The 72,089-nt window shown below is 40.8% G+C and overlaps 1 long non-coding RNA gene across 1 annotated transcript; it reads left to right on the top strand.

Moving 5' to 3' along the window:
- Positions 1–15,576: 15,576 nt before the first annotated feature.
- On the top strand, positions 15,577–65,706 carry LOC106149708. The gene is made up of 5 exons (XR_001236033.1): positions 15,577–15,786; positions 15,977–16,062; positions 45,328–45,404; positions 64,713–64,880; positions 65,170–65,706. It is a non-coding gene; the product is annotated as an uncharacterized LOC106149708 (long non-coding RNA).
- Positions 65,707–72,089: the final 6,383 nt, after the last annotated feature.

The following is a 72,089-nucleotide window of genomic DNA, read 5'->3' as shown; positions in this document are numbered from 1 at the left end:
ACGTGTTGATATCTTCAAAGTGGTTTCTCAGGAAAACAAATAGAGACATGCAAGATTGATCAAATAAGTAATCACTAACTGTTCCTTTCAGTAAAGTGACAGAAGTCGGTAGTACAACTATGTTAGCTATCCTGTATATACATACATACATAATTTCCCCTTCTTTCTTTTCTCTTTTCCCTCACCCCAATTGCTCTTTACTCTTGAGCATTTTCCTTTCATTTCACAATGTCTATCATACCTCCTAATTTTTATTCACTCTTTCAGGTTCTTATACTAGTGAGACAATACATTGCTTACAGACGGAGGTCTTGTTTATTTCACTTATGAGTATGGTCTGTAGTTGTGACCATTTACCTATAAAAGCCTCAAGCTTATCTTTCTTTATAGCTGAGAAACATTCCATTATATAAAAGTACCACAATTTTTTTTATTCATTCCTCAGTGGATGGGCATTTGTGTTGCTTCCCCAATTTAGCAATTATAAATTGTACTGCTATATGCGTGCACATATATCGCTGTGATATGATGTTTTCAGATCCTCTGGGAAAATACCCATGAGGGGAATAGCTGGGTTGAATGGGACCTCTAGACCTAGTTTGCTGAGGAATCTCCAAACTGATTTCCACAGTGGTTTCCCCAGCCTGCATTCCCACCAGCAGTGGAGAAGAGTTCCTATTTTTCCACAGCTTCGCCAGCATTTGTCATTGGTTGATTTCTTATTGGGGTGAGATGAAATCTCAATGTTGTTTTAATTTGCATTTCTCGAATGACTAATGATGTTGAATATTTTCTCGTGTATCTATTTGCCATTTGTATTTCTTTATTTGAGAAGTGTGTGTTCATCTCAGCTGCCCATTTTTGGATTGGGTCTTTGAATTTGGGTGGGCTGATGTTTTTTAATTCTTTATATGTTCTAGATAGAAGCCCTCTGTCTGAGGGAAAGTCAGCTAAAATTTTTTCCCAATTTGTGGGTTTTCTTTTTGCTCTGCTTGTGATTTCTTTAGATGTGCAGAAACTTTTCAGTAGGATGAGATGCCAGTTGTTGATTCTTTGAAGTATTTCACGGGCAGTTTGGTTTTTGTTCATGAACTCTCTGCCTACCCCTGTGTCTTCAAGATTTTTACCTACTTTCTCTTCCAATAGATTTAGTGTTTTTGTTTTAATATTGAGATCTGTGAACCATTTTGACCTGAGTTTGGTGCATGGTGATAGACTTGGGTCTATTTTCAGTCTTTGGCAGGTGCCAAGCCAATTTTTCCAGCACCATTTATTAAAGAGGCTATTGTTCTTCCAGTGAGTTTGTTTGACCCCTTTGTCAAAGATTAGGTGGCTGAGTGTGTTTGTGGTTGTGGCTGTTTCTTCCAGTCTGTTCCATTGATCCTCTGGTCTGTTTTTTAGCCAGTACCATGTTGATTTTATTATAGTAGCTTTGTAGTATAATTTCGGGTCAGAGATTGTGATTCCACCTGACTTATCTTTAGTGCCCAGGATTGCTTTTGCTATTCTGGGTCTCTTCTGGTTCCAGATGAATTTAAGGAATGTTTTCTCTAGATATGTGAGGTATGCTAATGGTAGTTTAATGGGAATTGCATTGAATCTGTACAATTTTGGTAGTATGGCCATTTTCACAATGCTGGTTCTTCCTATCCATGAGCAAGGACTATTTTTCCATTTACTGAAATCTTCTTTGATCACTTTTACCAGAGTACTGTAGTTTTCATTGAATAGATCTTTTACATCTTTTGTTGGGTTGATTCCTAAATGTTTCAATTTCTTGTATGCTATTGTGAAAGGTATGGTTTCCTTAATTTCTCTATCAGTCTGTTTGTTGTTTGTGTATAAGAATGCTATTGATTTTTGGGTGTTGACTTTGTATCCAGCTATGCTGCTGAATTTGTTGATTAATTCAAGGAGTCTTCTTGTGGAGTTTTTGGGTCTTCCATGTAAAGTATCGTGTCATCTGCAATAGTGATAATTTTACTTCTTCCTTTCCTTTTATTTCTCTGTCTTGTCTAATTGCTCTGGCTAATGCTTCCAGAACTATGTTGAACAGGAGTGGTGACAGAGGACATCCTTGTCTTGTTCCTGATTTTAAAGTAAAAGCTTTCAGTTTTTGTCCATTTAGAATGATGTTGGCTGTTGGATTGTCATAGATGGCTTTGGTCAGGTTAAGGTAAAGACCATCTATTCCTATTTTCTGTAGAGTTTTTATCATGAATGCATGTTGGACCTTGTCAAAAGCTTTTTCTGCATCTATTGAGATGATCATGTGGTTTTTGTCTTTGGCTCTATTGATACGGTGTATAACATTTATTGATTTGTGAATATTGAACCATCACTGCATTCCTGGAATGAATCCAACTTGGTCATGGTGTATGATTTTCTTGATGATTTGCTGCATTCTATTTGCTAGTATTTTATAGAGTATCTTTGCATCTATATTCACTAGGGAGATTGGTTTTTCTCTGGTTTTGGTATCAGTATAATACTTGCCTCCAGAAACTAGTTAGGGAGAATTGCTTCCTTTTCAATTTTGTTGAAGAGTTTGGGAGTGTTGGTATTAAATCTTCTCTGAATTTCTTGTAAAATTCTGCTGCGATCCATCAGGGCCTGGGCTTTTCTTTGTTGGTAAGTTTTTAATCATATTTTCAATCTCATTAATTGGTATTGGGTTGTTTAGAACTTTTATATCTTCCTGATTCAAAGTTGATAATTCATACATATCTAGGAATCTGTCTATTTCTTCTGAGTTTTCTATTCCATTGGAGTAAAGATTTTCAAAGTAGGTATTAATGAACTTTTGAATTTCTGTAGAATCTGTAGTGATTTTATCCTTTTCCTTATTGCATGAATATGAGTTTTTTCCTTTCTTTTTTTTTGATAAGGTTGGTTAGAGGTTTATCAATTTTATTTATTATTTCAAAGAACCAACCCTTTGATTCATTTATTTTTTGGAGAGTTTTCTTTGTCTCCATTGCATTAATTTCTGGCCTGATCTTTATAATCTCCTCCATTCTCTGGGCTTTGGGCTTTACTTGTTCTTCTTTTTCTAAAAGTTTGAGGTGCAGCATTAGGCAATTTATTTGTTCTCTTTCTGTTTTCTTATGTTTGAGTTCACTGCTATAAATTTCCCTCTGAGGACTGCTTTCATTGCATCCCACAGATTCTACATTTTCATTTGTTTGTGGGTATTTTTTAATTTCTTCTTTAATTTCTTTTGTGATCCATTGGTTGTTCAGGAGGTTGTTGTTTAATTTCCAAGTGTTTATGGAGTTTTTGGAGTTCCTTTGTCATTAATTTCTAATTTCATTGCACTGTGGTCAGATAATATGCATGGGATAATTTCTTTTGCATTTAGTTAAGTATGCTCTGTGGGCTAGAATGTGGTCTATTTTAGAGAAAATCTCATGTGCAGCTGAGAAAAATGTGTATTCTGATGTGGTGTGGAACACTGTATACATCTACTAAGTCCATTTGTTTGCAGATTTACTTCAACTCTGTTATTTCTTTGCTGATTTTTTTTATCCAGTTGACCTATCTCTTTGTGTCAAAGGGGTTTTGAGGTCCCCTACTGCAATAGTGTTATTGATTATTTGGGTTTTCATGTCTGTTAAGATTTGTCTTATATAGTTTGGTGTTCTGATATTTGGTGCATACATGTTTATGATTGTTATCTCTTCCTCTTGCAGTTTTCCCCTAACAAGTATATAGTGACCTTCTTTATCTCTTTTGATTGTTCTTGGTTTTAAGTTTGCATTGTCTGCAAACATAATAGCTACACCTGCTTTTTTCTGGGTTCCTATTGCATGGGGAATTGTTTTCCATCCTTTGACTTTCAGTCTATGGATTTCCTTTTGAGTAAAATATGTTTCCTGTATACAGCATATCATTGGATTTTGTTTCTTAACCCACTCTGCTAGTCTGTTTTCTTTGACTGGTGAATTGAGACCATTTACATTTATGGTTATAACTGATATGTGTTGGCTTATCATTTTCATGTTATTGCTGTTGGTTTCCTACTTTTTCTGCCCATTTAATTGCTTGCTCTGCTTGAGGGTTCCTTTCTATTGTTGTTCTTGAAATTGCAGTCATTTTTTTCTCTGTCTAGAATATCTTTTAGTACTTTTTGTAAGGATGGTTTGGCACTCATGAAGTTCTTCAGTTGTTCTTTGTCATGGAAATATTTTATTTCTCCATTGAATTTGAAGGATAGTTTGGCAGGGTACATCAGTTTTGGTTGGAAGCTGTTTTGTCTCAGGACCTGTAATACTTCACTCCAAGCTGTTCTTTATTGGATGGTTTGTGTTGAGAAGTCTGTCTTGATTCTGATGGTATTTCCTTTATAGGTGATCTGTTTCTTTTCTCTAGCAGGTTTTAATACTCTGTTCTTTTGCTGGAGATCTGGGATCCTGATTACTATATATATGGGTGTGGTTTTATTTTGGTTATGACTAGTTGGAGTTCTATATGCCTCACTTACTGTGTAGCAGATTCTGTTTCCATGCTTGGGAAATTTTCTGCTATTATTTTGGCAAATACTCTTTTTATGTTGTTTGTGCTGCCTCCTGCTATTTCATTGACTCCTATTAGTCTTACATTATTCCTCTTTGCCTCATCTTGCAGCTGTTGAATTTTCCTGGTTCTTTGTTGATTTTAAGAGATCCTTTCTTTCACGATCGCTAGCTGCCATGCTGTCTTCAAAATCTGAAATTCTATCTTGGGTTTCATTCAAGCAGTTTTGCCGACTTTCAGTGGAACTTTGATTTCTTGGATGTCTCTTTAAATCTGTTTCATGCATTGTAGTTCATTCTTATATTGTTCATTTAACGTTTCCATCCATTGCCTATGTTCATCTATTTTTTTATATATTTCTTCTTTAGATGTGCTGAGCAATTCTTTCATTATTATTGTCATTTCATTTTTTGCCTCAGAGGTTATTTCTGATGATCTCTTCTATGGCCTGATGGAGTTGTTTACTTCCATTGCAACTGTTTCTGGTACCGGGAATGGAACTCACGACCTTGTGCTTGCCAGGCAGGTGCTGTGCCACTGAGCTAAATCCCCAGCCCCACTGAAATCATCTCAGCAGTTTCATGTGTGTGTTTACCAAGTTCTCCTATGTCGATGTCTCCTGGACTTGTTCTGAGTGGGGTGGAGTTCTGAGATTGCATTTTAGTCCTTCGTCTTGTCATGTTTGATGCCAGAAGCAGAATGTTCAGTCTGCCTCTTCTCTGGCAGCTCAGCAAAGATCACTAGTGTCCCTAGTTTTCCTGGTGGTCAGGCTTGCCCCTCAGTGTCTGCTGAGATACGTTGCTTAGTCTGGGGTCTTCTGGCAGATAGTGAAGGGTACCTAGTTCTCCCAGGTCTCAGGCATGAACTGTGATGTCAGCCAATGGCGGACCATCTGATCCAGTGTCCCCTCACAGCTCAAGGTACATGTATGACCCAAAAGCAGGCTGCATTGGTGGCACAATCACAGACCAGTGGTCCTGTGTCCCCAGACATTTCAGGGCACAGGCAGAACCCAGACATGAATCACAGAGTGAACAGTTTGTGGAACACCTGATTCTGTGTCTCCAGGCAGCCCAGGACACACACAGAAGCCAGACATGGGCTGCACTGGTGGTGATCACTGATGGCCTGTGTCTGTGACCTCCAGGAGGTCAGGGCGCAAGTAAACCCCAGACACAAACTGCGGTGCCAGCAGATAGCAGAGTGCCTGCTCTAGTACCTCAGGCAGTGCAGAGCATGCACAGAGAGGGCCCTAACACGAACCCCAGTGTTCACAGTTCATGGGCCATCTGAGTGAGGATCTCCTGTCTGCACCAGGTGCACAGAGGGGCAGAGACTCAGACCTATTTCCCTTTCTTTTAATTCAGTTTGGTGCAAGTATCCACAGCAACCTGTGTGCCTGCATGCCTTGGGAGAAGCTGACTCCCCCACTGAATGGAAATGTCCCAGACCAAGACCTACCAATATAACTAACCCTGTGACCACAATAGGGACATACGCATGAACCACATTAGACTATGAGAAATGAGAAGTTTATCAAGGCTCCTGCAGAAAAAGTTTCTTATTGCACTTTGTGAATGACCCCCTCTCTCCCTGGATGTGGACAACAAGGCATGTGGTCCAAGAACTGTTGGCAACCATCTTGCAACCATGAGGAGTAGATCCTGAGATAAAACATCAGGGAAAGAAGAGCCAAGAGCCAAAGATGGAGTCCTCAGTGACATCATGAGTTGATACATCAGATAGATGTTGAAATCTTCCTTGCCATTGCACTTTTCAGCAACAAAAGCTAAAAAATTATCCTGAGAGTTTGCCACTTAGAGTTGAGCTTTCTGTATTTGTAGCTCAAAGGAGACTAGCAAATGTGTTATTTATGTAAATTAAATGAAAATATTCTACATTCTTCTAGGTTATATACATATGGAAGTAAAAGTACAAAGAGTGTTCTGGAAGCATCTGTACTCAATTCATGACACAGTGCCCTCTGTTGAGCAGTGGAAGAGGTGAGCAGGAGCTCTGAGAAGCAGGTCCAGGCATGAAAGAGAGACAATAGGTAGCATTTATTGACTGCAACCATGAGGAGTAGTTATTAATTTACATAAATAACACATTTGCTAGTCTCCTTTGAGCTAGGGGCTGGACAGGTGCTGCTCTAAGATTTTGCATCCACTAACTCATTCGACCTTCATAGCAACATTCTGTAATTTCTACAGAGTGCAAACAAAAGCACTGAAGGTTTAGTATCTTGCCTGTGAACTGGGAAGAACTGGGATTTGGGCCCAGAGAGTCTGGTTCCAGAGCCACTTAGCTTTGTGTTCTCTTAATTGCTCTGTTAAGGTGATGACCTTTATCTACAATGCTTTCTGGGGTTTTGGTGAGTGCTTTCTTAGAGCAAAGCAAAATTTTTGGTGTGTTTATTTGGTGACACAAATGCAATAAAAGCTGAACAAACATTTCTCTTGGTGTGGGACAAATGTGATGCAGGACATGTGATGGCTTTATTATTCTCTGTCCCTTGTGTGATTTTTCACATCCCTTAGTGAAAAAATGGAGCTGCAGACTTCTCCTGTCCTCAAAGTATTCTTCTGGACACAATGACCACAGCACAAAATGCCACAAGAGACATTGAGACTGCACTGTGGGAGTTAGGTGGAAGGAGAGGCCACATCTCACTGGAGTGGCCATGGACAGCTTGGTGGCAGCAACAGCATTGGAACCTGGACCTGGAAATGAGGTCCAAATACAGTTGGGATGCAGCATTGCAAGCAAGGGAGCAGACAGACAGTGGGACTGGGCAGGGAACTGGAAATGTGCAGGCACAGAGAAGCCTGATTCAGCTGGTGCTGAGGACATGTGGTGCAAGAGTAAGAGGCAATGGTGCTAGAAATCAGCTGAAGCCAGAGTGTGGCAGGGCTTACACTCCCCCACCCCAAGTTCTGGCCTTTCGTTTGATGGGCCTGGATGTTGCCCCTGACACTCACCTCCTCTCCATCCTTGTGGATCTCATGAGGTGCCCATCTGGCTATGTTTGCTGAATTCCCAGATGTTCTGAGTTCCTGCAGTGAATTATCTGCTAATCTAGCAGTAGCTCTTCCCTTAGCACCTCAGGGTGCTTTCTGCGTAAACATACAGCCACCTTTAAACTGGCAAGACTTTGTCTACCTGGGAAGCCAAACTTGGGCCAACCTGCATGGCCTCTGTTCTGGGTGCCCAGCCTTCTCAGGTTCACCTGCATTGAAGTGGATGAGATGTCTTGGGGCCAGCCACAATGGATCCTGACAGCCAAGGGAGGGACACAGATGCAGGCTAGTATGTAATTAGTGCTAGGGACACAGCTCTTTGATCACTTTCCCTCAAGATGTGCCTCTCTGGCTGAGAGGCAGATAATGGACAATCACAGAAGATCTTTGATTATGGCTTGATTGAGCTTATGGGAGCTCCAGACGGCTAATGCAATTGTGGCTTCCAAACCGTTCAGTGGAGGGCATTTCCATATGGACAGGGAATTAAATAAAGCTGTCCTGAACACTTTGCTGGATTTGTGCCTCTAGCATCTGCCTGTATACAATCTTCCGCTTCAAGTGACCTCAACAGAGACTATGGGGAGTGGTCATGACCCAGGTCAAGAAGGCCAGCTTCCTCCTTAATTACTGTCACATTTCCCCTCTAGGGCTCTTGACCTGCCTGGCATTAGCTTTTTGCTCCCTTTCCTGGAGCCAGACAACCACTCCCTGCCCCCCAGCCCCTGGTCAGCCCCACAGCTCCAGGCTGTGGGCTTTTCAGAAGCACTAACTTCAGTAAGCAGAGGGCTATGCTGAATGCACTTTCTGAAGAAAGATGGCTCCCTGATTTGTGGAGATGACCCAGGAAAGAGCAGAGTATGCAGCATGGGTCAGGCATGTGAGGCTCATCCCAGATCTGCTCTGACCCACACCTGGCCAAGTTCCTCCCCTTTCTGGATTTCAAGCTCACCTCTGCAACAAAAGGGAGATGGACTGGATTGTTTCTAAGTTCTAGAAATTAAATCAATACTTCATCTATGAAACTGATAATGTAAGTGAAATAAGGTTCTAAACTGCCTTTCCTGCTTTCTTAACATGTTTCCTAAAGCATCAAAGATGGAAGTAGTCACCGCCATGTGACTCACTGGGGCTTTCACAAAGGGGGCTGTGGCCATTAATCTTGATATATCAACTTCCCTGGGTTACAAAATACCTAACAGATGAGTAGAGTACACACATGGGTGTGTCTTGGTGGGTCATGGAGGCATGGCCTTGCTACTATGTATGGTCCCTTGCCCATTCCTCGCTAGTACTGTACTCCTCCTGTTTCTGGCCACCATAAACTAGGCAGATTTGTTCTGTCCTGTCTCTTCATCATGATGTTTCTGCCTCGGAGCCAGCCAGGTGTGGAATGGACCGGCTATGGACTGAACCCTCTGTGACCATGAGCCAGATTAAACCTCATATATTTTGGGCTGTGGGTATTGGGTACTGTGTCTCAACAGTGGGAAAGCTGGCTGATACAGGGCTGAACTGGCCCCCAAGTGTTTTCTCTGTCATTTGTCTTCACCCTATGTAGATATAAGAACTAGAGAACTTACTGAAGGAGGGAATTTGGAGTAGTTAGCTTTTAGCTTAATGAGGAGATCTATGCTTTTATCTTCACTTTCCCAGTCAAAGTGACAGTGTATCCAAGGGAATTACTCAGAGCTCAGGGTGCCAGCAAAAGTATAAATGAGTACTTCATTCTCCAGCTAGATAACTGCTGAACTGAAAAACTTCCAAGCCTACTGGTGATGTCCAAGAGTGAGGCCCAGTAGGAGAGCTCTTGGAGAGTTTGGCATGTAAGCTCTATAATGCACATGAAATAGAAACTGTTCCTGGAGAATTTTGAAGGCAGGTAATGGCTGGAATTGTTTGCAATTATGAATCCAAATGTAGGACCACAATTAGTCTACAAAACATGGTGGAATGTGGCAAGGATGCAAGAGTATCCCTGAGAGAAGCAGACGCTGTGAAGGATAGCTACGCTCAGGTGGCTTTAGGTGGTGACGGCATTGTCATCCAGTCAAAGGCACTCCACTGGTAGAGGTGCTAGTGTGGGAGGAGGACAGCAAGAGGTCAGCGACAAGGCATATTGCTCATGTTGGGAGACTGCAGGGTGAAAGTCTCAGAAGAAACTTTCCAACAAGAGAGCCAGCATTTGGAGACCTGTCACATAATGGGCATCAATGCCAACCAGTATTGGCCAAGAGAGAACTAAAGGACCAGCTAATTTAAAGATAAGACTTATTTCATTCTAATCCTCACTGCTTCTGCCCCCATTCTAGAGTAGGCAGAGGCAAGAGGAGCAGAGGCATGAGGACAAGAAGCGGTAGAACATGGAGTAAAAAACTAGACCAAACCCTCTCCCCTATGTCCTGTAGCCTATACTCCTTTCTTTATGGCCAGTGTTCCACACCTCTTCTCTTTGCCCTGTAGCCCACACACCCTGACCATGCCCAGTAGACCCACACTCCTTTCTCCATGTCCTGTAGACTGCATACCCTTCTAGGACCCAAGGGAGAGTCCTGAGCTGAGCAAAGGGGAGTGGTCTTGAATCATATGCAAGATTGTAGTTTCTACTTTTGCAGTTTTAATTAGGTTATCTTTGGACCTCTTTCAATACCTGAAAATAAGTCTGAACTGTGAAACAGAGTGTGCCCTCATGCTGGCAAGTGAGAGGAAAGCTCTGAGTAGTCCTACCTGAGAACGCATCAGAGGATAGGGAAAAGGAAGTTAGACAAAGGCAGCATGAAGGCAGTGGTTGGAGAAAGATAGAGCCATTTCCTGTTTTTATGCCATCCAATTTAGACTGTTCAATATGCAGGCTTCACAACTAATTATCTGGTTCAATCTGTTACCATATGCACTTTGGGTTCGTATTAAAAATAAAAAGGTAAAATACATTGGATTTACACCTTAAGCTGGGCAAATACTGTCTCACAGTTGTAGACTACATTTTCTTGGTCCTGATGAACCTTGCCTGGCTGCTCAGAGTTAAAGGCCTCTGCCTTTGCTCCCATGGCCCACCATGCACTGTCCACCTCCCTAGCACTCCTCTACTGGATCACAGACCTCTGCTGGTCTGCCCTGGTCTAGACATTGTGCCTCCTAAGAGCAGAGGCTGCAGCTCTAATGATTAGTCTAAAGGAGATCTTGGTGCATGCAGCTGATGATATCTCTGCCCTGACCTTGGGCTCAGGCCAGAGTTAACAACCTCAGTTTTCTTGTCTTTAAAATAGTGCATTGACAAGTGTCCCCCCCTCCCAAAAAGGCTCAGGTCCCCAGCAAAAGGTTAAATGTTTAGGCCATATCCTAACTCTGATGAAATGAACACTCATTTCTGAAAGAAAAGAAGCCTTCTTAAAATTAGAGCTTCCTTGTTGGGCAGAAAAAGACATCAGCAGGTCTAGAGACAGGAGGCAGCGGCTACATGAAAAGCCAAGAAGATGTGATGTTTTTCCCTTTGTTAACCATTAGCTATGGATAACCCATAAGTAGTTTCAAACTTTAGCCCAAGAGATTGTAACACCTCTGACCGTGTTCATAAGGTCCAAGGCCCAAGCAAAGTCCAGTCCCTCTTCTACCCAGGGAGTAAACAGGAACCTTTCTCCCTCTGAAATTGGTCAAAGCAGCCTGTTTCCCTTATAAATAATGACCTGAGGGGAAGGAGATGATATTCTTTGAAGACCCATTTAGTCATACAAATGTAGCCAGGTCTTAATTTTGCACAACTTCTATCTTGCTGCTTGCCCACCTTCACATTTGAAAGTGTTTCCTATCACTCTGACAGTCTATTACTTTGCAATTAACTCTATCTATACTCTGTAAAAAATTTTAAAAAATAAAATAGTACATTGAGCTGGATGACTGTAAGAATCCTTCTAGGTCCAGAAACCTTGGATTGGCAGCATGGACCTCCTGGAAAAATTCTGACAACCATCGTGGAGTGCTCAGTGCTGGATTCCTTTGAAGGAAATGCCTAAAAGAGCAGCAAGAGCAACTCACTTCCTTGCTGGCCACATAGTGTGAAGTCTGCTAGGTCTTGGATACAGCAAGGCTGAGCCAAGCCAGGTCACTGGGGCAGGGCTGGCAGATTGGGAAACGTTAGGAGGGAGAATCTGAGAACCCACCTCTCCCTTTCACCAGCTCGACTTACTTTGCATGTGGGAGGGAGGACTGTGAGTAACTGGCAATGTCCTTACCTTCTGATCTGAATTCCACTCAGACCACAATCCCTGGGAAAGAGTAATGGTAAAAACAAGCTGGCGCCCAGTCTCAGGGGTTTTGTGGCAGTGGACACTGAAAAATTGGAAACTGAAAGCACAAGGAGTAGGCTATCAGTCCAACTGAGGCCTGGGAAAGAAGGTCAAGGTCTGACCGACATCATAATGTTGGTGCTGAGTTCTAAACGCTGGCTTGAGTTTCTCAAGTTCCTACTGCCAAACTTCAAGGTTAGTTGTCATTCAGGGAGGCAGGGATGATGAGGACACAAGTGAGGGTCAGCGGAATCCAAAAAGTATAAGCATAGAACAAGATCTGGGTTCAAGAGAGTCCCCCTCACCCTTCCCACTTCCCCCTTGCCCTATTGTCTGTGCTTCATTTGTCAAGGGTCAGTACTGTCTGTGCTTCATTTGTCAAGGGTCAGCACTATGGTTTGTATGCACTTTTCCACAAAAACACAGAGCTCATGCAAGGGGAATGAGCGGAAGTTGCTGCAAGCTTTGGGTCTGAAACTTTTCCAACATTTTGGGGGTCTTCTGGGGTTCTTAGGCTTCAAGGGCCAGATACAGGGGCCATAGTAATCCACCCTGCCCTGACATGTATCAGTCTTGTTTCTGGATACATGCTGAATTTATATAATGCTATGTGGGACTTTTATGAAATATATATAATTATCAGGGAAGCTAATCATTTCGGAGTGCAGGGACCTACTGTCTCTTTTTGTGCACAGTCAGGGTATTTATCACCAACACCATCTCTGGGGGCCTCTGTTCCAGGAGGAGCTTTCAGTGTGAAAGGGGGTGAAGATCTGAGAGAGGGCTCAGCCTGGACCATGTTGGATGTCTGGGTAGAGCAGAGCTGCCATTCCAACCCCAGCGAGCAACTCGGGACTATTTGACTTGCATGAAATGTGACTTTGCAGAGAAATTCAAACCCCAGCCTTGGGGACAGCTGGCTCCCAGCCTTCCCACACAGTGATGACTCAGGCAGGCCAACCCCACTGCAGGCAGCTTCTCTGTGGCTTGCTAAAAGAATGCTGTGTTCCTAGTCTGATTTCTTTGGGGTCTAACTGAAGCCCCCTTCAGCATGCACCAGTGATTTTAATTCAGGTTTCCTTGGGGTGTCTTGGGCATACTCAGTTTATCCTGGTGACAAGAGGTGGCTGTTTCAGCATAAAAAAAATTACCGCAGTGACTAGGCTGGGCCGACACATGGGAGAACTGTTCTACTTTCCACAAAAGGAACCTCTGAGGCATCTTAATGCTTTTAGAGTTTTAATTATAAAATTAAGCAAATTTATGGGAGAAAGATAAACATTACGTTCAGTTTATGGCTGATTTGGGTTGCAAGGAATAACCCCTACCAAACCATCAGGAGCACAGGAGGAGTGTGGGAATGAGAATTACAGTGAGCCTTATGGATGCAAAATGGGGCTTTCCCAGGGACCCAAAACTGATGGCTCAGCCTCCAGAGACTGGAATTGGAGAGAGTTTTCAGTTGAAGAGAGATCTGTGTGGCTAAGAGGCAGCTGAGCTTGGGCCTCCTCTACCATGTTGTTGTTGTTATTATTTTGAGACCTGGTCTTGCTATGCAGTTAGGCTGCCCTTGAACTCACTAGTAGCCCAGGCTGCCCTTGAATTCATGGTGATCCTCTTATCTCAGCCTCCAGAGTGCTGGGATTATGTGCATGTGCCACCACGCCTGTCTCTTCCATGCTATTTTTTGTTACCAAGTTTGGGGATGCTGGAGTCTCCTTCTAAAGGGAGTTTCTAGGTTCTTTCTGTCCTGCACAAAGAATTGGTCAAGATAAGTGCAAAAGGTAATAAGGTTACATTTATTAAAGGTAGGAAAAGAAACAAGCTCTGTAGTTTAAGTTTGGGCCTAGGAAAATAAGTAGAAGTGTGGGCTTCTGTGAGAGAACACAGCAGTGGAGAATTCAATGTCAACTGTCCTTTTGGATCTCCCACTCCTGGGGCTGATACCAGGTCTAGACCATCATTTAGACTGGGGTTTTGTAATGAGCAGGTCACACATACTTCCCCAGCCACTCAGCCATGCCCTATTCTCCTGCCTCATAATGGCCCAGGGTTGTGGTTTGAACTGTATTCCCCTATAAGATATATTGCAATCCTAACTGAGGTACCTGTACCTAACTGAGGTACCTGAGAACTTATATGGAAATAGGGTCCTTGCAGATATGTTGAATTTAAAATGAGGTCATACTGGATGTGAGTGGGCTCTAAATTCAATCAGTGGTATCCTTACAAGAAAAGACACAGAAGCACATGGGACACTGTTAAGGTTTATAGCTAGATGTCCCCCCAAACCTCAGGAGCTCATAGGTGGGGCTTTTGGTAAGTGACTGGGTCAAGGATGTGTGTTTATAGATAACTGTGATGTTGGGAGGTACAGCCTGGTGGGAGGAGGTGGGCCACTAGGGTGTGGCTTGACAGTGTCTAATTCCCTCCCTCATCCTTGCTCACTCACTGCTTCCTGTTTGCCATACCATGAGCTCTCTCTCCTTTGTGATGCCCTTCTAACATGCCACCCTGCCTTGGAGCCAGTGGACTCTGAACTGAAACCAAAGGCTGTAAGCCAAAATTAACCCCTCTTTTAATTTTCACATGTTGAGTATTGTGTCTTGGTGATGAGGAAAGTAATTAAGAAAAACCCCCAGAGGAAAGATGGCTGTGTGAAAAAGAAGGGCAGAAATAGGAATGAGGCAGTCACAAGCCAAAGAATGCCAAGGGCTACCAGCAACCATCAGAAGCCAGGAAGCAAGGAAGGATTCTTCCTTAGAGCCTTTGGAAGCCGCATAACTCGTTGACACCTTGCTTTTAGGTTTCCATCTTCTAGAACTAGGAGGCAATAAGTTTGTGTTGTTTTAAGTCACTTAGAGAGTTGCTATTTGTTATGGAAGTACCAGAAAATGAACGTACCCAGATTCACACTGTGGCCCCAGTAGAAATTGGCATCCTCTTTCTGGTTTCCTGTTCAAGTTCTTTACACAGAAGGAACCTGTCTAGGTCATTTTCTGTAGCTGGATAGACCAGCTGCCCTTGATGGTTCAGGGGCTGTCTTGGGTCATCCAGCTATGATGGGATGTGTTGAGGTCACCTGGAATGGAGAGGGGCACCTAAAATGTAAGAGGCAGGAAGAGATCAAGTCTCCTAATCATGTACAACTTGTCCAGGTGCCTTGGCCAGGAACTACAGGGAGGTTCTATGGAGCTATAATCCCCCTATACAGTTCTTGTTTTATATTTTTCCCTTTCCCCTTCCATGCAGCAACCTAGCTCCTAGTTCCCACTTTTCCCTGTTAATGGCTGGAGAGGAAAATATATACATATATCAAACTTCTGTAGAAAGTATAGGGCCTTGAGTCCTGGAGTAAGATTCAAGTATCCTGAGTTAGATGCTAGATTTTGGTACTTACCAGTTATGATTTGAATGTTAAATATCCCCCCAAGGCCCATATGCTAAAGGCTTGACCACCAGCCTGTGCTGCTATTGGGAGGTAGGTGGTGGAAACTTGAGGAAGTGAAGTCTAGAAGTTAAGTCATTGAGGGTGCGCCTTGGAAAATGATACAGGGACCCCAGCCTCTTCCTTTGTGCTTCCCAGATGCTACGAAGAGAACAGTCTTCCTCCACCACTCACTCCAGCTACCATGATGTTCTGTGCTGTCATGGGCCTAAAGCTTGTGTCACAGGGCCAAGTGACCATGTACTGAAACAAAATAAACCCTGAAACCCTGAACTAAAATAAACCATTCTTCCTTTTAAGTTTATTTTCCCAGGTGTTTTGTCACAGAGATGGAAAGCTCACAGCACTTCAGCTTTGTGACTGTGACACCTGGCAGACCATGTTACTTCCCTGACCTTCGGTGTCCCTAGCTGTGAAATGGCATCACTGACCTGCTTAGGATGAAATCAAATGAGAAAATGGACATGAACATTCTTTGCTCTTGTTAAAGCTCTGAGTGATTCCACATGGAATGCTGCAGGTGAGAACAGCCTCCAGCTGGGGGTGGGGAGGGTGGTGGCACTCCATGCAGAAGCTGGAATGTGGAGTCTAAGCGACAGACGCAGGGGTGGGGTGTCTACTGGCTGCCTGCTTTTCCTTTGTCTTTTTCAATAATGCTAATTTGGTTACTCTTAGTAACAGCTATTCCCCATTACTATTACTCATTCCAGGCTCTGAATCATTTTGATGGATACAACTTGACATCGACCAATTTGCCTAATTCATCACCTTTGCATGCTTTAATACTAAAGACAAGGTAGGAAGGTTTTCCAACTGGCTTTGTGATTTCTTTTCTCCTCTCCTCTAGCATCAATGGGGGATGCAGAAAAGGCTCCTTTGAAGAGTTGCCAGGTGGGGAAATCAGCAGGCTAGGAATTCTGTAGTTAAAACGCATTGACTGTGTGGCCTCTACCAAGTTAGGATGAGCACGGCTTTGCCTCGTTCTTGTCTCTGCAGTCCCCAAGGATGGTCACCGGGCAGTCATCATTGACTGGGACTAAGCACAGCCCCGTTGGGATTGACAGTGCCCTCTAGCTTCCTCTCCTTGGGTCAGCTTATTCATGATCTAAAGTTTAGAGTTCTCATCTCCAGGCTCAGCCGTGATTCTCCTGCCTCTGATTTCTGAAGGTCCTGGGTCTACTCATCCTTTCACGGCCAGCCCAGCCTCTTTTCTCCATGGAGGAGAAATCGCCTGCTCTGAATTCCCTCATCACTTCTCCTGCTCCTTCATTCTGACCTTAATCCTTTCCCATTACAAGACTGAAATGCCCATTAGAGTAAGCCAAAACATACAGAAGTGCATAAGAGAAAAATGACTACTTTCCACACTTGCCCTCTTCAGTAGCTCCCTCTCCTCTGCATCCCCTTGAGCAACTAATGTTTTTTTGTTTACATCTTCCAATGCCTCTCTCGATGCTCACACCAGTACACCATTCGTGTACTCACACACATTAAGGAAGCCTCTTCCAACTGTAAATGAAATCATATGAATACAAATACAATTTTCTGTTTTTAAACTTAGTAATACAGATGGATATTCTTTCATGACAATTCACATAGATCTCATTCATTTTGATGAAATTTTATAATGTTCCACATTTATTCTACCTTTTCCTCATTGTTTCCCATTCTGCAATCTTTGTACCCATTTCTTGTATACTTGTGCTTTCATTTCTGTAGGAAAAAGCTACAAATATGTGAAGTCTAGGTCAAAGGATATTGTGTGCTTATAGTTGCTAGCAGATTACTTTCCGCTTGGTTGTAGTAATATAGTTCACTTGTGAAATTCGGCCTGATTTCTCACAATCACACCTGCTTCTAGATATTAATTCAAGTATTTTGCATTTTTTACAATCTGCTGGGCAACAGATGACATTTTATTGCTTTAGTTTCCATTTCTTTAAATATCAGAGAGTTTGAAAATCTTTTTGTATATATGTGTCCATTTGTATCTCTTTTTCTGTGAATTCCTTGTTCAAATCCTTTGCCCATTTTGATAAATTGTATTCACTAACATTTAGCATTGGATAGGACAGGTGTTTTGTCCTTGTCCAATAGTCTCTGTAATAACAGCTAACCTTTGCACAGTACGGAGAGCACTTTCCACATATATTCACTCACTAAGTCCACATTATGATTCTGTGAGGAACTTAGAATCCTTGGTTTGAGGAAACTGAAACTCTGTGACTTACCCAATCCATGTTGGCTGTTGTGGCAGAGCTGGGGCTCTAACTTCCTTCCAACTTTACTATTTATGTGGTGCCTCTGCACAGTTTATATCAGGGAATAGTTGCAGACTGGGTAGAAGAAGCTAGGATGAATGGATGAATCAGAGGATGAGAAGACTGATGGGCAGATAAAAAGTGGAGAGTTGGGTCAGCTTCCTAATATAACCCATCTGTATGTTTCCTGGATTTCTGATCAAAATACTCTTTTCATGTTTTGTTTTAATTTTTCTTCTTTCTCTTGATGTTATCATGGTGCTGAGGATCAAACCCACAGCCTTGCTCATTCTAGGCAAGCACTCTATCACTGACCTACACTCCAGCACATCTTCTTATTTTTCGTGGCCAAGCACCGTCTTACAAAAGCATCTGACCTTGCTACATTCTTTAACTTCTGACATAGTAAGGAATTCTGTCCACTGCGTGGATAATAACCTCTCACCTTAGACAGATAACATTTAAAGATTGGAAGGGCATAAAGCAGCACTCTCAGCCATAGATGATTTTGTAGCCCCTTCCCTACCAGGAAGGACATTCAGAAATAACTGGAGACGCTTTTGGTGTCACACAGAAGCCTATTGGCATCTAGAGCACGGAGGTTAGAAATGTTGCTAAGCATCCCACAATCCACCATCTGCCCTTCACAAAGAATTACCTGACCCACAATGTCAATAGTACACTGTAATGAAGCCCTGGCTTCACGCCACAGGAAACCCATTAGATGCAGCATCATGGAAAGCAAGGAGATAGGGTTTATAAACTCAAGGAACTGGGCTTTCAGTATCAAGGGGCCGGTATGCCAGCTGTCTGCTCTTAGTTCTTGCACAAGTGATCCGTCCTTTCTAAGCCTCGGTTTTCTGAAAGGTAAAATAAGGATAATCTTATCTTCCTCGAGAAGTTAGAGGGAAGATGAAGCCAAAGTATATATGAGATAAGGTGCCAGCTAAATGTGGGAGATGCTAATTGTCATAGGGAATCACTTGGGAAAGGTCTCTTATTTATCTGGGTATGAGTGTAAAGAGATTGTGCCTATACAGTTGAGTGTGTGTAGGATTTGGGGATGTGGAAATGCAGGTGTTGTAGTTTGGAGTCCAGAAGACTAGCTGAATGCTAATCTCGCCCTGTCCTTGTTTGCTCCTTTGGAAACTTTGTGGGTGGACAGCTAATCAATGGGGGGAAATGATGACTCTTGCATTGTGCACATACTAACTGGCAGCCCCAGAACAGACCGGGGCTGGAGAACACGCTTTTACTCTTGAAGCAAGGCTGGGTAAGGAACTGTGAAGAAATTTCCGGTCCTGGATCTAGTTGGCTGGGGAACAAGATCTGAGCTTTTGGGGGGTGTCAAATAGGCAGCAAAGGAGAAAAGAAGAAGTGAGGCATGGTGTCAAAATTAGAGAAAACTGGGGACAACTAGGAAAATCTAAAAGGGGAAAGGAAAGTGGGAGGAGGTCCTGAGGATTTTGGAACCTGAGAACAGATGCCCAGAGAGGCATTTTTTACTCTGAGATGGGCAAAGTAGTTTTCTAAAAAACCCAACCTCATCATCCCAACTCTATCCTCATTTTCCCCTCTGACTACATTTTCTGACTCAAACTGCCACCTCTACTGTGTTCTAACTCAGGCTCTGCCCATCCTTCCCACACTCACCTGGACCCCTCAGTCTTTCCTTCACCTCACTCGTCCGCTCAGAATCCCAGCCACCTTCCGTCCATCATGTTGCCTTTGGAAGAGAAAGAAAAAGAGGAAGGAAGAGGGATGGTTCTTTTGAACTGCAGGGGATCAGATTCCCCTGACTGCTTCTCGCATACTCTACTCCTAAGAACCAGAACGGTAACCCTTTCTCTAATATCTGGCCATGAAACCAGCCCATGCACAAAGACATGGGCCCTGTTTTGACCCATAAGTAGTGGTTCACAAGCATCTATTACAGTGTGGAAGTCACAGCTTGGAGGTGATGCACATTCTGTCCAGGGTTCAGGCCCAGAGTCCCAAGTTCAGCATCTCAGCATGAGCAGCCCAGAACTGCTGGCCATCTTGTCTTTCTGGAGTTCTCGGGCCAGGGTTGCCCTGTCTCAGTAAGAAGCTCTTGTGAGGGTGGAGGGGAGGGACAGATAAAGTCAAGGATGTCTAGAGAGTTTGTAAGGTGGTTCAGACCACAGTTCCTGGAAGGAAGAATCCAGAGAAATTCCTTTATCAGCGTTTCTAGCCTAGCAGTGGCAGCAAGTGGGGTGGAGGGGACACCACCACTTGTCTCCCCATGTGGGGACCAGACCTTCAGGGGAGCTCAGGCTGCCTCCGGCCTGGCGGGGTGGGGTGGGGACTGTGGGGGCTGGCATGGCATCTGTGGGCTGCACCGAGGCCTGTCAGGGAGGAATGATTAATGAACAGCCGCACCAGCTGAGGCTAACCTTTGGAGAGCCGAGCAGGGCATCTGCGGAACTGTCAGGCTCTGACAAGGACAGAGCTGAACAACCAATTATGCCGCCATCACTAAGGTGGGCTGTCACTTTAATCCTAGCCATTCACTTAGGCAAGGACAGGGAAATTTCTCCTCTGCAGAGGCGTGTGCCTTGGCCACTTTAACCATTTCAGGACAGGGCAGGAACCCCTGCTGGGAGCTGACAAGTTTCCCCACTTCTGGTCTTTCCCTGGTTTCTAGTCCCTCTTTCATACTGACTATGGGAACAGAAGTCCAAACATATGCTTCCCATTTCTCTCCGTTCCTTCCTGTATCTCGCAGGTGAGCCTGAATCCCTTAACCGGGCACTCAAAGCTTTTCATCCCATTTAATCACCCAATCTTTAATCCAGCATTTGGTGTGTAGTAGGTATTCTGCCACTACAAATTAGAGTAATTAAATATAAGAGCTCACCCTTAGAATCTTGTGTTCTCCAAGTAGTGGCAGATAAGGTAAGTCTCAGAGTACAACATCTCTTATAGAAACAGTGAGGGAAAGCCATGGGAAGCCAGAGGAGAAACACTGAAACCACCATGAGGGAGCAAGGCGCAGGGATCGTCTTGTGCTTTGTCTAAAATGCTGAGCACCCATTAGACCACCCATAAGGGAGGTGGGAAAGGGGGAAGCCACGTAAAGGTGAAAAAAATCGGGAATCCTAGCAATGGCAAGTGATTCCATGTGTCTCTGGAATTCCACGTACATGAGAAGGGCCGATAAGTCTGAAAGAGTGGGGACCAGATGGTGAAGGGTTCTAAATGTCAGATAAAGTGATTTGGATGGTATCCTACTTCTAAGAAAGGAATAGATTTAGGACCTGCATTTCCACCTACTTTTTCGACATTGTCTGTACTTCTACATTGCCACATACTCTGGATTCAGCCACCTTGGATATTTTATTATTTCTTGATCTTCCCAAATTTTCACACTTCCATGTTTTTTCTCTTGCTATTTTCTCAATATGGAATTCCCTTCCCCACTGTTGCAAACCTGGGGATTATGTTTGGCTGCTAATAACCTAGGGCCAAAAATAAGAGTAGCCTAAGCAAGAGGGAGATTTATTTTACTGTCATGTAACACAAAATTTAGGAATAAGTAATTCAGGGCCAGCAGCAGCACAACAGTGTCATCAGGGATCCAGGTTCCTTTCATCTTTCTATCCCACTAGCCTTAGTGTGGCTTCCTCAAAGTCATCTCTTGGTCACAAGATGCCCTCTGAGCTGCCATCTTCCCATTCTAGGAAAGAAGAAAGAAGTAGAGGTAAAGGCAAAAATATGACTTTTCAACAAAATTGGTCTCTTTGAAGAGTTCTTTTAGGAGCCTTGACTACAAATCTTGTACTTATATTATTGGTCATCCCATTTGCAAAGGAAAGTGGAAGATGTGGCTGGTTTTGATTTTATTTTGTTTATTCTATTTCATTCTAACAAAATCATAGTTTTGTTAGCAAAGAAGAAGCATACAGTGAGAAAGCAACACTCTCTGTCACAGTTGCTAAGCAAAAGCCATCTGAAAATGAGTCAGCTATGATGAAATTCAAGGCTCAAGAATAGAGAAGTCATGGTGTAAAAGATCTAGAAGAAAACAATGCACCAAGAATGATGCAGATGGACACAAGTAATTGTTACAATCTAAGTATTCTCCAAATTTCTAACCCCTACTTTGAAAAGGTTTCTACATAGTATAAGACAAGTTTAATATCAAAATAACTGGTTTCTAAAACTCTAGTTTTTTAAAAAGCAATGATAAAGAATGAAGTTGGAGTAGTTTCATCTTAAATGAAAAGATCTCAAAATATTCCAATCCATGCTTGATTTTGACAATTAGGAGAATTTAAATTGAGAAATATTTTTGAAAAGTGTCAAGATTGTTAATAGAATTAACCAATATTTATCTTTTAGTGCTTTAGAGGAGATAAATTCAAAGAATATATCTATCAATAGACAGGTAAAAAGAAAAAAAGAAAAAGTTATAACAGGAAGACTAATAAAAGATAAAATATTTGTAGCAAGGTGTATAAATGCATTAAATTCTCTATTAAAATATAAAGAATCTTAAACTACATTAAAAATAAAATTCAACCATAAACTTTGTAAAAACAATCAACTAAAACAAAATTAGGAAAAAGAATTAAAAGCAAAGTGATGGGTAAAAGTATGTCAGGAAAATGAATGCAAACAGAAATCAGGAACCACATCATTAATCAGGCAAAGTTTAATTCAGGGGAATAAGAAATTAGGCCACAAAATGAGTTTCGGTTGATGGTAGGGAAAATTCCGTTTTTTAGCCTGTGTAGGACTTGGGAACTTCTGCATATTTCTGTTGGGACATGAGGGATCTACGTTAACAGAAGCTGAAGGGTCTTTTAGGAGCAAACTCAGCTGTGTTCACTGCAGGGGCTGAACTACAACTGGCCATGTCTGTGAGATGATAGACCATCTTGTACTAAAAACCTTTCTGCCCCAAATCTTAGGAGGCCCTGTATTATGGATAAAGAAATGAAGCTCAAGGAATATGACTTGGGAAGAAAATCATAGTAACCAGAGGGAGATGCCATACTTAGGAAGGTGTGATATCTATTATTGGGACTTGCCTTTTGGCTCATTCTGTTATTTTTCTAATCTAAATCTTATGGAGAGCATGAAAACTGTAATTAGAAACAATTGCTTTTCTTAAAATGTGGTTTTAAAAGATGAGAAAATAGCAGTATATACTTGGGAATTCCTCTAGTAAAGTATAGCATAAAAGGAAGAGAATTATTTATTCATTCCCACTTTGCACTCAGTACCATGCAATTTGATCAGTATTTTAGAAATATTACACTGATAGTAGTATAGAATAAAACTGAAGTTAGAAAAACTAGGCCCTTCAGCTTCTGTTAACATAGATCCCTCGAGTCCCAACAGAAATACTGTTGCAGTAATCTAGAAAAGAGGAGCTATTTGCTACCAAAAGGTCTCCAGCATATTGTGATTGGTCTCCAGCTTATTGTGTTTCCTGCATAGTTAGAAATTGGGATCCTTAACAAGTAAATCCATGTTTGTATCCTATGGCTACTGGAAGGTAGCTACGGAACTCCTCTTAGAGGCATGATGGAGAGCTGCGATGAAACTTTCCTCCAGTTTCAAACAAGCTGAAAACTAGGCAAAGGGTATAAAATAACTTTGTAAAAACTGGACAACAGACAGTGGAGAATATAAGTAAGGCGAACCCTACAATTACTCCAGAACTTTTCCTGCAAGTATTTACGTATCATGGCTCAGTGAAAGGAGAATGAAATCTTGCTCAATTGAAGAGATAAACATCAAAAAAGAAGGATTCTGGAGTAGTTACAATTTTCAGAAAATAACTGACAGAGAAAGAGCTCAAGATGTCCTCCTGGCAGTTCCCTTGTTGTTGGATCCTAAGCTACCCAAAGCTAGACAAAGAATGACTGGAGAGTTATAAGCTGAACAATTCCCATAACCCACAGAGGGCCAGGATAAGTCAGAGTTCTAGCCTTTCTGGATGGAGGGGCCTCACAAATATCCAGAATATCCCAATGGAAACTCCAGAAAGGGTTGCCTAATGATATGGCCAAACTACCTGTAAAAGTCTAGTTTAGACTTAGCAATGCTTCAACCTTGGAAGGATCAAGCTGATTTACAAGTAACCTATCTGCCTGCCAGAAGAAAATTTCACATTCCTTAAAGTACCACGACAAAATTCAGAATGCAGTAATATAACACTGACAATATTCAGCATGCAATAAAAACATTACTAAACAATCTGAGGTACAGTTTGGTGTGACCCATAAGCAGAACATCAGTCACTAAAGCAAAACTGGAAATGATTGAATTAGCTGACAAAAACTGTAAAACAGTTGTTATGAATATGCTAAAGAATTTAAAGAAAAACATGAACATAATGAGGATATAAATGGAACTTCTAGAAATCAAAAATATACTATCTTAAAATAAAATATTCACTGAATGGGATTAACAGTAAGTTAAACATCACAGGAGAAAACACTAGAGAATGTGAAAGCACAGCAAAAGAAACTCTCTAAATTGAATCAAAGAAAAAAAAGACTGAACAGTATTAACAAGGTCTTAATGATCTGTGGGGGAAAATGAAATTTAATATTCATGTCTCAGAAAGGAATAGGGGACAGGAAAATATCTGAAGAAATAACTCCAAATTTTATAAAACCACAGAACTGAGAAACTCCATAAATCTTATTCAGATTAAGATAAAACCAAATGACACATCACAATCACATTTTAGAGAAAAATCTTAAAAGCAGACAGAATATTAAAACATATTACACACTAGTGAGCCCATATACAAACATCCCCAGACTTCTATTCAGAAACTAACCAGAAGACAGTGGTGTGGCAACTTGAAATGACTAACCAACCAACCATTCTCATCAACTTAGAATTCTATGTCCAGTGAAAAGTCTTCAAAAATATAGGTAAAATAAAGGCTCTCTTAGGTAAACAGGAAGAAAAGAAAATTTGTGGCCAGAATAAATATTAAAGAAAGTTCTTTGGGAAAGAAGAAAATGAGAGCAGATGGGAATATGGATGTATATACACAAGAACAAAGCATGCTAGAAAGAGTAAATACATGAGTAAATATAAGATACCTTTCTGTTACTTTTAAATCTCTTTAAAAGAAAATCATTTGTTTAATCGAAAATAATGCAACATAGTGTGGAAGTTATAACATGTAGAAGCATAATGTATGGCAATTACAGCACAAAGACTAGGAAGAAGGAAACAAAAATGTACTTTCACAAAGTTTCTATGCTGTACGTAAAGTGATACAGTATTATTGGGAGGTAGACTTTGCATACCATAAACGTTAGAGAAACCATTAGAAAATATTGATAACTAATAAACTAATAGTATTTGTGGAATATTATAAAATACTAACTCTGAAGAAAGTCGGGAAGAGAAAATAAAAGGAACAAACACTAAATGGGACAAATAGAAAACAAACAAGATAGTAGAATTTAATACAAACATCAATAATCACTTAGATATATAGTTTAAATATTCCAATTGAAAAGCAGTGATTGCTATACAACTTCAAAAGCAAGACTCAATTATATGATGTCTATATGAAATCCACTTTAAATATAAATAAAACACACTAAAGCTGAATGCAAAAAAAAATACATCATGCAAACAAATAAGCCAGCAAAAAGGAACAGTGTGTAAGTTAATATCAGACATAATAGACTTCCAAAGAAGAAATATTATTAAGGTTACACAGCAAGATGAAAGTATTAATTCATCCAGAAGACATAATAATCCTAAATGTACCCAATAACAAAACTTCAAAATGTGAAGCCAAAATAAATGACAAAAAATGAGAGGAAAAATAGAAAATTCTCAAGTATAGTTAAAGATCTCAACATTCCTCTTTCAGTAATTGTTGGAAGAGGCTATAAGAAAATAAGTGATCACACAGATAATCTAAAACAGCACTATCAACCAATTTGACCTTTTTGATATTTACAGAAAATGCTGCCTAAGAGCAGAAGAAATGCACATGGAACAAGATAGACAATATGCTGGGATAGAAAAAAGTGTCCATATGTTTAGAAAGATTGAATCATACAGAGTACAATCTCTAAAGAAAACACAATTCAGTTAGAAACTAATACAAAGCTGAGCATGGTAGTACATGCCTTTACTTCCAGCACTCAGAAAGCTGAGGTAGGAGGATCGCTATGAGTTCAAGGCCATCCTGGGCAACATAGTGAGTTCAAGCCCAGCCTGAAATGTGTGGCAAGACTCTGTCTCTAAATTAATTAATTAATTTAAATTTATAAAGCCAATACAAAGAAATCTAGAAACTCCCCAAATATTTGGAAATTAAACAATGTACATCTAAATAACCTATGAGTCAAAGAAGAAATAACAAGGACAATTTGAAAAAATTTTGAACCAAATGAAAATGAAAGAGCATATATCAAACTTGTGCCATGCAGCTAAAGCAGTGCTTAGGGAGATATTTATAGCTTTAAATGCTTATATTAGAAAGACAAATAAGGTCTCATATTAATTATCTAATTTAAACCTAAGAGGCTGGTGTGGCGTGGGGGAATTAAGCCAAAGATAAACAGAAAGAGGTAAACTGAACCGTGGAAATCAATAAAATAGAAAATGAACAGTAGAGAAAAATCAATGAACCCAAAAGCTAGTTCTCTGAAAAGATCAACAAAATTGATAAAAAAAATCTCTAGCTAGGCTAACCAATGACCAGAAAACTCCAGAGATACAAACTACCAATATTCTGAAAGGAAGAACAACTCTACAAATCCTCCAGACATTAAGGTGTGAGATTTCAACAAGGCTGTGCTAATACATTCAATGAATTAAATGAATGGATGTATTCTTCAAAAACTACAGATAAAATTAATAAGACATATAAAATCTGAATTGTCCCACATGATTATATAAGAAATAGAATTCATAATTTAAGATCTTACACAAAGAACACTCCACTCCTAGATGACTTCAGTGATAAATTCTACCAAACATAATCCCATATGAACTCAAAAACTGGAGGCAAGGGAACTTATCTGATGAGATAAACATTATCTTGACAAGAAAAGTAGATACAGAGTGTAAAAGCAAACCATAACCTACAAGAAGCTCAGTGGCAGCATGTCAGCCCCCAGTAGAAGTCTGATGAGAAATTATGGTGCTGGAAAATATGGAGCTTCTAAGTGGATGTCTACAGAGCAGGATGCACCCTAAGTAGTGAACTCATTGATGAGCTAACATGAAGCTTTGCTACCTGGTGCCCCTGACTATAATAGAAACAGACTTTGAGAAACTGGATGGCTCCTACATGAAGGAGTGCATCAAGGCCTAGGTAAACTGCAGTACTGTATCCATGGGCTAGTAAGAACTGGAAACCTTAGGTTATATTAATAGAATGCAACTTTCACAATGAAAGTATAATTTGAAAACTTTTAGGTACGAAATAATTTTGTATGCAAATATAGCAAAAGCTATTAGAAGTATAAAAATGAATAATCAGAAATAAAACTGGCAACAGACTTTGATATTTTTCCTTATTTTTATTCATAACTTGGTGACTCTTTATATGCTCCACTTTGCGTTAGCTCAGAAAGGCTTGAATTTTCCTCTTCTTCTTCCTCTTAATATTTTTTAGTACTGGGAATTAAACTCAGGGGATGTACTAAGCTATGTCTCTAGACTTTTTAAATTTTAATTTTAATGTTTAAATTTTGAGACAAGATCTCACTGATTTTCCCAAGCTAACCTCAAACTTGAGAACTTCAGCCTCCCAAATAGTTGGGATTATAGGTGTGCACCACCACCCCTACCTCCTATAGTTATACTTCTGATTACGGCTTTGTAATTGACATTTTATGTAAATGTCTTTACTTGTTCAGTTGGCTCCCTCTCATTTTCCTTCCCTATATGTCACTGTTTCTCAATGTTCTATCCTTATTTTAAAATTTTATTTAAGCATCTTAAAACCTTTACCCACAATCCCCCATGGAAGTGATTCTTTTAAAATACTATTATTATATTTCTCCGGTACCGGGAACAGAACTCACGACCTTGCGCTTGCCAGGCAGGCACTTAAAAATACTATTATTATATTATTGACTTGGTTCTACAAGCCTTTGAGATCTACCTTTCACTCAAACCAGGAACATAGGCATAATGTTTATTTACTCGTATATAACCTTATCTATTCCTCTTCGCATTTTCAGTGTATTGTCAATCTCTGTAGCTCCAGTTTCCAAAAGATGTTTTAGAATCCCTTGGCCTCTGTTCTCACAACTACTCCCTTTGTTTGGACCATCATAATTTCTCTTCCAGGTTATTGCAAAAGCTTTTTAACTGATATCTTTGACTCTACTATGTGAGAACAATAAGCTGGTTCCTTAGGTAACCTATGTTATTCCTTATCATTTCACTACATCCTCTTCTCCAGCTGCATCTTTTTCTCTTCTTTCTCTTAGGTGTTCAATTAATTGGCATTTCTGAACTGGCCAGACTTCCTCTAACCTTTGTGATTTGGTGTATGCCACCTAGACGGTCCTTCTTACACACTTGACAAGCTCTTATTCATCCCTGAAGGGTCAAGTCAAACATATCATACACTGAAAATCCTCTCTCACTTGTCATCTCTCCTGCAACTGTTTCAGAAGAAGTCCTGCAGTACTGCACATTGTCCTCTATCACAGCATTCATCACAGAATACTGCAATCCTCTCTTCACCTATCTATCTCTCCCACCCTGGACTGTGAGCTCCTGTGGAACAGAAGTTATCTTATCCATTTATATTTCTCTAGCACCTAGCATAAGGCCTACTATAAAGTGTTAGTAAATGGACCCCTAGAGAGATGACTCTAATTCCAAGTCCTAATGAAGAGAACTAACACCCATCTTTGCTGTATATGTTTGAACGTAGCTCCTAGGCTCAGTGATGTAAGCAACAGAAAAATCAGCTTCTTGACAAGTTGTATCTGCAGCTCCTGGCACAGGGCATGGCACACAGTGAGTGTTTAACCAATATATCTGGAGCTGGACTCAGCTGCAATTTATTATTCTGTCTTAAGTTGAACCCATGCATCAACAAGGGGACTGGAACGCAATGATGAAATTCTATTAATCTGCATCTAAACAGGTCTCCCCAGGGACTGTGTAGAGTGTGTTACATATGGAGAAGTGAGAGGACTACTGAACAGCATAACCCCAGTGCTGCTGATTGGATGAGTTACAATGACAAAAGACCTGAAGACATCTTCTTTGGGGGAATTTCTGAAGTTGGCCAAATTCAGTGTGACTTGTAGTAGCATAGCAATCTGCTGCCCCTTTACAGGTCATTCAGCAAATGGAAATCAGATTTTGAGAGAAATAATGTTTGCAGGGCAAATAACAGAGGACCAGGCTCCAGCCATCCCCTTCACTAAGACCCAGATGCAGTGAGCAACCTAGTAGGTATATACTGGGTGCATTATGCCAGGCAATGGAAAACGCGGGACAGTTCCAGAGAAGGAGGCTCAAAGGCAGATGCAATAGGTTGGTGCTGCCTAAACAGCAGGTGGTGCATCAGGCTGGATCAGAACATTGGCCACGGCAGGACCCCGCCCAGGGCCAGAAAAGCTAATTATAAGACCTCATGAAGGACTGTTGTGAAGAGGAGAAAGATTGCAACCGATGAAACTGTTACTTAACTCCTCTGTTTTGTCCTAAACCATTTTTGTCAAAATCTTGCACTGCAAGAAAAAGCATTTCCTTTTCCTTGTCTTTCAGCCCAACTTTAATTTGACACTTAAAAAAAAAAAAAAAGAGCTCCTCCTTACCAGAGGCAGCTATGTAAATGTTTGGGATGCAAAGAAGGGTGAGACACAGTCTCTGCTTCTGTGGAGTCGTCAGTGTGTTTGGGGAGTTGGAAGACAGAGGAGGAGCTGACCAAGGAGTTGACTTGGTTTGGCCAAGTCTAAAACAAAGAGGACTATCCTGAAAGAAAAGTCAGAGAATGGGCTGTTGAGGAGCTCTCCTGCAGGCCGTGCCAGGCTGGACAGACCCTAAGGAGGGGAACTCAGCGAAACGTTATCTAAACCACCGACTGAGTGGTAGGGGACACGTGGCGACTGTGAGAATCAGAAGCAGACAGCCAGATAAAGATGAAGCAAGGCTGCTGTATGAGGAGAGGCGGGAAGACAGCAAAGACCTAAAAATAGCCCCCAAATGGTCAGATCACAAAGAGCTGGGAATATCCAAGAAGAAAGAAGTCTGCTCCTGCTGTCCCCTGTGACCTTTTGCAGGGTTTCCATGCTATGAGAATTGAATGTCCCTCACATTCTCTCGCGCGCTCCCTATCCCCCCACCCCCGCTTGGAGTGGGGAGACCAGTAACCAGCCAGGGCGAAAGCCTCTTGCGGTTCTGAAAGTTGCGGTGCTGTCCAAGGTAGCGGACCCGGGGTCACGGCAGGCTTCGTGGGAGGGATGATGGGGCCGCGGGTTTTGGCACAGTGCCTGGAGGAACTGTCCTCCCCAGCGCCGGATGCTTGAATGACTAGCAGCTCTGCTTTCTCTCCTTTTCTGAAATTCCCTCTCTGCCAACTGTTCCAGGCCTGGGACATTGAGATTCTGAGACGCAGTGGGCCTATTGGAATGCGCGGGAGGCAGCCTCCTGCGGGAGGCAGCCCCGCCTGCTCTCCTTGGGCTTCGTTCCCAGGGAAGGCACGAACTTCCTACTTCATGTCTCCTGGGGGGAGCGTCTGAATCCCCTGGGAAACTCTGCTGATTCAAATCCCACTGATTCAGAATTTGTGATCTTTTGCATAGGGTTGGACTAACTTTCTCTTTGAACTGTATGTGGAGGAAGGCTTTTTCTAATCACATAGAGTAAGATTTCATAAGTAATGATGGAGTTAAAAGCTATTTTTCAAAGACTTTAGGAGAAATCAGAATAAACTTAATGTAGGTTTGGTTTCCAGCCTTTGCTTATGCTAATCCTGTGATGGGGAACTCACTCCCTCCTGAAATAGTGATTCCATCTATGGCAGTCGAGTCAAATGTCTCTGAGTGGCCTTCAGTCATTGGTTATAGTTTTGGCCTCAGCAGCTGCACCGGAAGAGTTTTGCCACAAGACTGCCAGGCAAAAACCAGGAGATGGACTCTCCAGGTCTCTTCTCTGCATATGCATGCAGGACTCCGTCTTTGGTCCTCAGGCTTTAAGGAGTGATAATGGGTTTTCTACATGAGAAGCTGCAGCAGGCTACCCACCCTCCTGGGGTGGGACTGGACCCCAGCTGCAAAACCCTAACCTGGAACCTGCAGGCCAGGGAAGGGCTGAGAGGATGAGGAGTCGAGCCGGCCCTACCCTGAAAGCAGGCCAAAGCGGTGAAGGTGCAGGCTGTGGAGAGGAGTTTATGAGCAGAATTTTTCTCTCCAGCCCTCTTTCTTCCCCTGGATCCTCACCCTTTCCTTCCTTTGTGCCCTTCTTTTCTCTGTCTTTCTCTCTCTTTCCTCCAAGTGATGATCTCTTTGTCCACTTTTGGGATAGTTGAGTACAGGTAAATTCTGCAGTGAGAGAACAGGGTGCACAGATGAAAATTCAGATTCATAAGTACAATAGGAGCTGCTTCTGGAATTATTTTAAAAGCCAGCACATTGAAAATGTGTTTCAATTTACTGAGATTAGCTTTGTAACATTCTCCCTGTAACATCCCTCTTATGTATAGTGAGCTCACAGCTGGGTGTTTAACTTAAAGAAAAAGTCTGAAAATTGAGTCTGCATTTCTTGGAAGACAGGTTGACATAGTAGGAAAAAACATGGATTTTAAATCCTGAATCTTCAGTCCTCTGGATTTAGCCTCTCTGCACCTCTGTTTTCTCATCTGTGAAATGGGGACAAAGAACTACCTGGCAGATCCAAAAGAACAAATGAGTTGACATTTGTAACTCATGATCTTTGAAGTTAGTAGGATTAGTTGAGAGTTGAAAAGTGAGTGCCTCTAGGGTCTTTCTTGACATATTCTGATAACACTTAGTGAAATAATTAAGGCTTCAAGACTGGATTTAGGAAGCCTATGGGTCTTTGCAATAGTCCTACTGGAGGAAGCATCAGAAATTCTTGGAATTAGCTTAAAGGGTACCAACACGCGTGTAACACCCTGTTACTGTGAAAGCTTTGGTTAATAGGTAGATTTGACATAATCAGTTTAGAGGACCAACTGTGTACTGTAAAGGTATGAATCCCCAAATAAGAAATTTTAAGCTCATATGTCAAACAGAAAGAATATCCACTGATGAACCAGAGGAGGAAAATTTCAGCAATGAATCAGAAAAACAAAGACTTGAATTAATTCATACAAACATAGAGAAAACTAGAAAAAAATGAAGACGTGATCACAAAAATGTGTAATGTTGATGGGATCCCACTGTAAAGAGTGGGGCTTTGGTTGAGATGCCATGGTGGCTAAAAGGTGTGTTAGCGGTTTCTTCCCTTGTGGAGAAAGCACTGTAAACACTAGGAGAGAAGTCTCCTGCTCTCTGCATAGCTCCACTGAGAATGGAGACAAGGAGGGCTGGAAGCCGTCTGACGGAGACAGTCTGAGGGCTCAGGGGATGTCCCGATGAGGAGTGTTTTGACATCAACGTCCATGGAGTGGATTAAGTACTTAGAATCAATGAAAAGCATTTTTCAGTTCTGGGAATAAATCCAGACCAGATTGGTTTATATAGTCATAGATACCAGTTAATAATTAGTAACAAAAGAACAAAATGGAAGCTACTAATTTCATTCAGTTCTACCACAAATGTGCCAATATATTTTTTAAAAAAATTTGTTTCAAATTGTTATCACCACTTCTATTTACATTCTTTTCTCAATCCTTGCTCACCAACCCTTTTTCTCACCTCCCCAAGGCTGCTTGTTCAGGTCAATAGTGCCCATGAGGTGACCAAATCCTGTGACCAGTTCTTGAGTCATCTTTATTAGCCCTGTCAGCACTACGCAGGAGAGTGGGCCTCCACTTCCCCTTTTGGATATTTTAACTTTTATTTTGAAATTTTATAAGAAAACTACAATGATCAATACATCCTTCATCTGGATCCTCTTACTGTTTAACCATTGGCCATATTTGTCTTAGTGAGATAAAACAGGTAAAACTCATGAAGACACAGGCATAGGGCAAGGCTTTGTGAGCAGAATCCCAGTACCACAAGAAACAGCAAGAATCAACCAATAGGATCATATCAAATTTTAAAACTTCTGCACAGCAAAGGAAACAGCCAACAGAGTGAGGAGACAATCCAAAGAATAAGAAAAAATTTTTGCCAGCTACTCTTCAGATAAAGGACTGATAGCAAGAATAAATGATAAAACATCAGACCTTTCCAAATAAAAGGCCCAGTGGAAAAATGGGCCACTGTATCAGTCAATGCTGAGTAGATTAGATGCTCATGATGCTAAGAAAGAGTTATCCCCTATTCCATCTAAGCTCATGCAAAATAAATGTTAAGGCTTTATTTTTAAAGATCCATTCTACATTTCTTTAAGTAGTCAAGAAGAAAACAAATCAGTAATTTAAAAATCATCAGAGTACAGTAAGTGCACTTCAGTATTTCCTATGAGGACACCTCAGACAGAGCCAGGATATGATTGGTTGTTAGTGATGTGAAGCTGGATGACAGGTGCTTTAGTTTATCATATTGCTACAGCATAAATAAAGGAGTTGCCAAGGAAGAAGGTCCAGAAAATGATGCACGTATTAGGTTGAAGCCTAATTTCTTTGGAATCCTTCAACAGAACTATTTCTGATAATCCACAGCAAAACTCACTATTCACCTCAGTATAGATAATTCTTTGGTTTTACAATGTTACCATATACTAGTGGATCAGTCAGTGCTTGCTGGAGAAAGATGTAATTCAAGGTATGCAAATATGTAAAAATTTACAAGATTGGCTTACAGTGACCACCCATGAGTCAGGTGTGGGAAAGCACAAAAGGCCTGTCTGGAGATCTAAAGGAACCAGTCAAAGACCTGGAGCTCACTGTAGTGTCCTGTGAGTCCATGTCAGGAAGCCAAAGGACCTCTGGCGGAAGCTGGGAGACAACATCCAAGGTTAAGGTGAAGACTGGAGTTCCTCTGAGGAAACAGAAGCCAGCCAGCCTACTGGTTGGTGTCACTCACACCCAGAGTGGGTCTTCTGTCTTCAGTAAGCCCTTCAGCCATGCCTAGAACTGTGCTCATTCAATTTAGTTGGGTGTTTCTTACTCAAATTGATACCAATCAGTTAACTATCACAGTAACTGAAATGAATTGACACTTTTCAGAAGTACAAATGGCCAAGGATATATGAAAAGATGTTCAGCATCTATGACCATTAGAGAAATGCAAATTAAAAGAACACTAAGATTACATCTTACTCCAGAAAGAATGGTCCTCATGAAGAAATCAAATAATAAATGCTGTCATGGGTGAAGGGGAGAGGAGTTCTTCTATATTGTTGGTGGGAGTATAAAATAGAGCAACAACTAAAAATCAGCATGGAGATTCCTCAAAAAACTAACACTAGAAATTCAGTTTGACCCAGCTATTTCCCTTCTAAGTATCTCCTTGAAAGAGTTTAAAATATCATATTACAGTACTACATGTATGCTTGTGTTTATAGCAGCTCAATTCATATTAGCTAAATATTGGAAGTGCCTTATATTTCCACCAACAGATAAGGGAATAAAGAAAAAATGTGATATTTATACATAATGGAGTACTACTCTGCCATAAAGAAGGATAAACTTGAGTCATCTGTAGGAAAATGGATGTACCTTGAGACCATATGTTAAGTGAAATAAATCAGACACACAAACTTCAATATCATACAATTTCTCTTATATGAGAAACTCAAAATATAAATAAAGAACAAAATAAAAGATAGCTAGTAGGAAGTAGGGAAACAGATCTTTTTCAAATGAGAAAAGGATCAAGAGATGAAGGGAGGAAAAAGGAAGGTGGATGAAAAAGGAAATGAAAAAACAATTGATATGTGTTATGTACATACACCAACTCCCCACAAGAAATGTAAGCATTATGTACTACAAACACACACTAATAAAAAATAAAAAAAATAGACCTAGTATTATTGTCATTATTTTTGCTGAGCCACTGAATGATAAGTTATAGGCATTGTAATCCTTCACCCCTGAATACTTATGCTTTTATCTCCAAAGAACAGGCAAATGTATCATGAATACAATATTATTATCTGAAAGATACATTATGTTCTTTCTTCCTGTATCTCCATAATCAACCATTAAAACATTTCCAGTCCAGCATCCAATCCATGATTACACATTGTATATAGTGGTCATGTTCATTTGATTTCCTGTAATCTGGAACTGTTCCTCAGCCTTTCTTTGTCTTTCTTGACATTGATATTTTTGACGGGCACAGGGCTAGTTGTTCTGTAGAGTGTCTGGCGGTTTCTGGTGATTGGATTCAAATTATCCATTTCTGGAAGAGATACTATGGAAGTCATGCTGAGTTTTTCTGAGTGTATCACACCATGTGGTTCTGATAATGCTTTGGCACATCAGTAGTGATATTCACTTTGATCCCTTGATTAAAGTAGAATCTATCAGGTTTTCCACTTTAGTGATCTAGGAGATACTCTGAACTGGAGCCTCAATGAAGTCTTACCCCCAAATATTTAGAACCATTAATGACATTTCTCCCAATCAATTATAAAATGTGGAATTTCTTATTTTTTCATTGCTGTATTCTTTTTGGTTGACATTCTACTGTAAGGCTTCTCTTTCACTTTGTTTTATATTAGAATAAACCCATGACTTATTTTTTAAACACAATAAATTACAAACTATTACTATTGTTGTTCATTTAGATTATCCCTGATTAGGCCACTGTGAACTTTCTAAACTAGCTCCTGGATCATTTTTGTTGTACTGAGAGACGGAAGCTTTAAATGGACAACAACCAAACTAGAACTGTAATCCATCATCTTCGGCAACCAGCATGGGAAACCATCCCACTCCCTACAGTAGCCAGCCCGCAAAGCTAAGCTTGCCTGCCAACTATAAATCAGGCTACCAACCAACACAAGAAGCCACACAATAACCCCTCTAATAATCAGTCGTCTATTTTCAGGATTTGATCGGCTTCTCTAATCTTTGTCCTTACTTCCAGTTTAGGACCAACCAGAGAATGCCTGACACATGTGGAATCATCACCTAGAAGGCTCTGTCTCTTCCTAGTCTACCAACAGCTTTCTCACCCCAGAAGCTTCCAATCAGAGTCTATCCTAAGCTTTTCCTTTCTTCTATTTCTAGCATTTTCCTTCGAGTGTCAGCCAAAACACAGGTGAGAGTAGGGGAGTCTTTGCTCTAGGAAACTCAGAGCCTTCACTTCTTCTCTGAGTGATCTTTGTTAATCTCTATTGAGCACTTCCTTACTCTTTTGTACATGAAGTTCCAGGCTCACTTCACTCTCTCCTCGCCCCAGCCGTGGAATCAGCCTTTCCTCTAAAGGAAACCATGTCCCTTAGCTGTGCTCACTGTCACTCGGGTCAGTTTCCTTTTAAGAGACTTTTAGGAACACTTACTTCTGTAGAGAATGGTGGCATTACACTCCCCGTGTTTTCCTCCTACTCATGATCTTCTCTGCTCTTACCCCTCTTTAATCAATCTCTACATGTCCAAGCACCCTCACTCAAGTCTCAGTCCTAAGCCTCTTCCTCTTTTCTAGGACAAAATGATGAGTTAAATTACTTTAAAATACATTTACTGAATACATATGATGTAAAGGAAAGAACTCAGACGGGGTGACTGAAGTCCCGGGCTCAGGCTCAGGGTGTGTTACTGCCCAATTGTATGGCCTAGGGCAAGTCTCTAGAGCAAAGCCTTGCTTCTCCACATGTGAAAAGAGGCATAATGCATAATGTAAGGCATAATGTAAGTAAAAGTGCTTGCTAAATATTTAGCTATTGCATATCAGAGTCATGAAACTCCAGTGTGCTAAAATATGTCCATCTCATGCATGTATATCTAGGCTAAAATGAGTTAACACATGCAAAGTATGCAGGACAGTGCCTGGCATGGAACTAACACCATGCATGTGCTTATTATTACTACCAGTTTTGTACCCATTGGTTTCATTGCCCATATTCACCCTTTTCTCTGGGAAGTGAAGAGCCTAATCTTCCCAGTTCAAGGTTAAGCCTGTACTTCCAGATTTAAATAGAGCGGATTTTCTTCTCCCACTGATCTTGATCCAGGAGATGGTGGTATGAATATAGCTCTGACCTGCTGGTCCCCATTGTCAAGGACTCACTCACCCGCCTCACCACTTTCTGATAACAGCTGTCCACCCCTACACACTCCATTCCACCTGCAATGGATGATGGTTCAGGCAGCTCAGTTACCCACTTCGCTCTTCCCCTGAACTTGTTCCTTCGGGTCTGCCGGGCCTCTCCTCTTATCCACAGAAGCTGTCTGCCTTCCTTTCACCATGCCAGGAAGCATGGGATTTGTCATGCAGTTGTGGAATCCAGTTCCCTAGACACTTTAGTCACCCTCTGCTGCTCTACCTCCAGGCCATGTGGGGCCTGAGCTCCCATAAGAGCCTTGCAATTTCTTCAGCTGTACCTTGGGAAGCCAGGTTATCTTTCACTTCTCTGAGATTCCACCCCACATTATCCCCACAGATAATTTGACTTTGCTGCTAGGTTCCTGTGATCCCAGCTCCACATTCACCCCTACCAAGGACTCACCTCAAATAGACAGGAGAGCTCAGCCTCTTCTCAGAGACCAGCATCTAAGCTCCAGACACATTCCCTCCTACTCTCCAGCTTACCAACTGAGTCATCTATTCTGGGGAAGGAAAACACACTTACATCACCATGTACTCTCCCCTACGTGGGGTTTAAAGGTTTGAAATTCTGCATGGGCTTTGGGGTTTAAAGTTCTGTTTTCTGGAGTTCAAAATCAAACTTTTAGAATAAAAACAAAATAAGTAAAACTACAACCACCTTTCTTTCCTCAAAGTTCAGCTTTTAGATTGAAAACCTTGGTTTTCAATACTTTCTTACATTGTAGTTTTACAAATATCTACTTAGAAGCTGACAGTTAAGAAATAGAGTCTTTGTTTCCAGCTATACCCCCTGAGGGCAGCTGCACTAGTGGTGGATAAAATAGTAATGGATATAGGGAAAGCATGGAGAAATGGAATGAGTACTTCAAAATATTTCACTGTATCATAAGCACAATAGCAATCATTTCTGAGACAATGGTTTTGACTGCTCATCCTGGAGAGTTGAGAGCAATCTGTATCACCCTTATCAACAGATATCAACCTAATCTCTCCACGTATATTGGTCCTGATTTCTTCTGAGTAACCTCCCTACATTTAGTAGTCACTTGCAGTGGGTATGGGGACGATGCCATTAACACCACACCTGAAACAAGCCCACCTTCTGCATTGGATGTGGAAGGGGAGCCCCATTGTTATGGTTTGAATCTGTGTGTCCCCCCAAAGCCTCAAGCGGCCATGGGGCAGGCTTTTAGAGTTTGATGGGTGTGAGAGCTACACCCACCCTGGGGTGGATAGTTTGCATATGTAAGGGAGAGGAAAAGGGTGCTTGAGCCCATTCCTCCCCCATTCCTCCCTGGCGTGTGGTTGTTGCTTTGCTGTGTTCTGCCGCCATGAGCTGCAGCCCTCTGCCATGTGCCACTCTGCCTTATAACCTGCCAAGTATGGACTGAAACCTCCACAAACTGTAAGCAAAATAAACCTTTCCTTCCTTCATTTTGGGCGTCAGGTATTTTGTCCCAGCAATGAGAAAAAAGTAACCGAGACACCCACGTATTCACCTGTGGAAAAGAGACCACTCAGGCTGACTGGCCTTGGACCAGGGTGAGCTGGGTCCACCAGAAAATCCTTCAGCCAGGTGAATTTCAAGCCAGGTCTTGGAGGATGTAGTGGATGTATGGATGGATATGGTGGACAGGATATGCATAGGGCAAGGTGTTCTGGGCCAGTAAGCCCTTCAGTTTAGTTCGAGTGGAGCTGACAGACAACTGTGATACTGCACAATGCTGATAGGCCAAGGAATCACACTCAATGAAGATCTTAAGTGACAGGGAATGGCAAAAGGGAATTTGAGCAGCGGCATCCTGGCTGGGTAGTATATTTAGTGATATAGGACGTCTAAGCCTTCCCTGGCCACTCTGGTTCCCAAATGTCTACATAGGATTGAGGCTTGTTTCAGTCGTAGTTGTTATTTTGTTATATTTTATTTTACTGGTACATGTTTGCAATACATGAAATCTTACTCCCTAACATGAAGTTTACATTCAACTTAGGGAGTAGGTATATGTACACAACACATCTTGATTCTTTTTTATTCCCTCCCTCCATCTCTATAGTCACAGCTTTTAGAGCAGGAAATTGTTATAAACTTGTACACCTTGGGACCCACCCTGAAATCCAGTGCCCCATAAACCAGTCTATCAGCTCATCTCAGCTAAGGCAGTGTGTACACAGCTCCCATTACTGTAACAAAATACCTGAGATGGTCAACTTAAAAAGAAGAGTTTTATTATGGCTCACAGTTTGGAGGTTTCAGTCCCTGGCTGTTTTGGGACCTTGGCTAAGCAGCACATCGTGGTAGAGAGTGTGTGGTAGAGTGTAATCATTCAACTCATAGCCGTTAGGAAGCAAAGAGAAAAACAGAAAGAGGTTGGGATGACAGTATCCTCATCAAGTGTATGCTCCCAGTGACCTGAATTCCTTCCACTGGGCTCTAACTCTTGAAGTTTCCACTACTTCCTGATAGTGTCATAGGCTGGGGACTAGGCCATCAATACACGGACCTGTGAGGGGCGCTTAAGCTCTACATTGTAGAAGTGGGATAAAACCTTTGACAGCCAAATGCTTCGGGCCTGGTTCAGTATCACCCTCATTCCTCATCTAAACTTCTCTGCTGGTCAGTGGGACCTAAGCTACATCACCCTATATGAACCTAATCTTTGTATAAACATTTCCCATGACTTCCCATTTCCCAACAAGCATAATCCAGATCCCCTCTCTGGTTCATAAGACCCTATATGCCTATTCCCTGTGCAGCCTTAGCTGGTACCACTCTCCTCTTCCCCTCTGTTCCAGGTCCGCTGGCCTTGTGTCCCTCTAATGAGCCAAGCTTGTTCCTGCTTTAAGTCCAGCCCCTCTGCCAACAACTCTCTCATACTGGGTCTAAAATCTCTGGCTCATTCTCACCCTTCAGGCCTCCACTCAAAGTTCACCACCTTTTTCTCACCATCCCTACATTACCCCTTTCTTCCCCCACATCACACCCCATTTATCATATTTTATTTTTTCTTCTTGTCTCCATCTGAACTTACTCTGTCTACAGACCTGTTTGTTATCAGTCGCTCTTTCTAGAAGATAAGCCCCACCAGAGAACTTTCTGCCTTACACATGGCTGCATCCTTTGTATTAGGGGTGCTTCCCAGTATATAAGAGGGTGGCCTCAACATTCAATAATACTTACTGAATGTAGGATAAATTAATCCAATTCACTTCACTCGTTGGCCAAAGACAAGGCAAAGCTTCATTTTCCTCCCATCCCTGCATCTTCAAAGATCATGGAGAAAAAAGAGCGTTTATTTATGCATAGTACAGGAGAGTGATTTTAAAAATTTATTTAAGTGTGAAGTTGTTTTTATTGTTTAGCTTCAAATAAAACTTATACAAAATGCTAATTTATAAAAATAATACAAGGAAAGCTGCAAATGAGAGCCAAGTTTCTTACTATTAGAGAAAGAAGTTACAAATAAGCAAGAGAGACATGCTAGAATTACTCCTGTGGTGTCGGATTAAATTCAAAAATATCAGTATAAATTCACATGTTTGCTTGCCTGTTCAGATAAGAATGAATGTAAATATGTGAGTGTGCATGGGTGAGTATATACACACATGTTCTGTACCTCTGTCCTCTAAGAAGGTCTAACAGCTGTGATTCTTCAGTAGCAAAAAGCACATTAGTGTCCAGATCTTGGTTTCTGAGTACTATTCTCCAAGAAACAGAATGAGAGATTCTTGGAGAAATGTCTGACTCTAGGGTTGGTGGAGGAAAGATATGGTGTGCAAGTGAGCCCAGGACATCTTGTAGTAATAGAAAGTGAAGAGGGAGAGAGAGAGAAAGAGAGAGACAGACAGACAGACAGACAGACACAGAGACCAGACAGAGACACACAGACACACAGACACACAGACAGACAGAAACACAGAGACACAGACATGGATACAGACAGAGACACACAGACACACAGACAGAGACAGAGACAGCATAAGAGACATGTCAAAATAAGACTGGAAGGGGCTGGGGATTTAGCTCAGCGGCAAAAGCGCCTGCCTGGCAAGCGCAAGGTCGTGAGTTCGGTTCCCGGTACCGGAGAAAAACCAAAAAAAAAAAGACTGGAACCAAAATTACAAAAAAATTTACTTGTAACCCCCCAAAACAAAACAAATTGTGCTGGGGATATAGCTTAGCAGCAGAGTACCTGTCTGGCAAGCAAAAGGTCCCGAGTTCAACATCCAGTACCCCCCCAAAAACGTCTGCTAGTCCCTACAGATAAAATATTGAATGACTAGAGAAGAAAGAAATGCCCGCAGTGACACTGAAGAACTCCAAATAACTTCTGTAGCTCTTTCTTCCTCAAGGAAAGCAAAGTGTAGCTCCGCACTCCTTACATGTGGACTCTGCGTAGTGACTTCATTCCAAAGCCTGTGGGAAGAGGACCGAGAGGCAGGAGAGTAAGTCTGAGTGGTGAACCCTGATGAACACAGCTTCACCCAGGTGGTGAAGGTTGACAGCAGCAGTGACGTCATGTTGACTGCATAGACCTTTGATAAGATGTGAAAATGGCTCTTCTTCTCTGCCCAAACTCATATATGCTCCCCCAAGCTCATAATCACATGCTAAATATGGGAGAACCATCAGAAATCCCAATGAGAAATTTCTACAACATAGACCAGGAGTCTTGAATGTATTGGTAATAACTCATTAAATGTATCGTAGTAACTTAAGATGTTACTGATGGAGGAAACCGGGTACTGGGTATATGGGAACTCTCTGTACTATCTTTGCAATTTTTCTGTAAAACTAAAACTGTTCTAAAATAAAAAGATTATTTTTTAAAAAGCTCACTTAACAGTATTTTAAAACGTGTGAATTTTATTGGATAAAAATAATACCTCAATTTTTGAAAATGAAAAAAATTGAGGAACTTGAGAGATTTTCCCAGCATAGTTTGTGATAAAGCTAGAATAAGAGTTCCAAGTTATTTTATTCCATATCTTACACTGCCTGCTGTGGACTGAATTGCATCCCTCCCAAAATTCACACAGTGAAGCCCTGATCTCAGAGGGACTCTATTTGGACACAGGTAGTTAGGAAGTAATTAAGGTTCCATGAAATCATAAAGGTGGGTCCCTAATTTAATAAAGTTAGAGGCCTTGTAAGAGAGAAAGAGAGGTCTCTCTTTCTATCTATGTATGCAAGCACTAAGCAAAGGCCATATAAGGACAAAGTGACCATCTGCGAGCCAGGGAGAGATCCCTCACCAGAAATCAAATCCTGCCAGACCTTGACCTGGACTTTCTAACCTCCAGAATGGTAAGAAAATAAAGTTCTGTTGTTCAAGCCATCCAGTACATAGTACTGCATTTTGTTATAGAAGCCCAAGCAAACTAATATGCAACCTTTAAAAAAATGCTAAGTAATATGGCTCAAGCACTGTCAGAGATCTTTATAGACACTGATGCTCATGGAAACCAGTTGACTCCATGTCAGCCTGACATACTGCCACCATTGTGCTTTTGAACACTTCTTTATACTCTGGCCCTACATGATACTCCAGGACCATTATGTACATTTTCTGCCACAGTCCTACAATCAACTTGTTCTCCAATGAGACCTGCTTCTTCTTGTTGAGAAATGGTCTTAGGAACAAAGCATCTGTTTGGATGTAAACAGGAAATAAACATATGTACACTAATTCATGTGTATGTACATACCTAAAACTATTTCTATACATAACCCTCTGTATCTGTATTAAGCTACACATGACTTCTTGCTCATGTCTTCAGCTGTAATCCATCACCACATGGATCTTTCTGGCCATCTCCCATTGCTTATTTGAAACTTTCCCTTCCAACAATGAGAAACTCAACTCCTACCATCCACCATCCACTTTATTAACTATTCAATCCCAGTATCCATGCTTAGCACTATCAGAATTTTCACCCCATGCCTCATGGGAAACAAGTTTATGAACTGGAGTATGTACTGCTTATTTACTGCTTTTTAACCTTTTGTTCTACAAACTCCGCTCATGTCCAAAATTACTTAAAGCAGAGCTTTCCTCATGAATGTTGTTTGATACATAAGTAATAAAAATGATTGCTTTGTCACATTTCGTCCTAGACCTTGAACACTCAGACTTTTTTATATTTGGGTACATTAAGATTCATTCTTTGTGCTATAAAGTTGGATCTTGATAAATGCATAGTATCATGTACCTACCATTACAATATCATATAGAATACTTCTGTTACGCTCCCCCCCAAACTTCCCTGTGCTCTACCTATTCAACCCTCCCCACAAATCCCTGGCAAACACTTACTTCCTTTTTACCCTTGCTATAGTTTTTCTTCTCCAGAATGTCGTGTAACTGGAATCATACAGTATCTACTCTTTCAGATGGATCCTTTCACTTAGTAATCTACATTCAAGACTCCCTCATATCTTTTCATGCCTCGATAGCTCAAGTCTTTTTATTGATAAGAAATATTCCATTACAGGGAAGTACTACGTTAACTTACCCATCCGTCTATAGGGACCTCTTGATCGTTTCTAGGCTGAGATGACTCTAAATAAAGCTGCTATAAGCATTTGTGTGGGGGTTTTAGTATGGACATAAGTTTTCAAGTGAGCAAAGAAAACTACATAACAGCATAATTGGTGGATGATCCCCAAGACTATATTTACCTTTGCAAATTTTCCAAAGAGGTTGTTCCATTTGATATTCCCACCATCAATAAATGAGAGCTGCTATTGCCCTGCCTCCTTATCAGCAATTGGAATGGACAGTTTTTAAAAGTTTAGCTATTTAATAAGATATGTAATGATACTTTGTTATTATTTATTTATTTATTTATACCAGGAATTGAACTCAGGACCTCATGTTCTCCAGGCAGGTGCTGTGCCACTGAGCTATATCCCTGGCTGTTATTATTTTAATTTGTAACACTTGAATGACATAAGATGTTGTCGTTTCATGTGCTTATTTGTTACCTGTATCATCTTGGGTGAAGTCTGTTTAGATCTTTTGCACATTCTTGAGTTGTGTGTCTTCTAATTGTCAGGTTCCAGAGTCCTTTGTTATTTTGGATACTAATCATTTATCAGATGTGTGTTTTTCTAATATTTCCTCCCTGTCTATGGTTTGTTTTTTCGTTCTCTGAACCTATCTTTTACTGAGCAGAAGTTTTTAATTTTAATAAAACCCAGCTTATCAATTTTTTATTTCATGGATCATGTTTTTCAGTATTATATCTAAAAACTCATCACCAAACTAAGGTCATAGATTTTTCTCTCATAAATTCAGTTTTCACAAATATATATTCATGTGTTCTGGTTCAATTGTACCCTTACTCCATAAAAGCTATGTTGAAATCCTAGTCCCTGGGACATCATATAAAAATGGAGTCCAAGATCAGACCATTAGAGTGAGTCCTAATCCTGTGTGGTGTCCTTATAACAGGGAAATTTGCATGCAGAGACAATCCTTGTGAACATGGAGGTGAAGATTAGAATGCCAAGGATTGCTGGCTTTCCCCAGAAGCTAGGAGAGTCATGGGACAGATTCTCAGAGTACTCAAAAGGAACCAGTCCTGCTAATGCTTTGCTTTTGGACTTCCAGTCTCCAGAAATAAGACAATACGTTTCTGTTGTTTTGAGATACTCAGTTTGTGGTATTTTGTTACATCAGCTCCAGGAAATCAAGCCAGCATGTCTAACCACCGCCTCAGTATAGGATAAGATATATCACTGCAAATTTCCCTCGTGTTCTGTGTGATGTTAATTTTTGTTGCCGACTTGACTGGATTGAGGATCTCCCAGAAAATTGGTAGAGCACACTTCTGAGTGTGCCTGTGAGAGTCTTTCTAGAGATTTGCATGTGGGCCAGGGAACCAAGCAGGGAAGACACATCCTGAATTCAGGTGGTACCTGGAATGAAAACGTGAGCAGAGGAAAAGCTGGCTTTTGCTTGTCCAGTCCTTATCGAGTGTTTGTGTTCTTGCTGCCGCTGCTGTCACCCATGGACATGAGAATCCAGCCTCACTAGCCTCTGAATGAGGATTTGCACAAGGGGCTCTTTGGGGCACTTTCAGAACTTCAGCCGTGGGCTGGGACTGCATCGCTGGCCTCTCTTGTTTTGAAGCTTCCTAATTCTGGGACTGCGCAGGTACTAGTTTTCCTTGCTCTCAAGCCTGTAAACGTCCACTGTGGGACTACTTTACTTCTGACTATGTGGGTCATTCTATTAAATCACCTCCTGTAATTTTATAGATGCTCTCAGTTCCGATTCTCTGGAGAACCTGTCTCAGTCTGTCTCTCCTAAATGTAGCCAATGTTTGGGTTTCTAACACCCGAGCTTAGTTACTTATTTTTCACTTGTTCATTTGTGGTAGTGGAGGTTGAATCCAAGGAAGCTCTACCACTGAATTACATCTCCACACTTTTTATTTTTTTATTTTTTGAAACAGGGTCTCTCTGCGTTGCTGAGCCTGGCCTGGAAATTGTGATCCTCCTCTTTTAGCCTCCTGAGTAGCCGAGATTACAGGTATGTGGCATTGCTTCTGACTTGTACTTATATATTTGACAAGCCCTGTCATTCAGTAGAATGATTTTCAGATTTATCCATGTTGCCCCACATGCCCATAGTTTCTTCTATTTATTTTTGAGTAGAATTTTTTATTAATATTTATGATCCGGTTCTCCATTCACCTATTGATGGACAATTGAGCTAATTCCAGTTTAGTGCTATTATAAATACAGCTGCTATGAATATTCTCACACAAATCTTTGTGTGAACATATGTTTAAATACTTAGTAGAATTGCTGGATCATAGAGAATGCATATGTTTATCTTTGTAAGGACATTCAAATACTTTTCCAAAGTAGTTGTAAAGTTTACATTCTCACTCTCACCATATAAGTGAGTTGACACGGCCGTACATCCACACCAACCCTCAATATTGCCAGCTATTGTTGTGGCTTTGGTTTGCACCTCGCTAATGACTAAATGATGTCGAACATCTCTGTGTGCATGTGCTTGCACACACACGCACACGCTTCACGGCCACTCATGTATCTTCATTTGTGATGTCTGTGCAAATGTTTTCTTATTTATTATTGGATAGTCTGTCTTTTTACTACTGAATTGTAAGATTTATATATTTTGGGTAAAAGTTCTTTATCAGATTTAAGACATGGCAAATACTTTTAGCAGGCTGTGGCTTGCCTCTTCATTTTACTGTTGCTATTTTTTAAAGAATAAAAGTTTCAAATTATAGGAAGCCCAGCGTATCCATTTTTGGGGAATCTTGTCTAAGAAATTTTGCTAAGATGCAAAAATATTCTCACCTATTTTTTCTAGAACCTTATAGTTTTAGTTGTGTTAGTTAGGTCTATTCTCCTCTCCAATTAACTTTTGTATGTTGTATGAAGTGGGAGTTTTTGCTCAGTTTTCTTGGTATGAACTGTCAGTTGTTTCAGCATCATTTGTTGAAAAGATTATCTTTTTTGTACAGAATTACTTTTGGTGATTGCATTATTCAGCTTTGTTTTATTACAATGAACCACTTGAGGCAGCTGACATAACAAACAAGGGTTTATTTATGTCACCCTTTTATTAGTGCAAAGTCCGAGATCCAGTGTCCCCACTTGCATGGTCTCTGGTGAGCACAGCGGGTGGTGGAACATCATGACAGCAGCACGTATAGGAGCAAATGGCTACATCCTAAGCCAGAGCAAAGACAGAGAAAGAAGTAGGAGCCAAACTGTAGCTACTGTAACAATTGTCCTACTGGAACTAGCAAGGAATCGCATGAGAACATTCAAGGATGTGGCCCCAATGACCTAAGGACTCCCACCGGACTCACCTCTCTTCAGGTTCCATTGCTTTTGGGACACACTTTTAACACATGGACCTTTTGAGGGACATTCAGCATTCAAACCATAGTATTCCCACATAATTGTAATTTCCAGTGCCCTATATTACTGCCTGTAGGTAAATTTCCATATGGTCTCATTTTCTTGACCCTAAAAAACTTATTAACACTACTTTTTTAAAAAGCAAATTATTTATTTTCTAATGAAATTGTATATATTTATAGTGTCAAACATGATGTTTTGAAATATGTAGATATTGTGAAAGGGATGTATCAAGCTGATTAACATATGCATTACCTCAAATATATATCTTTTGTTTATTGTAAGAACATTCAAAAATCTAGTTTTCTAAAGATGTTCAAATGTATAATATATTTATTAATTATAATCACCATCTTTTCCAATATATGTTTTGGATTTATTCCTCCCACTCAGTGAAATTTCATATTTATTGACCAACATCTCTCCAACTTCATTCCCACTTTAGTCCCTGGTAGCCACCACTTTATCTGTTTCTATGAGTCCATCTTTTTTAAATTCCCCATATAAATGAGATAATATGGCATTTCATCTTACTGTAACAGGCTTATTTCACTTAACATATGTCCTCCAGGTTAATCTAAGTGTCACAAATAACATTTCTTTCTTCTTCAAGGCTGAATAGTATTGTGTAAGCATACCACTCTCTTTATTCTCTCATCTGTTGATGGACTTCTGGGTTCATTCTGTATCTTGGCTGTTATGAACAGTGCTACAGTGTACACGGGAATACAGATGTTTCCAACGTACTTCATTTCCTTTGGATATAAACTCAGTAGTGGAGTTACCAGATCATATGGTAGCTCTATTTTTAACTTTTTTTTTTATTTTAAGGAGAATATACAGAAAATAATAACAAAATAACAACAACATAGAGAAAAACAAAACAAAGCAAAAACAATAACAGTGATACAAGGTTTCAAACAAAATGATAGGGATTAACAGTTGTTGTTATGCTACATATTGTTATCTTCAACAAAGTTGCTCAGATTACCAGATATAAGAATGCAAGATTGATCAAGCCATTAAAGAGAATAAAAAATAATTTTAAAAAATTGGAAACAATACACAGCTTCACTAAACGAGATGGTAGGAACTCAGCCATGGTTGTTATATTGCATATTATTGTCTTCAAATTAGTTGTTCAGATTACCAGATATGGGCATGCAAAATTGGTCAAAAAATTTAAGTATTAACTGTTCCTTTTAATAAACCACTAGACATCAGCAGTACAATTACCCCAGCTATCTACCTGTCATCTGTGTGTCTATCTATCTTTTTGATTTTGAGGAACTTCCAACTGTTTTCCATTGTTTTGTTAATTTAAATTTTCATCAACAGTGTGCAAAGTTTCCCTTTTCTCCATATCTTTGCCAATCCTTGTTATTTTTTGTCTTTTTGAAAATACTACCTCGTGAGGTGATATCTTATGGTGGTTTTGGTTTGCATTTCCCTTACAAGTGATATTAAGCATTTTTCCATTTACATTTGGGAAAATTATAGCTTTTCTTTTGAGAAATGTCTGTTTAGATCCTTTGCCCCTTTGTTATTGACTTTTTTTTTACTATTAAGTTCTTTATGTGTTTTGGATAGTAACCTCTTAGGAGTTGTATGGTTTACAAATATTTTCTACTGTTCCACTGGCTGTATCTTCATTCTGTTGACTGTTTCCTTTACTGAGCTGAAGCTGTTTAGTAGATGTAATCCTGTTTGTTTATGTTTGTTTTGTCACCTGTACTTCTTGGGTGATACCAAATAAAATAATTAGCCAGACCAATGCTGTAGAGTGTTTCCCTTATGTTTTCTTGTAGTACTTTTACAGTTACATGACTTACACTTAAACCTTTCATAAGTTTGAGTTTATGTTTTTGTGTGTGGAATGAAATAGAGGTCCAATTTCATTTTTCTGACTGTAGATACCCAGTTTTCCTGATACTATTTCTTAAGGGATTGTCTTTCCCACATTATGCATTCTTTGCATATTTATAAAAAATCAATTAACCAGAAATACATAAATTTATCTATGGACTCTTCCTTCTGCTCCATCACAGTAGCATACTGTTTTGATGACAGTAGCTTTGTAGTATATTTTGAAATCAAGTAATGTGATGTCTCCAGTTTTGTGGAGAGTCTTTTTCGTGTTTGGTTTTTGGTTTTTATTTTTTCACTCAAGATTGTTTTAATTACTTGATATCTTTGTGGTTCCATGCAAATTTTAGGATTGTTGTCATTTCTATAAAAAATGCCATTGGTCACCAGGAGTGGTGGCACATGCCTGTAATCCCAGCACTTGGGAGGCTGAGACAGGAGGATTGCTGAGAGTTTGAGGTCAGCTTGAGATACACAGTGAGCTTAAGACCAACCTGAACTATATAGCAGGGGCCTGTCTCAAAAAATCCCAACCTCTTTTATTAGGTTAATAATGTTCCTTAGTTATTCAGGGCTGATCAGGTCCACAATCTCCCAAACGAGTATACAGTGAAGGCTAAATATAAAGAGATGAATGGAATGATTTCAGGGCTCTAGGAGGATCAAAGCTCTCTCACAGAATTCAAGATTTTCTCAGGCCTAAGACCAAGACCTTTTCTGGGTGGCCCGTATTTATCAGAAGAAGGGAGAGGAGTGCTCATGAAGGGTGGAACCACTCAAGGACTTCTCCAAATAAGGTATTAAGTTAATCCACCCAGGAGTGAGTTTTTTTTTTTCATTCCTCTTGTTTAACTACTTTGTGTAGGACTTTTGGTGTTATATTGACTGAACATTCTTGTCTTCTTGATGTTAGAGGAAAAGATTCGGACTTTTTACTACTGTGTATGACCTTAGTTGTAGGCTTGTCATATATGGCCTTTATTGTATTAAAATACATTCTTTCTGCAGTGGTTGATACATTGTGTCAACTTGAGAAGTTTAGAAATTTAACTAAGTGACTCAGCAGGGGGTTGAGGTCTTCACTTTGTAAACATTCTGAGCCTGGGCAAGAGGCCTGAAAGCCACAGGGCCAAGCCACCATAGACTGGAACCTTTGCAACTATGAGCTGAAATAAATCTTTCCATTTACTACCTTGACTAGATCAGATGTTTTGTCGTGGTTACAAAGCTGACAAATGCAGCAGCATACAACTGAGTCGTGCTTTTCTTTTTTAAAATTCATTCAGTCATTTTATATCTTCTGGTTAGAGAAATTACTCCATTTAGATTCAAGGTAATTAATTATTGATTTGTAAGGACTTACTATTGCCATTTTGTTTTCTGTTTGTTTTATATTTCTTTTGTACCTTTCTTGTTGTCTTGCTTTGTTATTAGATGGTTTTCTGTACCATACTTTGAGTTTTTACTTTTGTTTGTGTGCATCTATGATGGGTTTTGGATTTGTGAGGACCATGAAGCTTACATAAAACATCTTTCAGTTTTCACAGGTCATTTTGAGTTCATAACAACTTAACTTTGATCACATTAAAAACTACTTTTGTTCTTCTGCACATTTTCTGTTTTTAATGTCACTACTTATACCTTGCTATATGATTGTCCCTTAACAAATTATTGTAATTATTACTTTTAAGAGTTTGCCTTTTAATTTTCATACTAAAGATATATGTGATTCATAAATTATCATTACAGTATTCTGGACTGAAGGCTCAATATAAAGAGATGACTACATACTCATTTTTAATCACTGAGTTTTATATTTTACTTGTTTTTATGTCATTAATTAGCTCCTTTTATTTCATGTTGAAGAACTCCCCTTGGTATTCTTTTTTTTTATTTTTTTATTTTTTTTGGTTTTTTTCCGGTACCAGGAACCGAACTCACGACCTTGCGCTTGCCAGGCAGGCGCTTTGCCGCTGAGCTAAATCCCCAGCCCCTCCCCTTGGTATTCTTTGTAAGACAGGTTTGTTTGTGATGAACTCTCTCAGCTTTTGTTTACTTGGGACAGTCTTTATCCCTCCTTTATTTCTGAAGCGCAGTCTTGTGGGTAGAGTTTTCTTTATTGGCAGTTTTCTTTTTTCCTCTTTCACTACCTTGAATACAACATCTCACTCCCTCCTGACCTAAATATAGGGAACATTTTATGAACTTGTATGTCATTTTTGAGCAGGGGTCATGCTAATCTTCTCTATAACATCCAAATTTTAATATACGTGTTGCCAAAGTGAGCATCTGCAGTTTTTGTAACTGTATCCTCTGATGACGTATCATCTTACTGTTTATTTATCTGAAAATATCTTTATTTTTCTCCTCATTTCTGTATGGTACCTTCAGTTAATATAGAGTTTTAAATTTACAAGGTGCTCTCTTTTGATATTTTAGTACTGTTATTTTCTGGCCTTAACCGTTGCTAATGAAAACTATCTCTGGTTGCTTTTCAGATTGTCTGTTTATTCGTGTGTTTTTCAGAAGTTTAACTTTGCTGTTCCTATCTGTTATTTTCTTTGTATTCATCCTGTTGGAAGTGTGTTGAACTTTCTGGATCTAGGGATTGTGGAGGTTGTTGTTATTTTGTTTTATTTTCTGGCAGGATAAAATTTAGACAATATGTAACCAATAGTAATTCAAATACCATTTTCTGATCAATTCTCTTGCCCCTCCTCTACTTGAGGTCCTGTTGTTCATTGGTAGAACCACTTACACTGTCTCTCAAATCACTAAAGCTCATTTAATTGTTTTTAGCATCTCCTTCCTTGTGCTTCCATTTGGAGGATTTCTCTTGGGCTGTCTTCCAGCTCACTGAACCTGTCTTCTCCAACTTAGAGTGATACATTCTAATGCTTTTGTTTTTCACATTTCAGATTTTTATTTTTGCAGTTCTAGAACTTCATTTTAATTCTTTTTATAGTATTAATATTCTTCTCAAAGACCCCAGCTCTACATATTAAATACATATTTTCCTATATATTTATTATAGTTATTTTCAAGTTCCTTGTCTTGGTTCATTCAGACTACTATAACAAAAATATCTTTTAAAAAAATAAGCATTATATATATGGATCGGTGGCATAACTGTACTACTGGTGTCTCATGGTTTGTTGAGGGGAACAGATAGTGATTAAAAGGTTTTTTTTGTATTTAGACCAATTTTGCATCCTTATATCTGGTAATCTGAGCAAGTTATGTGACAACAATTTGCAGTATAACAACCATTGGTGAATTCCTACAGTCCTGTCTAGTGAAACTACGGGGGCTGGGGATGTAGCTCAGCGGCACAGCGCCTGCCTGGCAAGCACAAAGTGGTGAGTTCGGCTCCCAGTAACAGAAAAAAAACCAAAAATAAAAAGAAACTATATATTGTCTCTAATGTTCTTTTAAATTATTATTTTCTTATTCCCTTTAATGATTTGATCAATCTTCTATTCTTTCATCTGGTAATCTGAGCAACCTTGTTGAAGATAACAATATGTTATATAAAAACCACTGTTAATCCCTATCATTTGGTTTGAAACCCGATATCATTGTTAATGTCCTTCCTTTGTTTTGTTTGTATTTTGCTGTTGTTCTTTTTTTGTACTATTTTCTTTAAAATAAAAAAAAAAATCTTAAACCCGGCAGTTTACACATAATAGAAATTTATTTCTTACCATTTTGGAGACTGGGAGGTGTAAGATCAAGGTTTAGCAGATAACCTATTTTGTGAAAGCCTGCCTCCTCATACACAGCAATTACTTTCTTGCTGTGTCCTCATATACTAGAGGGGTAGCTACCTCTTGGTGGTCTCTATTATAAGGGCACTAATCCCACTCATGAGGGCTTTATCCTCTAAGCACATCCTAAAGACCGAACCTCCTATACTGTCACACTCCTGATTAGGTTTTAACATATGGATTTCAAGGTGACACTGATACTCAGATTATAACTACATTATTATCTGCTATATTTATCACTTTGCTTTTATCAATTGACTTGTCCCCTGACTGGGTTATGTTTTCTCCTGTCTTTTCACATGTCTAGCAATTTAAACAATTTTCTTATGCATTGAGAACTCTGCATTCTGTGTTCTTCTCTGAACATTTAAGTTTTGTTCCAATAGATAAATTATCAACAGATCTCTTTGGTCTCTAGGGGTTTGGTTAGGCTTTAGGGGTTAGAGTAGACCTATTGTGAGTTTTCCTTTTATCCTTTGGTGAATTCCTTCACCCTGGAATGTGTTACTTAAGCTTAGGGTGCGGCCTTTCTGAAGTCTCAGTGCAAAGATCGAGGTCCTTCCTAAGGCCCTCTCGTGTGATGGGATTCAAACTGCAAACTTAAGACTCTGTCTCCATGATGGACAGCTACTGAATCTTCTCCGCAATGGTTTTCTTCAGATTTGCAGTTATTGTTTTACCTATAGGCATCTTGGAATTTCACCCGACACATTCAGGGTTTAGATGTCAACCAAGGATTTTAGTGGAATCAATATGCAGATTTGGGAGCTATCCTTTTGTAGTTCTGCCTTTCTAGGAATTCCCCTCTGATTTCCAGCTGCTCTGGGAAGTCTGACACTATTATCTGACTCCCCAGTATTCCTGAGCTTCCTGCTTTACTGCTTTCTTCTTTCCTGAACTTTCTGCTCAAGGAACCCACCATACCACAGAGTCCTGCCTATCCTCAGGTCAAAAGCTGAGTAAAATTATCTCATTCATGGTGATTCCCTTCCATCAAGGGAGGGGCAAATCTCCTGTTTATGCCTGGTTTTGATAATTTTCCATTACCTTCAAGCTGTTATTTTTTTCTTCTTTGTCTAGAGTTTACAGTTAGTATCAGTAGGGTCATGAGTATAATACAAGCCTTTATCCTCATGTGGGAATGTCCTGACTTCTCACTTTTGAAAAGCAGGTAATATTTATCTAATGATGTTTTTCCCTGTCTGTGTGAGAATTAAATATGACTATGTTTTAGTTCATTTGTGTTGTTATGACAAAATTTCCAAGGCTGGGTAACTAATAAAGTAAAGAGGTTTACTTGGCTTACAATTCTGGTGGCTGAAACATCCAACCAGCATGGTGCCAGCACCCTGCTGAGGACTCCTGACTGTGTTACAGCGTGGTAAAAAAAAACAGAAATGGAAACAGCTGTATGGCAGAAGGGACCAAGTATGAGGAAGGATCTCAGTTTACAATCATCTGCTCTCAAAGTATTAATCTAGTCCCATGAGAGCTAGACTCCTCAACCCATTCGTTAACCCCTAGAGGGCCTCCCCTTTCACAGTTCCACCACCTCCCAACACTACCACACTGGGGACCATGCTCCCAACACATGGGCATTGGGGAACACATTCAAACCATATCCAAGCCATGGGAGAATATGCACGTAAAGTCCTGGCATAGGTAGATGAGTTGGTTTCCTTCCCTTTAGGTTGAATTAGCCTCTGCCTCCTTATGTCTTCCCTTCATTAGTCCTTGCTTTGCAATCTGGGTCCAACCTGCACAGGTCTTAATGTCTTTCCAATACGGCAGACCACTGGGAATTTGAGGAGAGAGATCTTGTGTCTGTAAGTCTCCTTTATTTTTAAGCTAAAAATCCTGCTTTTCCTGCTGTTTTTCAGCCCCCCGGTTTTCTTTAGGAAATTTGAAGTTTCTTTAACCATCCTAATGTACTTCTTTATTAAAGAATGTTTTAAACTCAAGCTCCAGTTCTGCCATTTCTGCCAACTCCTGAGTTTCAATATTCCCATCTGGAAAATGGCACTATAATTCCTATTCAAGGGCAAGCTTCTGCCAATATTGGCGGGAAGGGACAAGAACAGTTCTCCTCATCTGAGGTTCCTACTGTCACTGACGGAGGGGTGAGCACTCCCTTCTGGGTGACGAGGAAGAGTTGGGACTGTCTGTTAGAACTGGGGGAAGGCTGCTATAGTGGATATTCTGGATCCAGACTCCTATCTGTTGGCTTTACCATCTGCAGTGTGGCTTCCTTTTCAAGGGCATCTGGTGGTGCAGTTCCCCTGCCAGTGCGGCTGTGATCAGTGTTCTAAATTACCAAGGGCAGTCACATATTCCTCTTGTAAATTTCTCTTCTCTTCCAAAGATCACAGAGGCTATTCTCATCTGAGAAATCCATGTTTTTCCTGTTATTACAATTTTGACCCAGTTCTTTTCCAAATAGTGCTGGTCTTTTGATGCTATAGAAACATTTTCTTCCATCTTGAGTATCTCTATAGGAAACACTAAGGTCAAATAATATAGTCTCTCAAATTTTCTCTTTGATCCCAAAACTTGTTTGGAAGGAAGAGGAATAGTGACAATTTGTTTATTTTCCAAATGAGCGAAAGTACTAGCAAAGGTCTACTGCTCCCTTATGAAGTGCTTACTCCAAGCAAGCTAGGTGGTCATAGAATTTATTATCCAAAGCAGTGTACTTTGGAGAGCGGAAAAGTACAATGTCAATAATTGTCAATAATTGTGCTATGACTACCTCAGGAAAATTGGAGTGTGTATGGCATTGTGCTGTTGGACGTAATGGAGTCTGACTTCTTATAAAAATGGCTCGTATTTTATGAAAACATGTTAGGCAGCCAAATCAGCAGATATACAGATGAAATCCTTTTTCTCCATTACTCTACAGAGACTTCTTTTCTTAGGAACTTTGTTGTCAGGTGGCTTACTCTACTAGTGCTGGAGTCTTACATAGGATTGCCTGAGTGAGCCACCAGAGAAAAGGACCAGTGCGGTCACTTTTATCTCAAGCACTCAGTTATCAAGGCAAAGGCAAGCTCAGATCACCTGCGTGCACGTCAAGGACTCATTGCCCCTCACTGTGCTGCGATCCGCCTAGCTAGTATCTGTTTACTCACACAAGCCCTGCAAAAGGTCACTGCCTTCCCCCACAGGTACCGGCTGGCATGTGACGGAGCTTCAAAATGATCCATCCTCCTCTCTTCCAGTTCAATTTAGCCCCAGTCCCGGCCCCAGCCTAAATTCCAAACAGAATATTCAAGAAATATACTTATTAGACTCATCTTGCTCATTTTCTGAACAAATGCTTTTTGATGTCTTGCACCTTTTCACACAGCTTTTCTTACATGTAGAAGTCTTCCTCCTTTCTAACCCTTTCTATCTGGTAAGATTGTCTTCATTCTTCAAGCCTGTCTGAATATCATGGACTCTGTGAAACCTTTTCTGATTCTCCTCACCTTCACTATTCTGCTTCAGGCCTCAGAATCTATTAGGATTTGTTCTGCTAATTTAATCTCCAAAAAACATGGCAGTGGTTTAAACAAGGTACTATTTGCCTTTCACATAGCAGTCAGAAGATCAGTAGTCCAAGGCTGGTGGCTTTTTTGTGCCTTTAGGAATGCAGGCTTTTCAAAGTGTGACTGTGTATTGAAGGTCACCTCATTGTTCAAGACAGCTGCTGGAGTTACAGCTGTTTGTCCATATTACAGCTGGAGAAGAAACAGGATGAAGACAAAAAGGAGTTGTTCCAGCTAATCAGGTCCCACTTGCATTAATGCCATGAAAGATTTTTCATTATGTTTAACCAACCTTGAATTCCTAGAATTAATCTACATTGATCAAAGTGTATTATCATTTATTTATATTGCTTGATATTTCTTGCTGTGCTTTAAAATTTTTGTACTTGTGGCTCATGAGTGAGAAAAGACTAATTTTTTTCTCATTATCTTATTCAGGTTTTGGTGGCACAATTACGTTTCATAAAACAGAAAGAAGCTCTTCTCTTTTTTGGCATTTTAAACACTTATATAGGACTGGAATTATTTGCTTTCCTCAATGTTTTATAGAATCTCTATGAGTAGACTTAACTATGAATTCAAGTTTTTTAAATGACTACATGACTATTTGGGTTTTCTATTTCTTGTTGATATGTTATTTTTTAGGAATATATTTATTTCATCTAAACTTTCTTTAATATATTCAGATTTTGTCTGATTCCTCTGCTTACCACTTCATTGCATTCCACACAATGCTTTGAGTTCTCCCTGTTCACCTTCTCTCTCTTCACCTGTGTCCAGTCCTCTGCAATGTCATGTATTGAGTCCTGTGACCCAATTATTATATTTTATTTCTACAATTTTCTTTTGTTCTTTGAATCCAGTTATTCTTTTTGAAAGCTTTTGAGCATTCAGTAACTTTATTGAGATACTGGAGATGTACAAGAATGGTGTGTTTTATGGTGTAGAATTTGTTAAATTTTGATCTATGTAATACTCATGAACCCATCATCACAAATAAAAAATGAATGTGTCCATCAGCCCTAAAATTCTCTTATTTCCCTCTATAATCCCATCTTCTCAGCTCTCTTGCTTCCTTCCTGTCCCCTAAGCAACTGCTAATCCAATTACTATTACAATAATTTTTATTTTCAGAATTTCATATAAATGAAATCATATCATATGTACTTTCTGAGGGTGAGTTTAGATTTACTTATCATAGTTATTGTGATAGTCATTTATACTTTCGCTTTCTCTTTATTGGTGAATAGCATTTTACTCTGTGGATGTATAGTTTGTCTATTCATTCACTTGTTGGTGCTGGTTGGATTCTTTCCAGTTTTGGGTTATTTCAAATAAAGATGCATGGACATTTTTGCACAATTCTTTATACAGATGTATACTTTCAATTCTCCTGAATGGGGTGGATGAATTATATAGTAGGCAAACGAGTAAACTTGTAAGAAACTGCCAACTCTTTCCAAAGTGTTTTCACTGTTTTACAGTCCCCTTAGTAGCGTCCGAAGGTTCTGGATGCTGCATATCTTCACCAATACTTTGGTTAGTCTTTTTAATTTTAGATGCTTAAATAAATGTACCTGTATAGAAGTTTCTCAATGTGGTGAAAATTTGCATTTTCCTAATAAAAGAACTCATTCTTGGTTTCATTGATTTCCATTTTTTTTCTATGTCATTGATTCCCACTCTGATTTTTTTATTCCTTCTTTTCTTCTGCTTATTTTAGGTTTCATTTGCTCTTTTTTTCTAGTTTCTTAAGGTGGGAGATGAAGGCATTGATTTGAGACTATTATTTCAATTTAGGAATTTAATTTTATAACTTTCTGTCTACTACTTTGCTGAGGTCTCACATATTTGACCTGATGCATTTTCATGTATAGTCAGGTCAAACTGCTTTCTAATTTCCCTTTTGTGTCTTGAGCTATCAGTTATTTACAAGCATTAGCTTCCAAATATTTGGAGATTTTTCCATATATCTTTTTGTTACTGATGTTTAATTTAATCCAATTGTGATTTTAGAATATCCTTTTATGGTTGAATCCTCTCTCCAAACTGGGGATTGAACCCAGGGCCTTGCGTATAGTAGGCAAGTGCTTTGTCCCTGAGCTACACTTCCAGTCCTTTTAAATTTTTTGGGACAGGGTTTCACTATTGTAACCCAGATTGGCCTCAAATTTGCAGTCCCCCTGTCTCAGCCTCCCAAGTAGCTGGGACTACAGATGTGTGGCACTGCACTCAGAACTTGAAACAGTTTAAACGCATTAAGATTTGTTTCAAGGTCCAAAATTTGGTCTATCTTGGTGAATGTTTTTCATGTACTTAGAGTGTGTATTCTTCTGTTATTGAGTAGCATGTTCTATAAATGTCAATAAGTTGTTTGATAGAACTGTTAAAGTCTTCTATAAACTTATAGATTCTATTGTTCTGACAATTATTCAGAGAGTGTTACTGAAATCCTTGGTACTACAATGGGTTTGTCTATTTTTCCTCAAAGTACTGTCAGTCTTTACTTCAGGTATCTGTTCCTCTGCCGTTAGGTACATACACATTTAGGACTGTTGTGCTTTCTTTCTTGTTGTTGTTACATTATGTCTTCTTGATAAATGTTCCCCTTTAGTATTGTGAAATAGTGCCTTTGGTTCCTGGTAATATTTTCTGCTCTGAAATCTACTTCAATATTAAGGTAGCCACTCCAACTTTCCTTTGATTAGGGTTAGCGCAATGGGTCTTTTTCTGCTTTCATTATTAACCTACTTACGTCTTTATGTTTGAACAGATTTCTTGTAGGTTGCATATAATAATGAATCTTGTCTTTTTAAAAAACATAACTTGATCATCTTTCTTTTACCTGGGGTGCTTAGGTCATTTATAGATGAGTGTTTTTATTTGTATATTTAGGTTTAAATCTAACAGCTATACTGTTTTTTATTTGTCTCAAGCGTTCTTTGTTCCCTCTCTACTTCTTTATCTGCCTTCTTTGGAATTAATTGACTCTTTTTTATGGTTCCATTTATCTCCTCTGTTGGCTTATTAGCTGTACGTCTTCACTGTGTGGTAGTAGTAATTGCTTTAGAGTTTATAGCATATATTTTTACCTTACCACTCTCTACCTTCAAAAGGTACTGTCCACCTACACTACAAGAACTTTACAGATGTGCTTCCATTTTTGGCCTCACAGCTTTTGTGATGCTATTGTCATACACTTGATTCTACACTATGCCTTAAATGCATTTTCATTGTTTTTGTTTTAACAGTCAATTATTAATATTACAGATATTTATTATTTATATTGGGGCCAGGGATATAGCTCAGCGGCACCTCTTAGGTCATCTTTTGCTGGGAAAGATTAGCTGCATCACTGCTAACATCACTGACCCTAGCTGGAGGCCCAGCTCAGCTCTTGCTCTGGATGCCACAGCACTCCTCTATGCGGTGGAGACTTCAGTTTTCCCACCCAGTGCTCATTCTCTCCTTGATTTTAGTCAATGTGCACCAAAAAGGAGACTAAGTCCCACTTCACTTTGCAGCTAGTCCACAACCTATGATCTGGCCAAAATGAGTAGAAGTTGTTTGAGAAAATTTCTTGGAACACTCTTAAAAATGACAAGAGAGTTGGGAAGCACATTTTGGCCCTCCCCACTCCCCTCTTACTGCCATCTGGAGAGCAGAGTTATGGAAAACACTCCAATTTAAGGACGGACTCCTTCTAAGGAAGGTAGAGAAGATAGAAGAGGTCCAGGTTTCTGGTGATGATCAAAAAGCCATACTAGCTCGCAATTACCTACCTCCCATTTATTTTAATGAGAGGGGAAAAAAAAACCTTTGCGCCAGTACTGTCCCCTTTCTGGAGTCAGAAGCAGGAGGCAATATAGGGCTCACACAGAGCCAGAATTCACTCAACAATGTTCCATGATAAGAATACATTAGCAGTTCCTGAGCCAACATTTGGGTCCTCCGCTTGTGGTCATTGCCTTCCAGGATGCCATGTCCTCTAAAGAGGTGGAAGATTCGATGCTGACCACCAAGGGCAAAAACAGAGCACTTTGAAGAGTAGAATGGCGTGGCCTCCTCTGGGCCTTCAGATGGTTATGTGAGGCTCCTCTTCTTGGGGTCCCCAGCTGGCATTCATATTATCAGCAACAGCGCTGCCATACGTGAGCTTTATAACCACACCTGGGAATAGTTTTCTCCCATGGTTTCCGGAAGACCTTCCTTCATTGGTTTACAGCAAGAGGGTGGATGAGGTAGAATTCTCAAAAGCAGAGAGTGATGTAAATGACCTGATGGTGAATCTCAGCAGTGTAAAGAAGCTACCGTTATGATGGAGAAGCAACTTTTTTATTTTTATTTTTTGTCTTTTATGAGACAGAGTCTCACTATGCAGATCAGGCTGGCCTTGAACTCACTTTGTAACCCAGGTTGGCCTCAAACTTGAAACAATCAGCCTGCCTCAGTCTCCTAAGTTCTGGGATTACAGGCATGCGCCACCACACCCAGCTGGAGAAGCAACTTTTGAAGATGATGAAAAGGTCAGGGAAAAAGGAGCTTGTGCTTCACATCCTAGACACTATGGTGTTTCTTTAAAAACTTGTACATCTTCATCCTCAATTGCTACTGGGTCTATGGCTCATACAGGTCTAAATCTGTTACGCAGAGCCCTGACAGACATGATAGAGTTGTAACACCAGTCATCTAAGTATGCTAAAATAGCATGGGATTGGTAATTTTACAAAACAAATCAGATGACAATTTTCTTCTATATGTCTTGAAATCACTGATATGCCACAAGCCTGACTGTCAGTTAAGTGTTCAGCTGTGGCTTAGATTTAGCATGAAGGGTAGTTAGAACAATTAGTAGTTCTTCACCCTTTACGGTGAAGCCTGAAGTTGTGCGGTAGTACCAGGTCTTGAATGTGCAGTGCCTGAAGACCTTCCCTCATTGGTTACCTTTGAAACAATCTTTTTCATAATAAAATGCTAAAATTACAGAAAGAACTTTGCCGGGAAAAAATGGCAGTGCAAGCTGGGCATGGGGGCACACACCCGTAATCCTAGCTTTCTGTGAGGCTGAAGCGTGAAGATCACAAATTTGAGCCCAGCCTGGACAATTTAGCAACTTAGTGTCTCAAAATAAAAAAATACAAAAGGGCGGTGGGCTGGGGATTTAGCTCAGTGGCACAGTGCCTGCCTGGCAAGCGCAAGGTTGTGAGTTTGATTCCCAGTACTGGAAAAAAAAAAAAAAAAAAGGGTTGGGGATGTAACTCAGTGCAAAGCACCTGTGTTCAACCCCCAATACCAAAAAAGAAAAAAAAAAAAGGCAGTATGATTGGGGTTGTAAATATGCGGACCCTATAACGTTACAGCTCCCTCCTAAGTATATGCCCTAATGCAGAGGTTGGCAAGCTTTTCCCTAAAAGGCCCTGGGCGTTCACACTGTTGGCTTTGCAGGCCATATGACCAGTTTCTGTCACAACTCCTCAATTCTGTATTCATTGTGCAAATATGGCCATAGACAATATGTAAATAAATAGGAGTGACAATATGATTTATTTATAAATACAAGTAGTGAGCCAGATGTAGCCAACTCATTCAAGAGAAAATCATCCAGGTATGTGCCAAAATACAGGTTAAAAAAAATGTAGTGTGCTATTTTTCATTATAACCGCAAATCACAAACAACCCAAACCCAAATGTCCATCAATAAGAAACTCAGCAAATAACCGTAGTGTACACATACCCAGGCACTGCCAAACAGCAAATCAAATGACCTGCACAGTACGCACAACGACATTCTTATAGGACTCAGATCCAGAACCAGAACTTAAAGACAAAACGTTGAGAAAAAAGTAGCCAGACACAAAGGGGTGCCTTCTGTATACTATTTGATTTGGTACAAACTGCATTGTCTAGGAATACACACTTAGGTGGTAAAACTGTCAAATAAAGCAAACAAGTGCTAGGAAGAAAGTTGGAAAGCAAGAAACAGTGGCGACCAGGAATGAGCTCGGAGAAGGGCTCTGAGTGATGGCAACGTACTACTCCTTGACTTAGGTGATGGTCATGTGACGTTCACTAGTTAACACTTTACAGAACTACAACTGAGTTTTCATGTGTTTTTTTAGATGTGTGTAAACTCCATTTAAAAATGTGGGATTTTTCAAAGGTACTTTCCATCTACAAAGTGCTACACATGACAGGTGTTAGTAATCTGATGTCGGGGTCTCTCTGGAATGAGTGGTGTTACTCAGTGCTTTTATTTGCTGTGTATGAGCAGGTGCCTGACTTCCTATGTGCTGGGAGCTGAGACTGATCAGTCAAAGGACAATTCAGAAGCACATTAGCCAGGGCTTTGCGTCCATGTACGTTCACTTGCACCCAAGATGATCTCTTAGTAGCTCATATGTTTTTTATTTGTAATCTGCAAAATACTAATGTGCACACCCTTGGGAACAATCTCTGCATTGTTCCTGTAAGTGAAATCAGACACTGACTACATGGTATTCTGGAATAGTAGAGGTCTGCAGCTGTCTTCCCTCTTTCACTCTGAAAAATATTATGAAATTGAGAAGTGCTATCTTTGATAGTGTCTCCTGGGAGCGGAGCACGTGATGAACAGACTTCCACGGTGGAAGAGATGGGTGAGGAGGTTAAGTAAATTTTCTTTGTGTAGTTCCCATTAAACTTCAATCAGAGTTACAGAAAGAAATTTCCTCCAGGCGGCTGCGAATACAGGTATTGGTTTGACTTTAATAAAAGTCACAACTGATCTCTCTGAGGTCTCTCGTGGAATGAGCTCAGCAGAATTCAGGCAGGTCCTTGAGAGGAAAAGCGCCCACTTAAACATCGCATTATCCTAATAATCCCATTCCAGAGCCACCGTCCCATTATTTTAAAGGTCTTCATTTGCAAATTGTGGTATTTGAAATTTTTCTTTTTACATTATTGCAGAAAGCAGATGGGTCTTTCTGAGGGCCACAACCTATTTACAAACTCCATTCCTTCCAGGCCGGTGTTAGAGGGCGTGGTGGGTAGCCTAGGCCACTCTGCACCTTCACATCATTGCTTTGATTAAGCTGTATATTTAAAGCAGCACCTGATTTGGTGGCAAGACCAATTTTAATGAGATTTGTTAAGAAAAGAAAAAACTCTCTGCTAAGAATGCAGGTGGTCAGCATGCACAACAGGATAATTTTTTCCCAAGACATGATGACATCTCACTCATCCATGTGTTATCCAACAAATCTTTTCAGTGTACCTACTGTGTGTTAGGCACTCTTCTAGGCACTGAAATAAAACAAGTATTACGATAGATAATGAATCTGCAATCTAGCAAGGGAGAGAGTGAACAGGTAAAAAGTAAGATAAATTCAGATAATGAGAGGTATGAACAAAGAACCCTGGAAAATAGGTTAGGTGATGAGTAGGGATGGGGCTGTAATACAGGTTAGGGGTCGAAGCCTCTTTCAGAAGGTAATTTGTAAATTGACAACTAATTGAGAAGGAGCCATCCATGCCTCTATAATAGGCAAGGAGGTTCCAGGGAGAGGGTAGAGCAAGTGCCAGGTGCTTATGGGAAGAAATTTGGTGGCCCTAGCATACACTAAACATGGAAGAGGGGATCTGAGATACATTTGGAAAGGTGGGCAGGGGCCGGTTCTACAGAGCCTGTGGGTAGGCCTTCAGATTTTATTGTACATGCAACATACCTTTGCTTTCTAAGTATACAAATAAATATTTCTTCAGATAATATATAGCTTTCTGGGATGCACAGGCACTTGGATGGGTATGAAGGAATAAACAAAGTGGCTCCGAATCCTGGCATTGCCCCTAATTTGTGGGCAACTATAGGAAAGGCTCGCCAGCCTCACCAAGCCCTGTCAGTAAACCTGGTGTACTGGCGATGTCTGTGAAATGCCTGGCCAGTTCAGGCTGACACTCAGTAGACACTTGATCATTTACAGCAGAACTTTAATTTGAATGACCTTGCAGACCCGCTGAGCCCCTGGGGCAGCCTTCTTTTCAGTAAAAGCTCATTGTTGAAAAATGAGGTCAGGCCAGTGTAATGCATCAAGGAAACTCCAAAGCTATTAACAGATCTTGGGCAGGTGGCCTTTGGGTAGTAGGACAGGCACTTGGTTCAGTTGCTGGCTCTGCAGCTCACTAACTGGATAATCCTGGGAAACTGAGCCTTAGCTTCCAAATTCAAAAAACATAACCACCGCCATAAGTATGGCCCTGTGCATCTCCAGAGTTAGGAGAACATCTGATGATGACAGGTGACATGTTAACATGTTAACATGTTAACAGGTGACATGATGTTACACAGGTGACATGTTAACTTCTCAGGCTCCTTCTGCTAACCCTTCACTCTCTACCCATGGAGATGGAGGAGAATCCACCATGCCCTCTGCGTAAGTCCATGGCCAGCCCGGGAGTTGGAGGACAGAGCACGTGAATCCCTCAGGACTTTCCTTATGCTTAGTCTCTACTAGAGTTAGAAGAATTCACTTATGAATTTCCTTCAGCTGCCCTATAATTTACACTCTCTGCCAAATTTAAAATGACTGTAATCTCATTCCTTGGCACATATCCCCTCTCTTTGAGAAGGTAAGGATACCTTAACAGGTACCACCGCCATCTCCTCCTTGGTACTCTGCCACCCAGGATTCTCATTAGAATGGTGACAGTGACACCAGCAGGGGCTCTGGTCAGCTTTTCTGCTGCTGAGGAGAAAGGGTCCTGGATTCAGGACTGCAAGGAGACGTTCCTTTTTTGCAGCCAAAGGAACACAGAGAAGAGAGGCGAGGCTGACACCAGGTCAGCATGCCGGGAGCACGGAAGGCAGAGCTCAGCCTTGGATGAGGAGAAAGGTGACCCATGGAATTTTGAGAAAGAGCAGCTCCAGCCTAAGGTCTACAGATCGGTGATTTCCACTTATGAACTGAGGTGGGGACCTAAAGGGACAAATGTAACCAACCTAGACATCTGGGACAAAGGAGGACAGGAGGAGTGTACATGTAAAATGATCTGGTTTGAGTTTTGGTTTTTTTGTCCTTGAGAGCATGACTGGAGGCATGTTTGCAGAAGTTTGGGAAATGAAGATAATGTGGCAAGGGGCAGGAATGTGGAGAGGGATGGGGCTCTCTGCCAGGGAAGGTGGATAACACAGTCTCCTGTCTGACCGTCAGGAGAGTTGTGTGCAACAGGGCAAGATTTATCATGTTCCCATTCACAGGTGAGAAGACTGAGTCTGAGCTACTAAAGCCACACCCATTGGGACCCAGCTGACAGAAGGAAGTACCTCCGCTTCAGTCCACAGGAGGTCCTCTCAGTACCCTCCACCTCCCTCACCATCTCCCTGTACCCCGGAGGGAAGAGGGAGAATCCAGACCCCCAGGAATGATGCTGACTGCTCATTAGCCTGAAGGAGAAAAAGTGGATGCATAGCTCTCTCTTGTTTAAAGGAACAATTTGTACTGATTAGGAAAGGCATTTGTTCAAGTCTGCAAATCCTTTTAAGAACTAGAATCCACTTCTGTTCTGAAAAGGCCTGCACTCAGAGCTTCTAACTGATGATAATTACTAGTCCATTATTCTCTTGTGGAGCCCTTGGCCCTGCAGAGCACCTTGAGGGGTAATGCCTGCAGGCCCAGTGCTGCCCAGCAAGACTCCTGAAGCTCCTCCCTTAGGAACCAATGTCAAGGGCTCCAGGAGAAACCAGCAACAGCCCCACTGTGGTCTGAAACTTGTGCTTTTTGCCAGATAAAATACATGTATGCCACTTGGGATGGTTTTTAAAATTATGTGTCTTTTATCTGAAATTAAAATTAAATTAAACTTTAACTCGGCCTCCTATATTTTAATTTGCTAAGTCTGCCATCCCTTACATGCCATCCATCCCTTTCCCACAAGACTGCGTCCCAGCACCTTAAATTATATGTGACCACTTTGGTGAGAATGCCTTTTGTCCCTCGGGTACCTCAAAATCTGCTGGGGTGGGAAGAACACAGGTAGAGACTGATGCTTCTCTGTGCAAGGGTCCTGTAGGACTTCACATAGTCCAACTCACTTTAACCCCACCATAGCACTCCTGTCCCAGGGTCGGAAACTGAACATCAGAGAGCTTGCCTTTCTCAAACTGACCTCCCCTGTGAGTGGCAGGACTAAGGTTTGAAGCCTTGCTTGGGGATCCCAGGGAGAGAGCGTGTGTAGCTCTGTGAAGTTACCTCGCGAAGCCTCTGTTTCCTCTATAAAACAACAGAGGATTAAAGTTCCACCAGCCTCCTGGGAAGGATTAAATGGGATGCTGGGTTGACATCACTGCTCCAGGGGCTGGCACACGCTTAGGGCTTGATGTATGAGGATGGCTTCTGGGTTCACTTCCAGCTTCCACCTTCGGTGGTCCAGTGCCATCCGGTACCCACGGCAAGGCAGTTTGGCCTAGACGCTTCCATCTGGGACCTGCCTTGGCTTTTGGGAAGGGACTGGAGACTAGGAAATGTGTGTAGCCTGGCACTGGCTTGGTGGGGCTCCAGGTGCTATCTCTGAGCATTGGTTTTGTTGTCGATAAAATGAGGGACAATTGTGCTCAAAGCCTCGGTGTGTGCAGTAGCAAGGTGATGCTTCCAAAGGGCCTTCAAAGTCCCAAACCTCCAAGCTGTCCAAGACCTTGCACAAATGTTCACACTTCCACCTGGGCATCTCCCAAGCTGGGTGTGCCTCATCGAAGGTTCTGAGCAACCAGACCTTTTTCCAAAGAGGAGGACAGTGTCCAGCGGCCTCCCATCCAGGTGGCAATGCTCTGCCTTGTCCTTATCTAAATGTAGCTCCCCTCCTACCCGCACCATTAATCTATTGTCTGCTTGGTTTCCCTTCAGAACCTACATGTAGGTCTTCCCAAGTAAGTCAGGGTCCCTCTCCAGAAGATGGGTCACGTTCTGGGTCCTGACATTCTTTGCCAGCCCAGTAGCATGGGCCATGCTAGACGGGGTCCCAAAATAACACAAGAGAACGGTTGAAAAAAGATTCAGAAACCAATGTCCTTCATTGTCATCCTAGACCTTCTGCGGAAACCCAAGAAATACGTTACTTGTGAGTAGGACTGAAAAAAACTCTGTGCCTAAGATTCCTCACTCTGAGGGCTACTGACTTTTCCCATTGCAAGAGTAACCGAGCATCTGATTGCTGAAGAAATGGCAGGGGACAAAAGAGATAAAGTCCAAAGACGCTTCGTGTCTCCCCTGCATTATTAAAAGGGTTAAATTACAAAACAATGGCATGGATCTTGGCATAAAGTAGGTAGGTAGCTGGTGGGCCCTGGGTAGATAGGGTAACATTTCCTTAGCACAAGTATCCTGAGGAAACTTAAGCTCATGCTCAATGGCAGTCTTTTTCATTGTTAGGTATTTCATGCATACAGCAGCATCTTGCACATGATAAGTCCTCAGTAGTACATATTTACTCATGAGTGAATGAAAGAAGGGATGGATGGATGGACAGATGGATGGATAAATGGATGGATGGAAGGGTGGATGAATGGATGAATGGCATCCAGTATTTAGGTATAAGGCAACAGTTCATCAAAAATAAAAATGAAATGACATTCTAGAAGGAAGTCAAGAGCAGCAGTTTTGAGGTGGAGGAGAGCAGGCTTTTGTACAGGCCTGGTGGGTAGGTGATATAGGTGGAAAGATTTGGTCTTGGAATTAGAACCATAAAAAAAAGAGACAGAGTGCTCCTATTCTGCCAAGCTCTCTGACATCTCTCTGACATGCAAAGCCAAAAACCTTAATACCTTCTCGAACTTTTCTTCTCATACTCTACATTCAACATATCATCCATTTCTCCATCTATACCTTATAGATACCAGTGCTTCCTAAATGTCATTTCTTCTCACCTTCCATGTGATTTCCATCTCTTCAAGTCATCAGTATCTCTCATCTGGAAAGATAGTTTTAGTAAGTCCTGATGTCTTCCTGCTTCTACTTTTGCCCTTTATGCTTCTTCCCCACACAGCAGCCATCCTGATTCCTTTAAAAATCGAGTCAGATCACACCACTCCTCTGCTAACAATCCTCCAAAGTTTCTACCCCATCTCAGAATGCGCATGTCTTTACTGTGGTCTGCAAGGCCCTAAACAACCTACCCAGTCTTCTTGCTGACCAATTTCACCCTTACGCATCACTTCCTGCTGCTCTTTCTTAGACAGGCTGCTACGTTCCTCTCCCAGGCTTACTGTGCTTGCTTTGCTTTCTACCTGGTCATTTGAGATGGGTCTAGCTTGGCTCTGAATCCAGAAGGAGATGAATGTTACACAGCCTTGCTTCTGCTTGTGCTTCTGCCTTGTCATGATGAAATTTCTATTTCTAACAGTCTCCTGAACCCTCAATCAGTTCTTCTACTCAGGCCTCCCTAGAGCATGCCCAGTGTCTTACCAGGAGAAAACTCTAGTACCAGTCAGTGATTTAAGCCCTGGAGTAAGAAAATTTGAGAGCAAGGCTGTGCAGGTTGTATGCTGTACAAGAACACAAGTCAGCATGGCCAGTCTGGGTTGGAGCCCAGCCTGAACTCTACTTGCCAAGCCTGCCTAGTGGCAGGGGATTGGATCCTCCCAGAGAAGTGTGCCATTTTCTAATTGGCACAAAGGCAACTTATGGGCCAGCAGAGACCTGCCTGGGAAGCTGAACAGGAAACAGTTGACATTCAAGCCAGGGGTCCAGAAGGAAAGTGCTGCAACCTTGGTCCTGACCCTGGAAACTGGAAGCTGTGTGGGCTCAGCATGGGAAACCAGCAACAGACGGACAGCAAACCTCCAGGAGGGTGGCTGGAAAGTATCTGCCTCCCTTGATCTTTCGACTATGTAAGGTGGGTTCCACCTAAGGCAGGGATAGAGGCATCCTAAACCTCTTTAGATCAAATAAAAACTGCAGACACGTCTGCAGAAAAGGGCATACTTGTGCACACACAGTACCCTAAACCTTGTACTCAGTTTCTGAGACCTGCACCCTGTCTACCGAATTCTCTATCTGCATCTATTAAGCCAAGTCCCTCTGGCAATCCAGGATCTTTAAGAGTCCTCCAACTCAGATGCAAAATTTCAGCAGCATCTAAACACTGCCAGGAAGCACCTCCTCTGAGCAGGTGTGCTGAGCAGTGGAGGCTTCAGAAATCCTCGTGGGAGTGTGGTCCGTGGGCAGGACCCTGCTTGACCCAAAGGCCAAGGAAGTTCCTCTTTCTCTCCCTGCCTCCTCACCCTATAAATCCTATTCCTTCCCTTTTCTTTCTCAAAGTGCCCCGGCCACTTTCTCAGAAGCACAGACAGTCTCATCACCAAAGGGCCCTGACAATTAGCTACGCACCATCGCTGTGCCGTTTAGCCTTCAATTTTCCTGACTACCACAAGGATTAACTCAATCTGTGAGACTTCACTAGGCCATTTAAGGGAGCATCATAACTCTTTCTGTTCCCCAGAAATTGTAACTCGGACTTGGTTTTGTAATGCTAATTGCCTTATCTTCATAAATTCTACAGTCTTACATAATTTACCCCGCATTGTAGCAGGATTTCCCAAGAATAAAAAAGCAGGTGCCGTCAATGGTAATTTGAATAAGAAAAGACATGTTAAGTGGTTCTTCTCTCACTAGTAATAGAAATTAATTAGCTTTGAGCAGCTTTGGAGGTTTTTGCATTTTTTGCTGTAACCTGTTATGTTTTCTAATTGTATGGAAAGAAGGTTTGATTTGATCACATTATTTGGTGACGAAGAGGCCTCTGTTTGGAGTCAAAGGTACAGGAACGGTGGCATCCAGAGGGTGGGAAGCCACTGGAGCTGGCATGCAGGGAGTGCAGGCTTTGTAGTCAGATAAACACGAGTTTTGAGCGAGGGTGAACCGCTCGCTAGCTCTGTCACTCTGGACGAATCACTTCTCCTCTTTAAACTTCATCTCCGCCCTGTGCAAGACAGAGGTCACAAACTCTGAGAGGGAGCAAGGAGCTATGCCACTGGGAGTATTCACTCTGGAACTGGACATACCTACTTGGTTCCACCACCCCTTTATTCTGTGACCTTTCCAGTTAGGATGTCTTTAACTCTTAGAAACATTAAATACTGCTAAGCAATACAAAAATGAATAATCTCCCATGAAAACACTAAAGCTAGTGTAGGCTGCAGGAGCAATGCAATTCATGGATATATCAATATGATCAAAGATCTTTGTCTACTTTCTTCACTCTGCCTTTCTCAGCACTGGCTTTGTGGAGGTAGCTCCACCTCTTCCCTGGCAAGGATGTAAGCTCCCCACTGCTTAGCCAGCAAGAGACGGAGTGAGCCTCTCCTCCCACAGTGGGGTATAAGCCCTCCCCTTCAGTCTGACGGAGTCAGTTATTCTAGCTGTCCATCTTGGAGCTATATCTGATTCCAGAAGGCCACGTGGATTATTAGACTGATCAAGATCTCCAGCCAGAGAACTGGGCTGGGACTGGCTTCCTTCTGAATCATGAGGAGGAGGGATTTAGTAGGAAAGAAGTGGGGAGGTGGGTGAGGGAGTGGGTGCCTAGTAGTCTCTCCACTGTGCTATGTAGTAGAGTACCTTGTAGCAGTAACTATAGTGAGCTTGGCCAAGTTACTTATCCCCCTCTAACCTGTTTCTTTGTCTACAAACTGGAGACAGCAGAAGTACCACCTCATAAGGTTGCTATTATGATTTTGTAATGCAGGTCTGAAGAAGCTTGGGCCCTTTGTGTCCTCCAATTTCTTCCTCTTGTTTTTCCTCCCATCTTTCTTTGAAAGACATCCTCCTAAAAGTTACTCAAAGCAACTCTCTGGACCTTGGAAGGGCCAAAAAGGAAAGGAGGAGCAGATGATACGAAAAGCTGTTTTCTGGAGTGTGTTCTCCAAAGTAACACCATTTACCACAAGAAAACCATGATAAAGGGACTATATTACCAAAGACTTAATTTGAGGACTATGACTGTGATAAAATAAGCATTATGAAAGCAGGATCATGGGACGTGTGAAGAAGGTAGCTAAAGTTTGACACGTTTTTTATACAGTTGTACCTATTTCCACTGCAAATCCCATCCAAGCTCACTCCTCTTGGATGCTTCCACCCTAAGTTCTGGCTCCAAATCATGGCAAGCCAGATGACACACAGATTCCTTCACTAAGGAAAAGATGCCCCTGAGATTTAAGGACTCTACCCATCCATCAGAGTTACAGAGCAGAGCTGGAAGGCAACTGGCTGAAGTTCCTCATTATTCAGTTTTTAAAAAAACTTGTAGAGTTCCACGATTATTAGACTAGATGAAAATGCAAGATTCAACTACTTTATGTCTATAAAAACACATTTTAAATGTAAAGACACAGATAAATTGCAGGGAAAACATATTCTAGGTTCTTTCTTATGCAAACAGTGAGCATATAAAAGCTTCTTTGCCTACATTAATATCAGACAAATTAGGCATTAAGATAAGGAATATTATCAGAGATAAAAAGGGCTATTTTATAATGATAAAAGGGTTAATTCAGCAGAAGGACTTGACTGTCCTAAATATGTATATATCTTATTTGCAAATCCTCAAAGAGATGAAGCAAACATTGACTTCTATAGCTGGAAATTTCAACACCACCCTCTCAGTAATGAACAGAACTAGACAGAAAAGAATTAGTAAAGATACAGAAAAATTTGAATAACACTGTCAGCCAACTTTACCTAATTCATGCCGATAGAACACTATCTCCTGACACTTGCAGTATAAACATTCAAGTGTGCACTAAACATTCACCAAGATCACTCATGTGCTGGGCCATAAGTTCCAATGAATTTCAAAAGACTGAAAGCTTAGAGTATGTTCTCTGACAAGAGTAGGTTTAAATTTTTAAAAATCAATAACATTAAAATATCTGGAACTGCTGAAAGGGAAAGAACAATGGGATGAAGGGAAGGAGAAAAGAAAGAAGCAAGGGAAAAATATATATGTATATATATGGAATAGCTGGAACAATTGTACTACTAATTTCTACAGGTCTATTGAAAGGAACAGTTAATGCTTAATTTTTTTTTCTTCTTTTTAATTTTTTGATCAATTATGCATGCTTATATCTGGTAATCTGAACAACTAATTTTAAGACAACAATATGCAATATAACAACTATTG

This window comes from Chinchilla lanigera, unplaced genomic scaffold (genome assembly GCF_000276665.1).
Source record: "Chinchilla lanigera isolate Chin_1 unplaced genomic scaffold, ChiLan1.0 scaffold00051, whole genome shotgun sequence".
Taxonomy (NCBI): Eukaryota; Metazoa; Chordata; class Mammalia; order Rodentia; family Chinchillidae; genus Chinchilla; species Chinchilla lanigera.
The sequence above is the reverse complement of the archived record's forward strand: the minus strand, read 5'-3'. Positions and strand labels throughout refer to the sequence as shown.